Source organism: Leptodactylus fuscus, chromosome 1, assembly GCF_031893055.1.
Source record: "Leptodactylus fuscus isolate aLepFus1 chromosome 1, aLepFus1.hap2, whole genome shotgun sequence".
In the NCBI taxonomy this organism is placed as follows: domain Eukaryota; kingdom Metazoa; phylum Chordata; class Amphibia; order Anura; family Leptodactylidae; genus Leptodactylus; species Leptodactylus fuscus.
In genome coordinates, this window is record NC_134265.1 from 156,692,525 (window position 1) to 156,764,613 (window position 72,089).

General features: G+C 42.6%; 2 protein-coding genes across 3 annotated transcripts in view; both read left to right on the plus strand.

Annotated features, from left to right (window-relative positions):
- Positions 1-24,891: 24,891 nt before the first annotated feature.
- VLDLR (very low density lipoprotein receptor) lies at positions 24,892-55,188 on the plus strand. Of its 2 annotated transcripts, XM_075278938.1 has the most exons (19): positions 24,892-25,410; positions 34,806-34,928; positions 36,594-36,716; positions 37,466-37,588; positions 38,267-38,638; positions 40,017-40,139; positions 40,250-40,372; positions 43,792-43,911; positions 44,464-44,589; positions 44,731-44,902; positions 45,778-46,002; positions 47,171-47,289; positions 48,155-48,294; positions 48,368-48,509; positions 48,605-48,751; positions 51,265-51,324; positions 52,524-52,601; positions 52,752-52,921; positions 54,452-55,188. In XM_075278938.1, the coding sequence occupies exons 1-19, from the start codon at positions 25,326-25,328 to the stop codon at positions 54,485-54,487; spliced, it is 2,607 nt and encodes an 868-aa protein (XP_075135039.1). In that variant the 5' UTR covers positions 24,892-25,325; the 3' UTR covers positions 54,488-55,188. The 2 variants fall into 2 exon arrangements, with proteins under 2 accessions (XP_075135039.1, XP_075135030.1); XM_075278929.1 differs by lacking the exon at positions 51,265-51,324 and having other exon boundaries at positions 25,219-25,410.
- A 10,587-nt stretch (positions 55,189-65,775) lies between these two features.
- KCNV2 (potassium voltage-gated channel modifier subfamily V member 2) overlaps positions 65,776-72,089 on the plus strand; it is a 7,850-nt gene continuing 1,536 nt past the window's right edge. The window contains exon 1 of the mRNA XM_075279026.1: positions 65,776-67,321. Within this exon, the coding sequence (XP_075135127.1) occupies positions 65,879-67,321 (1,443 nt within the window). The 5' untranslated portion in view covers positions 65,776-65,878. The remainder of the gene's footprint in view (positions 67,322-72,089) is intronic.

Genomic DNA, 72,089 nt, shown 5'->3' on the forward strand with positions numbered 1-72,089 from the left:
CACAATTTGCCTCTCGAAATCGAGTAGGGGCCCTGAGAAGAGCAACCTGTCCACCACTTCAATGCACCGTCATTTGGAATCCAAGCAATGGAATCAGTGGCAGGCAGCAACGGCAGGACAAACGTCGCCCGCCGTTCATGCCACTGCCTCTGCTCACAGTGCTGGCGATGCACTCCAGAGGACGAGCCAGGACATCACTTCATCTGCCTCCGCCACTTTGTTGACTTCTCCCTCATCCTCCCCTGTTTCTGTCTTATCTCCTTCTCCTGCACCATCAAAGGCACCATCAGGCGCTTCTTTACAACAACCCACCATCTCTCAGACATTGGAGCGCCGGCAGAAATACACCGCTAACCACCCACCCACGCAAGCCTAGAACGCCAACATCGCTAAACTGCTGGCCCAGGAGAGGTTGGCGTTCCGGCTTGTTGAAACTCCCGCCTTCCCGGACCTGATGGCAACTGTGGCACCTCACTATGCCGTCCCTAGCCGTCTCAACTTCTCCCGGTGTGGCGTCCCCGCCTTGCACCAGCACGTGTCACTCAACATCAGGTGGGCCCTTAGTTCCGCGCTTTGCTGCAAGGTCCACTTGACCACCGACACTTGGACAAGCGCCTGTGGTCAGGGATGCTGCAGTGCTTATCTTTAATGACAGGCAGGGTGAATGTGGTGGAGTCTGTTCCCCGGGTGCAAACTGGGGTGGCCTATCTCCTCTCCCAGGCCAAAATTCATGGCAGGAGTAGACTGAAACCCTACGACGCTGCAACCTCCACCACAGCTACTAGCGGCAAACGCTAAAACACTGGTGTGGGGAGACGTCAGCAGGCGGTGCTGAAGCTCATCAGCTTGGGGGACAGACAGCACAGTGCCTCCGAGGTCAGGGATGCCATCCTGGCTGAGATGGCATTTTTTTTTCCCTGCTACACCTGGGGCCTGGCATTTTTACGCCTGTGATAATGGCTGGAACCTGGTAGCGGCTCTGGAGCTTGCCAGCCTCCAACACGTTCCATGTTTGGCCCACGTCTAACCTAGTGGTGCAAAGTTTTTTAAAAACATACCCAAATGTACCGAAGCTACTGTTGAAAATGCGGCGCTTGTGCGCCCACTTTTGCAAGTGCACAGGAGTCGCTGCTAGCCTAAAAACACTCTAGCAAGGCCTACATCTGTCCAAACACAGGCTGTTGTCCGTCATTCACACACGCTGAAACCCTACAATACCATATCTTGAGCAGGGTGTGTGAGCTGCACAGACCTTTGATGGAGTTCCATCTACAAAACCCAAGGGTTCCTCAAAGTCAGCAACCAAAGTTTCTGCACCATGAGTTTCCAGGGGTGGCAGAGTTATGGCTAGGGGAAGAGGCATGGATAGGGATGATGTCTAGGGGCAAAAGCAGTGTGGATGTGGAGGCAAGCTAAGCAGGAAAAACTGGGGGTACAAGCTAAGGCATGGACTGGGGTGATGTCTAGGGGCAAAAGCAGTGTGGATGTGGAGGCAAGCTAAGCAGGAAAAACTGGGGATACAAGCTAAGGCATGGACTGGGGTGATGTCTAGGGGCAAAAGCAGTGTGGATGTGGAGGCAAGCTAAGCAGGAAAAACTGGGGGTACAAGCTAAGGCATGGACTGGGGTGATGTCTAGGGGCAAAAGCAGTGTGGATGTGGAGGCAAGCTAAGCAGGAAAAACTGGGGGTACAAGCTAAGGCATGGACTGGGGTGATGTCTAGGGGCAAAAGCAGTGTGGATGTGGAGGCAAGCTAAGCAGGAAAAACTGGGGGTACAAGCTAAGGCATGGACTGGGGTGATGTCTAGGGGCAAAAGCAGTGTGGATTTGGAGGCAAGCAAAGCAGGGAAAATGGTGGCTAGAGGCAAAGGGATGTCCATAGGCAGCAAGGGCAAAGATGCAAAACTCTCCCGTTTCAAGAATTTTCCTGACTTGTTTCCCCACAAAACATTCCTGGGAGGAGGGCTGAAACACCACCCTCCTCCTCCTCCGCTGTTAGATTTACCCCAGCTACGAGCTGAAAACGCTGCAACACTGGTGTGGGGAGACGTCAGCAGGCTGGGCTGAAGCTCATCAGCTTGGGAGACGGACAGCACACTGCCTCTGAGGTCAGGGATGCCATCCTGGATGAGATGGCAATTTGTTTATCCCCGCTGCCCCTGGGGCCAGGTTTTTTAGCTTGTTGGAGGGCTCTGGAGCTTGCCAGCCTCCAACACGTTCCATGCCTGGCCCACATGTTCAATGTAGTGGTGCAATGATTTTTAAAAACATACCCCAAATTAGCTGAGCTAAGGGTGAAAGTGCGGCACTTGGACACCCACTTTCCCAAGTCTACAGTACCTGGAGCTAGCCGCAATACACTCCAGCAAGGCCTACATCTGCCTGAAGCACCTACTGTTGTGCGAGGTCACCACACGCTCTAACCCTAGATACCGTATGTTCAGCAGGGTGTGTGAGCAGCAGAGACCTTTGATGGAGTACCAGCTACAAAACCCAAGGGTTCCTCAGAGTCAGCTCCCTCACTTTCTGCACCATGAGTTTCCATGGGTGGCAGACTTATGGCTAGAGGCACAGGCATGGATAGGGGTGATGTGTAGGGGCAAAAGCAGTGTGGATGTGGAGGCAAGCTAAGCAGCAAAAACTGGGGGTACAAGCAGCCGGTGACATCATCACTGACAAGCACAGCTGTCTGTCAGCTGACAGGCTGACTTTCACCAAAATGAACAGACAATGGATAGACTCATCATATACATGTCAGTTACATGACAAATTTAGTGCAATTTGCAAGTCCAAGATGGTTTGGAGATCTGCGGAGAGGAATCTCACCACCTCTTGCGGGTGCCATCATTTGGAAGGCAAGCCCTGGGCTCAGTGGGTGAGAGCAAGCGCAGGATAATCGTCGTTTGGCCTGGCGGCCACTGCCTCTTCCACTGTTGACAGGGCTGGCGCTGCAGTCCAGACCAGGAGCCAGGACACCTCCACATCTGCCTCTGACACTTTGGGGAGTTCACCCTTATCCTCACCTTTTCCTGCCATTTCTCCTTTTGCCCGCGCCATCATGCGCCTCTTCCCAGCAACTCCCCATCTCCCAAGCCTTTTATTTCATGCTAAAGTACAGCGCAACCCACCCACATGCCCAAGGCTTCAACGGCCTCATCTCAAGAAATCTGGCCCAGGAGATGTTGGAATCCCGGCTGGGGGACACTCTGCCCTTTTTGGGCAGAGTGTCTACTGCGCCACCGCACTGTGCCGTCCACACCAGCACTTTCCCCCAAACATGAGGCGGTCCCTAAATTCAGCGCTTAGCCCTAAAGTTCCATGTGACCAGTTACGAATGGACAAGTGCATGCGGACAGGGACGCTACCTTTCAATTTGGGCACAGTGGTTGAATGTAGTTGAGGCGTGGACCGGGTCGCAAAATGTGGTGGCCTGACTTGTCTCCCCACACAACATTCCTGGGAGGAGGGCTGAAACACCACCCTCCTCCGCTGTTAAATTGACCCCAGCTACGAGCTGGAAACGCTGCAACACTGGTGTGGGGAGACGTCAGCGGGCCGTGCTGAAGCTCATCAGCTTGGGGGCCAGACAGCACACTGCCTACAAAGTGAGTCATGCCATCCTCGATGAGACGGCAATGTGGTTTTTGCCACTGCACCTGGGCCCAGGCATGTTGTCATGTGTGATAATGGCCGTAACCTGGGATTGGCTCTGTAGCTTGGCAGCCTGCAACATATTCCATGCCTGGGCCACGTTTTTAACTCATTGCTGCTAATCTTTTGAAAAAGGTACCCCAATGTTCCTGAGCTACTGGTGAAAGTGTGGCGCTTGTGCGGATAGTTTTTAAAGTGTATAGTTGCCGCTGCTAGCCTCTATGCACTCCTACAACGCCTGTACCTGCTGGAACAACGGCTGTTGTGCGACGTCTCCACACTGCTGGCACTAAACATATCATGTGTTGAGCAGAGTGTGTGAGCAGCACAGACCTTTGATGTAGTTCCAACTCCAAAACCCTCGGGTTCGTCAAAGTCAACTCCCTCAGTTGCTCAACCATGAGTGGCCATGGGTGGCAGACTTATGTGAAATCCCATCCCATCCATTGCACTGGACACGAAACATTAGCATGCGCTCAGCACAACTTCGGATATGGCAGATGCGTTAAGCAGGGTGCAGGGTACAACACAGACCAGGCCCGAGCACCAGGAACAGGTGTTAGAAATACTGCAGCATCTGCCATTTCCTTCCAATTTTGGGGTTTTGGACCCGCCACCGACTTGTCTGGACCTAAGTGGGGATCATGAGACACAGTTGCCATCAAGGCAAGCTGTGGTCATGTGCGGTTTGCAGTAAGGGGGCAGTGCGCAATTGGAAGAGGAGTTGGTGGATGACGAGGCCACCGACCCCACATGGACAGGGGTGATGTCTAGGGGCTAAAGCAGTGTAGATGTAGAGGGAAGCTAAATCAACAAAAAACCTGGGTAGAAGCAAAGGCATAAACTGGGGTGATGTTTAGGGGTGAAAGCAGAGTAGATGTGGAGGGAAGCTAAGCAGCAAAAACAGTGGGTAGAAGCAAAGGCATGCAAAACTCTACCCTGTTGGAAGACTTATTCCTAGGTCTGGAACACGTTAATGGCCCCCCTGGACAAATTACTGCCACTCAGGGGCCTAGTGTCACCAGGAGGGACAAGTATAGGCGCATGTTGTGGGAATACCTGGCCGACACCAGCTCTGTCCTCTCCGATCCCTCTGTGCTCTACAGCCTAAACTTATTTTCTCATCTTTTTTTCTGAACTGCACATCTCTTGCCTGCTTCCTTTGGGATCTTAGAAATGGTGGTCCACTTCCACAGATGGTAACTTCAATAGACAGTGTAACGGGAGTAGCTGAGGGATCGCTGTCTTAACCACTTTTTGGCACAAAATTAACTTCCAAAGCCAAATATGGTGCAAGTATATGATGCAAGGACACCTACACACCTATCTCTGACACATTGGGGAGTTCACCCTCATGCGCCCTTTTGGCCTGCACCATCATGCGCCTCTTCCCAGCCACTCCACATTTCCCAAGCTTTTCATTGCAGGCAGAAGTACAATACAACCCACCCCCATGCCCAAGCCTGTAACAGCCTCATCGATAAACTGCTGGCCCTGGAGATGTTGGTGTTTGTTTATGCTTCTGGAGACCCAGGCCTTCCGTCAGCAGATGGCAGCTGGGGCACCTCCCTATGCTGGGCCTAGCCGTTACTACTTCTCTTGGTGTGCTGTCTCTGCCTTGCGCCTGCATGTGTCCCATAACATCAGTCGGGCCCAGAGCTCTGCGCTTTGCTGCAAGGTCCACTTGACCACCGACACATGGACAAGCGCCTGTGGTCAGGGATGCTGCAGTGCTTATCTTTAATGACAGGCAGGGTGAATGTGGTGGAGTCTGTTCCCCGGGTGCAAACTGGGGTGGCCTATCTCCTCTCCCAGGCCAAAATTCATGGCAGGAGTAGACTGAAACCCTACGAAGCTGCAACCTCCACCCCAGCTACTAGCGGAAAACACTGTAACACTGGCATGGGGAGATGTCAGTAGGCCGTGCTGAAACTGATCAGCTTGGGGGACAGACAGCACAGTGCCTCCGAGGTCAGGGATGCCATCCTGGCTGAGATGGCATTTTTTTTTCCCTGCTACACCTGGGGCCTGGCATTTTTGCGCCTGTGATAATGGCTGGAACCTGGTAGCAGATCTGGAGCTTGCCAGACTCAAACACGGTCCACGCATGGCCCACGTTTTCCAACTTGTTGGTGCCATGTTTCTTTGAAACCTACACCATTGTGCCTGATATACAGGTCAAAGTGGGGCCATTTTCGTAAGTGAGAACTAGCCTCTGCTAGGCAGAAAACATTCAGAGCACACTCCTCTCATCTTCGCACCGTTGGCTGGCGGAGGAAGACGAGGGGGTTGGAGTGGTATCTGATGTCCCTATCCCACACGAGGCTAGAGGGTGCACTTCAGTGCATCCCATTGCTTCACCACAAATGGTGTGAAGGGGAGTGGAAAATGGAGGAAATGGAGAGTGACCCTTACAGTTGGGGCCAGCAAAGGCATGCCAAGTAACACACTGGCACACATGGCTGACTTCATCTTGGGTTGCTTTTCAACACATATTTCACATCATGAAGAACAAATAATACTGGATTTTTTCAAGCCTCGAACCCCGGTCTAGGTCTAATGTCTGTTCCTTTCTTATATTAGGGGAGAGGGAAAAAAAATTACTTCAGTGATACGTTTAGCGTACATAGACTGACTATTAATGTGTATCCCACTTAGTGTTGTTAGGGTTACACACCGTCACAACCTGGCTAAAGCTTCTATAGCTGTTAATAAAGTCAACATAACTTTACGGTATCCAAAAAGACAGCTGGTACCGACAGAGAGCAAGACAAATGTCACCCAAAGCTGTGAGCTCTGAACACCCACAGTGACTTTGGCGTCATCATCATTATAAGGGAGTGGGTGGTAATAAATAACTTGGCAGTGCCTAAAACCCAAAAAGCTTATACAACTATATTTACATTAAGATACACAAATGAAACTTTTCAGTAGCATGTCATGAGACAAGCTGATAAGCTCTTCCTTTGTGCAGTGCTATTTGAAAGTTAAACGCTGCCTTTATTTTAATTCTGGAGAAGGTGCAGACATTAGATTTAGAACATGTTGTCTTCATTGTCCAAATCCTCTATATAGGTAATGCGTTTTTCGGGCCGAGCTGTCTGGGAACGAGCTGGTGCAGCACTGACAACCTGGGTGAATATGGCAAGAGCCTGAGATGTAGGGTGAATGAATCCCCAAATTATTTGTGGAATTCCCAGTGAGACAATGGCACTGTATACCAGTATTAAAAATTGTGGGTGCACATAACCCCCATATATTCTTTGAATTCCCAGTCAGACAATGGCACTGTATACCAGTATTAAAAATTGTGGGTGCACATAACCCCCATATATTCTTTGAATTCCCAGTCAGACAATGGCACTGTATACCAGTATTAAAAATTGTGGGTGCACATAACCCCCATATATTCTTTGAATTCCCAGTCAGACAATGGCACTGTATACCAGTATTAAAAATTGTGGGTGCACATAACCCCCATATATTCTTTGAATTCCCAGTGAGACAATGGAACTGTATAGCAGTAGCAAAAATTGTGGGTGCACGTCACCCCAATATATTCTTTGAATTCCCAGTCAGACAATGGCACTGTATACCAGTATTAAAAATTGTGGGTGCACATAACCCCCATATATTCTTTGAATTCCCAGTCAGACAATGGCACTGTATACCAGTATTAAAAATTGTGGGTGCACGTAACCCCCATATATTCTTTGAATTCCCAGTCAGACAATGGCACTGTATACCAGTATTAAAAATTGTGGGTGCACATAACCCCCATATATTCTTTGAATTCCCAGTGAGACAAAGGAACTGTATAGCAGTATTAAAAATTGTGGGTGCACGTAACCCCCATATATTCTTTGAATTCCCAGTCAGACAATGGCACTGTATACCAGTATTAAAAATTGTGGGTGCACGTAACCCCCATATATTCTTTGAATTCCCAGTCAGACAATGGAACTGTATAGCAGTAGCAAAAATTGTGGGTGCACGTCACCCCAATATATTCTTTGAATTCCCAGTCAGACAATGGCACTGTATACCAGTAGTAAAAATTGTGGGTGCACATAACCCCCATATATTCTTTGAATTCCCAGTGAGACAAAGGAACTGTATAGCAGTATTAAAAATTGTGGGTGCACGTAACCCCCATATATTCTTTGAATTCCCAGTCAGACAATGGCACTGTATACCAGTATTAAAAATTGTGGGTGCACATAACCCCCATATATTCTTTGAATTCCCAGTCAGACAATGGCACTATATACCAGTATTAAAAATTGTGGGTGCACATAACCCCCATATATTCTTTGAATTCCCAGTGAGACAAAGGAACTGTATAGCAGTATTAAAAATTGTGGGTGCACGTAACCCCCATATATTCTTTGAATTCCCAGTCAGACAATGGCACTGTATACCAGTATTAAAAATTGTGGGTGCACATAACCCCCATATATTCTTTGAATTCCCAGTCAGACAATGGCACTGTATACCAGTATTAAAAATTGTGGGTGCACATAACTCCCATATATTCTTTGAATTCCCAGTGAGACAAAGGAACTGTATAGCAGTATTAAAAATTGTGGGTGCACGTAACCCCCATATATTCTTTGAATTCCCAGTCAAACAATGGCACTGTATACCAGTATTAAAAATTGTGGGTGCACATAACCCCCATATATTCTTTGAATTCCCAGTCAGACAATGGCACTGTATACCAGTATTAAAAATTGTGGGTGCACGTAACCCCCATATATTCTTTGAATTCCCAGTCAGACAATGGCACTGTATACCAGTATTAAAAATTGTGGGTGCACGTAACCCCCATATATTCTTTGAATTCCCAGTCAGACAATGGCACTATATACCAGTATTAAAAATTGTGGGTGCACATAACCCCCATATATTCTTTGAATTCCCAGTCAGACAATGGCACTGTATACCAGTATTAAAAATTGTGGGTGCACATAACCCCCATATATTCTTTGAATTCCCAGTGAGACAATGGAACTGTATAGCAGTAGCAAAAATTGTGGGTGCACGTCACCCCAATATATTCTTTGAATTCCCAGTTAGACAATGGCACTGTATACCAGTAGTAAAAATTGTGGGTGCACATAACCCCCATATATTCTTTGAATTCCCAGTCAGACAATGGCACTGTATACCAGTATTAAAAATTGTGGGTGCACATAACCCCCATATATTCTTTGAATTCCCAGTCAGACAATGGCACTGTATACCAGTATTAAAAATTGTGGGTGCACATAACCCCCATATATTCTTTGAATTCCCAGTGAGACAAAGGAACTGTATAGCAGTATTAAAAATTGTGGGTGCACGTAACCCCCATATATTCTTTGAATTCCCAGTCAGACAATGGCACTGTATACCAGTATTAAAAATTGTGGGTGCACATAACCCCCATATATTCTTTGAATTCCCAGTGAGACAAAGGAACTGTATAGCAGTATTAAAAATTGTGGGTGCACGTAACCCCCATATATTCTTTGAATTCCCAGTCAGACAATGGCACTGTATACCAGTATTAAAAATTGTGGGTGCACGTAACCCCCATATATTCTTTGAATTCCCAGTCAGACAATGGAACTGTATAGCAGTAGCAAAAATTGTGGGTGCACGTCACCCCAATATATTCTTTGAATTCCCAGTCAGACAATGGCACTGTATACCAGTAGTAAAAATTGTGGGTGCACATAACCCCCATATATTCTTTGAATTCCCAGTGAGACAAAGGAACTGTATAGCAGTATTAAAAATTGTGGGTGCACGTAACCCCCATATATTCTTTGAATTCCCAGTCAGACAATGGCACTGTATACCAGTATTAAAAATTGTGGGTGCACATAACCCCCATATATTCTTTGAATTCCCAGTCAGACAATGGCACTATATACCAGTATTAAAAATTGTGGGTGCACATAACCCCCATATATTCTTTGAATTCCCAGTCAGACAATGGCACTGTATACCAGTATTAAAAATTGTGGGTGCACATAACCCCCATATATTCTTTGAATTCCCAGTGAGACAATGGAACTGTATAGCAGTAGCAAAAATTGTGGGTGCACGTCACCCCAATATATTCTTTGAATTCCCAGTCAGACAATGGCACTGTATACCAGTATTAAAAATTGTGGGTGCACATAACCCCCATATATTCTTTGAATTCCCAGTCAGACAATGGCACTGTATACCAGTATTAAAAATTGTGGGTGCACGTAACCCCCATATATTCTTTGAATTCCCAGTCAGACAATGGCACTATATACCAGTATTAAAAATTGTGGGTGCACATAACCCCCATATATTCTTTGAATTCCCAGTCAGACAATGGCACTGTATAGCAGTATTAAAAATTGTGGGTGCACATAACCCCCATATATTCTTTGAATTCCCAGTGAGACAATGGCACTGTATACCAGTAGCAAAAATTGTGGGTGTATATAGCCCCAATTCTATTGCTAGGGGACTTGCAGGGTATTTCTGAGGTGAAGGTGGGGGGGCACACCGTTGGAACGGGGATTTGGGGTGTATATATGGGGTATACGGGAATACACTGTCAGTGTGTTCCATTCAGGATCCTGGGAAAGCTGGGTTGCGGCGATTGAGCCCGTCAGTGCCACGTTACACTGACAAGCTTCTCCCTGGAATTGAAGTTATATGTAAGCCCAATATATTCTTTGAATTCCCAGTGAGACAATGGCACTATATGGCAGTAGCAAAAATAGTGGGTGTATATAGCCCCAATTCTATTGCTAGGGGACTTGCAGGGTATTTCTGGGGTGAAGGTGGGGGGGCACACCGTTGGAACGGGTATCGGGGGTATATATCGGGTATACGGGAATACACTGACAGTGTATTCCATTCAGGATCCTGGGAAAGCTGGGTTGCGGCGATTGAGCCCGTCAGTGCCACGTTACACTGACAAGCTTCTCCCTGGAATTTAGCTCTTATAAGAGCTGTTGGTTGTCTTCTCCTTCCTATCCTAGCCTGTCCCTGCCTACCCAGAATCTAACCCCTAGCTAACTGGACGGAAACCTCCGTCCTCGGTGAATTGCAAGCTCAGAATGACGCGAAGCTGGGCGGCGCTGTTCTTTTAAATTAGAGGTCACATGTTTTCGGCAGCCAATGGGTTTTGCCTACTTTTTTCAACGTCACCGGTGTCGTAGTTCCTGTCCCACCTACCCTGCGCTGTTATTGGAGCAAAAAAGGCGCCAGGGAAGGTGGGAGGGGAATCGAGTAATGGCGCACTTTACCACGCGGTGTTCGATTCGATTCGAACATGCCGAACAGCCTAATATCCGATCGAACATGAGTTCGATAGAACACTGTTCGCTCATCTCTAGTCATCAATAAAAATGAGCTGGAATAATCCTTTAATGAGGGGAAACACAAGAAGCTTGATTTAAAGGGGCACATAAAGGCTTTACTAATGTAACAGGCACACGGGGACGTTATTCGTTTAATGATACGCATGAGGGTATTGTTCATTTCCAGATTTGAAATATTTTATATTATATAAAATATATTATATATATATATATATATATATATATATATATATATTATAATTTGTTAGAAGCAGGATGGGGACTTTATGTAGGTGAGGAAAATGTGGGTCAGATACCTGGAAAAGTAAGGAGCCAAAAATGTCTGTGTATAAACTTTACAGAGACAAGTCACAGCTGGAAGAAATGCTCATTGCAGTCTAAATGGAAAAAAAATGGAAAATGAATGATTAGTCAGAGATGTTTCTTGTACTACACTCACTTACATGGTGTGTAAAGCTGGTATTTACCCCTTTATGGTCACTGTATAGTGATAGTATTGGTATACCTGGGTAGGGTGGCCCACTTGGACAGGTTCGCCCCTCCCATGCTGAACCCTTAGTTAAACCTCAGGCAAAGAATACTTGAGATTGAATACTCCAGGGACAGTTTTTACCATTATAGCACTCTCCGCTGATATTGTGCCTCATAGCCTGTGGCATCCATCTCCATTCCAACTACCGACCTGCGGGCTTTCACAGGTGTCGGCACCTCTCTGGGTCAGGACACCTGAAGTGGTGGTTGCTACACATTTCTATCAATGCACGGAAATTTACTGTGCTAATGTTGAGATAATACTCACTGTACTCCAAGTCACAGTCTAATATACTTACCTATATTTGCTGCTTCCTTCTTACGTAATCACCCCTCTTTTAGTGACTTCTGTGAAGGCCAACCACACAGACAGAGGTACACAGCAAGAAGGCAGCTTTGGTTTATAGTGGGTCTGGCATGGAAATCCAACTTTGCTTGTTGATACAGGGCACTTCTGAATTAATGGTTCCTCATCTACACTATAGCTAGCACAACATTCACCTATCTAACTGTCCTAAATATATCTAGGTGAGATTAGAGGAGTCCTCACCCTGCGTTTTACATTCTTTCCCGTTTTAGCAATGAGGCCAATATTGGCATTCCACCTACCCTTTACCACTGTCCGGATTTAACAGTCTCAAGATAGGGTTCTAGGGTTTGCTCCTTTTGGAGAGAATAATAATAATAATAATAATAATAATATATGTAGGGTTATACAGTTTGCTCCATTTGGTGAAAATCTACACATCCCTAGGTTCAGAAGTCAATGGGAGGCTTTTTTTTTTTCCAGCGCTGAAATTCCACACCAAATTCCTCACCATTTTCTTCCGTGTGAATGGCCCCTTATTATACAAACAGTAAGGATAAGTTCACATAGGGTTTTTTGGTCAGGATTTTGAGACAGTATCCGCCTCAAAATCCTGACCAAAAAGACGGCTCCCACTGAAATCAATGGGAGCCGGTCAGTTTTTTTTTCCGGGAGCCGTTTGTTCTGGCTCCCGAAAAAGAAGCGAGATGGTCATTCTTTCAGGCCTAATCCGGAGCGGAGTGCATGACTGGATGCCGGTGCACTGCACCGGCATCAAGTCGCAGCTACCCGTATTTTGGACCGGAACCTGAGGCGGCCTCCGCCTCAGGTTCCGGTCCAAAAAACCCATGTGAACTTACCTTTAGGCTGAATTTACACAGTGCAGTTTTACAATTTAATGGCTAATTACTGAACATACAAACTGCATGCAGGGGCAACACAGTGGCTCAGTGGTTAGCACTGTAGCGCTGGAGTCTGGGGTTCGAATCCTGCCAGGAACAACATCTGCAAGGAGTTTGTATGTTCTCTCCGTGTTTGCGTGGATTTCCTCCCATTCTACAAAGACATACTGACAGGGAAAAAAAAGTACCTATATGGGGCTCACAATCTACATAAAAAAAAAAAACTGCATGCAGTTCTTAAGCAAAGTAGCATCATGCAAACCCAGCCTTATGAGAAACTGCACACAATTAATCAATGTTTCACTTACTGAATGTGAAAGCATATGTGGTTGTACTTATGAATGAGGTTAGAACTGTTCGGAACGCTATATGGCATCATCCTAAGGCTGGGTTCACACAGGGATTTTTGGACTGGATTTTGATGAGGAATCCGCCTCAAAATCCGGTCCAAAAAAACGCCTCCCATTGACTTCAATGGGAGCTGTTGTCTTCTTTTTTCCGCTAGCGGTTTTGTGCCGCTCGTGGAAAAAAGAAGCAACCTGCCCTTTCTTGCCGTTGATTCCGCATCGGAATCCACCGCAGAGTCCACTTTACCAGCATCCAGTCGCTGCTAGACGTTTTTTGAACCTTTAAATAAGGCTAGACTCTCCAGAGGTTTCTAATTGTTACTAATTGTTGTTACAGGCAGCATGTTATTATTACTCTGCATGAATACAATGACCAATTGGAGTCTATTACAATGGTGTACCAACAGTAAGCAGTAACAAGCAGCAGCATTGAGTGAGAAATAACCCAGCCATACTCTATCAATACAGGTGCATAAATCTGTCCTCCTTTCTATCATTAGAACATACAGTTAACTGCAATTCCATAATATTGTCATTATGTTAGTAGACGAATCTGACATTGTTACATGATCCTAGCTGGCCATTACTAATATTTTCTAACAGTATTTCACATCTCTTGTGTATAATTCCATGATTCAATAAACACAAAGCTTGCTATACTATTGACATCCATCTCAGATCTGATGCCTGTCTCCCTGCTTGTTGTTCTGGCACATAAATGCTTCAAAATATAATAAAATATGAAAGTTGCTTCTGAAGTCTGCTTATTCTCTGCTTATTCTCCACTCATTCTCTGCACTTTTTAAATTTTGCAGATGATAATGCAGTAATTATAAAATAAGTCCCTAATGACTTTCTGCAACTCTTACAACCCCCTAACAGTACATGTAATGTACAAAATGTATATTCATGCATATCCAGTTTAGCCTACCCATATGCATTTTACTTCACTGACACTGAGTCAGCTCCTTCAGTTAAATGCTAATAATAGTCGAACGGAAGTGCCTGGGAACTATAGCCAAGTACAGCCTGATCTACCTGGTTCAGAAAACCAAATGGAACCATGCCTACAGTACAGTGGAAAGTGATATTTCTACAGGGACCACAGCACTAGAGATGAGCAAACACTATTCGAAACTGCCGTTTTGAATGACACGCTCCCATAGGAGTTAATGGAAGCGGCCGGCACGCAGACTTTGCCAGCGGCCAGCCGCTTAACCCCCTGCATGACGGCTGCGTCCATTCATTCCTATGGGTGCGTGCCATTCAAAACGGCAGTTTCGAATAGTGTTCGCTCATCAGCACTAAGAGGGAGAGCTGTAACTCTAAATAACCATTATCCACTTGACTGGTCATTCTAATTTATGCTCCTGGACTAAGACTAAGGGCCCCTTCACACGGAGTTTACGCTGTACATTTTCCACATGTAAAAATACACGTGTAAAATGTAGTTAGCCATGTTCGTAAAAAAAGACGCGCGTTATAGGAAAAAGCCATTGAACTCAATGGTTAACTACATTTTACATGTGTATTTTTACATGTGTAAAATGTACAGAATACACAGCGCATAGACAGAATACATGGAGCGTAAACTCCGTGTGAAGGGGCCCTAAGGCCTTATTCACATAATACTGAAGACATGTACCTGTGACATCCTCATTTTTTGCAGATGCTATACATACCATTTGTTCAGATAGTTGAGGTTTTTTTTTTTTGCGAACCAATGGAACAACAGAAGCCAAACATTTTTTGTCATGCTGCATAAAAAACACACAGGGCAAAGTAACTTGTGTTACAGGTTTTAAACCCTGCAAACTTTCTGTAGCATTTTTAGGGTCCATTCACCTGGAGTAAACGCGCGCTCATTTTGGCAAAATACATGTGTAAAAAATACACTTGTAAAAATAAGACTCCCATTGACTTCAATGACATTTTTTTACACGTGTAAAAAAACCACATCAGCACACACATCAAAATACACGTGTAAAATGTAATTGAAGTCAATGGGAGTCTTATTTTTACATGTGTATTCTTTACACGTATATTTTGTCAAAATGTTTACTCTGTGTGACTGGACCCTAAATGTGTGTGACCAATAGCCTAAGGGTGGATTCATACATCACATACTTTGCAGAACTGAAGTTAGAAAATTTAGACTGAATTTCATTATCAAAGTACAGAACAGAATTCTGGAGTAAGTTGTCTCTCCTTTATTAGTCATATAGACAGCATTAGCAAATGTGTGCCAATGCCAGGCTATGTTCACATCTGCACTGTTGTATGTCCATGCAGGACTCATCCGCAAACATCAGTGAAAGAAAAACGTATGCCCAACTGACACCATTATAGTAAATGGGGTCCCTTCAGTTAGCCATCTTTAGAAATAACAGCTTCACTGTTTAAACCAGTGTTTCCCAACCTTTTAAAACTCAGGCCACCACTGTAAAAAAAAATATCTCAGGGCACCCCTACCAAATAATTTTTACTAAAAGACGAAAATGGCACTTATAATGTGTTGGTTTTTTTTAGTACAGTCTTTGAATTTACAGCTGGAACATAAATTTGTTTAGCTTGTAAATTTAGAAAACTTGCTACAGCATTCTATATAATTTCCACTTAGCACATACAAAAATTCACACGTTTTACCATCACCAGCCTACCTTAGTGGCCCCCACATGGCCCAGTGGTGGAGCCCAAAATGCATTAGACACATAATAATGCTCCCTAGTAGCCTCAGAAACTAATAAAGCTTCCCACTGGCCCCCAGGCAATAAGTAATATTCTTCAAAGAAAAACACTAATAAAAACACCCAAATACGATGGAAAAATCTAATGTGTGAAACCAGTTTTTTGGTGGCAGATCACAGAAAGCTCCAGCATTCAAGACTACATCCACTGGTAATCTACCAAGACTAAGACGGTTAGAGAAAATCATAATCAATTTAATCTTGCCAGCTAAATGTTCCATAGCCAGAACCTGTTAGACAACATAGATCATGATCAACGATTAATTAACAAGCCCCATAATGTTGTGGATAAAATGTCTATTTTCGATATTTACAGTTCTATTTGTATTGTCTAGTAATGTTATTAACCAAGTGTCTATGCAGTGCACAGGGATCCGGTAGCAGCATTCCGCACCGGATTAGGCCCAAATGAATGGGCCTAGTTGCGAGGAAGTGTCACGCCAGATTCCGCCGTGTAATCCATGGCAAGAAAAGGCAGCTTGCGTCTTTTTTCCACGAGCAGCAAAAAACACTAGCAGAAAAAAAGAAGTGAACGGCTCCCATTGAAGTCAATGGGAGGCGTTTTTTGGAGCCGGATTCTGAGGTGGATTCCGCGTCAAAATCTGGTCCAAAAAAACCCTGTGTGAACTTACCCTTAGTTTGGATTTTATGTCAGTCCCGTCTGTCTCCCTTCTTGGCCTGTCTGTACTTATTCTCGGCCTATGTACCGAGATCATTACCTGACAATAATCTAATTTTTCTGTACTGTTTTTCAAGAATCTGCCTGATGTTTTTCTAATGTTTTGTTTCTGACTGACCTATATATATACTCCAGTGGAAGATGCACTTTTTGGCAATGCTTGTTTATCTATATCTTGTCATAATCATCTATTGTGAATGCCTGCTGGAAATATTTCTATGTTGTATCTGTTTCTTTTTTTATTCAATAAAAACTATTGACAGTAAAAAAAAAAACAACATAAAGAATTACAGTGCTGCTTGTTTTTATGGATTATTTTTATCATGGAAAAAAAATGTGAAATGTGAAAAACACAAGGAAAAAACACAATTTATGTCAGGCATTTCATATTTTACTACTGAATAACATGTGCCACAGAGTTTTAATGGAGTTGGGAGTTTTTAAGTAACATACACTGCTAAAAGCACCCAAACAACGCAAACAATGGAAAAAAACTAATGTGTGAAACCAACCTTTTGCTAGCTGACCAGAGAAAGTTGCTGCATTCATGAACAAATCTGTTGATAATCAATCAAAACTAAAACTGTCACCACTAAGTTGGTTAGAAAAAAATCTTAATAGAGGACGTACCAGCACCAAAACTGCTTATATGATGTTGTAGGGCCAGTTAGGTGCATAGTGAACATACCATTATTGGGTTTTACTGCTGAGAAATTCTACTTTAATTCAGTAAGCGAATTACCCTATTTGGTGCACTCGGGAAGGATGTGGCTACACCTGGTCACATTGGTCAACCACAAAAGAAAAGGGGTGCACCAGCAGGTGTGGCCCCGACCTAAGTGCACCGAACAGCTCATTTGCAATGGAATAGAAGTTGAATTTCTTAGCAACAAGACTGTACTTTGCCACAAAAAAGGTCACTATATCACTAACTGGCCCTACAGCCACATACAAGAAGTTTAGAAGTGATTTTCACGGTGATAAATGATTTTTTTTAATGTTTTGTTATTTATATTTGCAAAAATGTTTACGTTTTTAACAAATTGAAATATGTTTAAATTCAAAGGAAAGCCTCTTTGATAAATATGGGAATATTGTTACCATATTTAATGTGCCTGATACTTGTTCCTTTGGGAGCTATGTCTGATGAGATCTTTGGCACCATAGGTGGCCACTTACCTCCTCATTCTTGGCCAATTTGAGCATGTATGTTAATAAACCAGCATAAATAAGACACAGAAGATAATAGAGGTCTGTAGTTAGTAAATACAGTTCTGTAAACTTAATTCATTTGTAATATTTTGCTAATGCCAGTCAGATCACATTTTTTGGGCATGATTGTCATGTTCAACGCGATCATGAATTGATGAATATATACTATCCTTTTTTATTACATTATTTATGAAGTCCACTAATGTGAAATCAAAACAGCAGCAATGGAAGAAAACGGATCTGTATGGCACTACAGGAGCATGTGTGTTATTTTCCGCTATTGATATTTGCAGGACGTGCTTCTTGTCAGGCACCACTGTGTATAGCAGCAGCCCCTTGCCTCTTGTAACTACGTGCATACAAAGAGGCCTTGTCACCTTTCAATGTCCAATAGGGAAACAGCCTTTCATTACTATGCAGTCCTGTGTAAACCGCCCCAACCCTCACACAATGTTCTCCATAAAAGCAGTGTGTCAACATGCAGCGCTGTATATACAAACAGTCCTACATCATAAACAGCCATTCACATAGCTCACTCTAATTATGCAAAAGTGTGCACATCATGTCACATGTCACAAGACTAGACCTAGTTGTAGTATTACTCAAAAGCACAAAATATACTACAACACATGGAGGCAATCGAGTAACATTGCTGAGGACAGCTTTTATTCACAATGCAAATATTAGCAATCTCTTCTTTTCTGACACTAAAAGTGCTCTCATAATTACGATGTATTAAGAAATCACAATGTTGACATAGCAACATCACCTTGAACCTGATCATTAACTTGTAAGTGTGTCTTTTTATCTTCTATCACAATGTGTCATAGTCACATACACTGAAAGGTATATGTGTTCTTAACTATCTCACCACTGCGCTATCTGATGATGTCTTCAGGAACTCCCAATGATAACATCTCAGTGCATGTGTAATGTTGCTCATACCCTTTATTACTAAAGTTTTATTTGGATAGTTTTGTTAGTGAAGACTATTAGCATACAAGACTATAGAAACCCTGGGCATGGAAGCTGCATAGCAGTAAACAGACAAAGCGATACTGCTTCTGCTTGACTTCTAGATCAGTGATGACGAACTTTTTAGAGACCGAGTGCCCAAACTGCAACCCAAAACCCACTAAATTATTGCTAATGCCAACACGGCATTTTAATCTTAAAACTGTGCGAATCTACAATTGCTAATAGTTACGAGCTCACAAATTGCAGTTGTGTGAATGAGGTTTTACAGAGGTTTAACTTTGTACTGAAAGGTAAAGGTCTCTGCATTTGATACTTCTGAATAATTCATGTTCACTATTTACATCGCACAGGATCTGATTTATAGTGACCGTGCAATGTTATTACAGCCTGTACTAATAACACGTCTGCTATAAAACAGATACAGTGTGGTATAAATAGTAAAAGGACCCCCAGAGAGTACAATGCGCTCCACATTGGTCCCCAGACAATATTATATGCTCCACAGTGGCTCCAGCACAGTATTATATGCTCTACTTTGGGTCTCCGCATAGTATTATGTCCTCTACTTTAGGCCTCCAGACAGTATTATAAGCTCCATAGTAGCCCCCCCCCCAATATTATATGCACCACTTTAAGGCCCCATGCAGTATTATATGCTCCACAGCAGCCCCCCCCACATAGTATTATGTGCTCCACAGTAGGCCTCTCCACACAGTATTATATGCTCTACAGTAGCCCCCCACAGTATTATGCACTCCACAGTAGCCCACCCACACAGTATTATACGCTCCACAGTATTATATGCTCCACAATATTTCACCCCCCACAGTATTATATGCTCTACAGTACACCCTCCACACACAGTATTATATGCTCCACAATACGCCCCCCCACAGTTTTATGTGCTCCACAGTAGGCCACCCCCACAAACAGTATTGTATGTTCCACAGTACATCCCCCCTCTTCAACACACGCACACAATGTTATACTTACCAGAAGTCCCATGAAGAGCAGCCAAGGCGTTGCGGTCCCACAAACTACACTGACAGCTTGCATCTGTATGGGCATTTGCACATACAACTGAAAGAAGCGAATGTTCACTAACTGAGAATTCTATACCAGATTCCCCGTTTGTGAGTGATGTGGGTGACGGCGCGCGTGCTGGCAGAGAGGGCTCTGCGTGCCCTCTCTGGCACGCATGCCATAGGTTCGCCATCACAGCTCTAGAGTATACCTCAGTAGATGGAGTATGACAAAGTGAGCAACATTTGTTTTTCTGTCACACTTGTGTGGTCAGTAGAATATTTAGATGAACTGCAGAACATCTTAGCTGGTTTGACCTACACTTCTGTCCTCTACTCCTCCTTATGCATGCACATAAGCCGTTTCCATGTGAACAAGTTGGGGGAAGGCTCAGTAATATATGAATCATAGATGTTTTCCGGAAATGGACCTTAAAGGGGTTGCCCTGGGGGGAATTTCTTTCTTAAATAATTGTAAGCATGCTCCTCTTCTATCACTCCTATTCCAACACTATCTCCTCTCTGTCTCTGCTTTCTGTTCCTGCTAAAGATGCTGGAAATGCCCGAAAACCCCTTTTCAGCAAATTATCATGGCAATAAAGCGCATACAAAGTGAAACTTATCTCTCAATTAGGGAAACTTTAAAGCGAAAGGAAATTTTAGAAGAGCTTTTGTTTTTCTGTCAGCATTTATGTCAGTAATAAATTCTTTATTACTTTACTAAGTACTTTACTATACTTTATGAACAAATTATGGTTCCTTTCTGTGAAATCCTACACTTCTTTACCCTGCATCTCTTTTGAGAGCTGTTGTCTACCTCTTACAGTGTACGGTGTATAGGCTTATGTGTAATGTAGGGAGGGTCTTCAAACAGTCATATCTTTGGAGATTCATCATCCTTGAAGCCGTCGGACGCCGATGAGCTGGATACATAGGCGATTAAAGCAGGAGCTGTCACAGCTCAGCTCCTGCTTTAACGCTGTGGTCCGGCTTCTGCATTTGTAGGCGTGATGTGATGACGTCACATCGGGCCTACAACTATGTGAGTGGAGTGAGAGCGGAGAGAGTGGCGGGGGAGCGTTGGAAGGTGAGTGTAAGTGTTTGTTTTGTGTTAAACATTAAGGTGGAACATATTGAAGGGGACCCATGAAACTGGGGGCAAATGAAGGGTGGGAGAACGGCATGACACTGGGGAAGATGAAGGGGGGGGAATGGCATGACACTGGCGCAGATGAAGGGGGGAGAACGGCATGACACTGGGGCAGATGAAGGGGGGAGAACGGCATGACACTGGGGCAGATGAAGTGGGGGAGAACGGCATGACACTGGGGCAGATGAAGGGGGGGAGAACGGCATGACACTGGGGAAGATAAAAGGGGGGGAGAACAGCATGACACTGGGGCAGATGAAGTGGGGGAGAACGGCATGACACTGGGGCAGATGAAGGGGGGGAGAACGGCATGACACTGGGGAAGATAAAAGGGGGGGAGAACAGCATGACACTGGGGCAAATGAAGGGGGGGAGAACGGCATGACACTGGGGCAGATGAAGGGGGAAGAACGGCATGAGACTGGGGCAGATGAAGGGGGGAGAACGGCATAAAACTGAGGACAGAGATGGAGGGGGAACATGAAACTGAGGGCAGAGGAAGGGTGTATATGAAACCGAGGGAGAGATGGAGGGGGGGCATATAATTTACGGGTGACTGTAGTAGGATTATACTGTGTGGGAGCACATGAAAAATGAATGGGAATGGGCGGAGTCAACATAAAAGTGGAGCTAAATTTGCAGCACAGTTTGTCCCTCTTTCTACTCTTCAAAAGTTGGGAGGTATGGCGTAGGTGACGCCGCACTCCTGCATGACGTCACTCGCTTCGTCCGCCCGCAGAGGCACGCAGTGTCCCGACTCCCGCCTCCTCCACAAGGGGGCCCACTGAGGCTCTGTCCTCCAAGGGCTCATAAAAACCTGGAGCCAGCCCTGCTTGAAGCTGTATATTATTTCCAGAGACATCCCTGGAACAGCTTAATTTATTGATTCATTTTGCTTACTTATATAGCGTCATCATATTCCGCAGCGTTTTACAGATATTGTCAGTCACTGTCCCATAAAGGCCTCATAATCTACATTCCCTATCAGTATGTCTTTGGCGTGTTGGAAGAAACCGAAGCTCCCATATTTCAGTTGTTTCATTCCAAATCCAATGTGATGGCAGGCAGAACCCGAATCCTGATGATTGTGTCACTGTCCAAACAGTCATACATACAACAAAGTTTCATAAATTAATAATATAAATATTAAAGTGCCAGTAAAGGGAGTCTGTCAGCAGTAAATTGGTTATAAACCTAATCCCAGTACCTTGCAGAGGTGTTTCTAAAATTTCCAAATATTCCTCTGTAGTTGAAGTTTGGGATTATGTAGCAGTATTTTGCAGAAGAAATGCATGCCGTTTTTCTGCTGTAAAGGGGTTGATTTAAAGATAGAAACAGAAGTATTATTCATTTACAGGGAATTTTCATGCTATATATTAACAACTGGGGTAGTAGTATTGGGAACTTTGTGTACATCAGGACAATTTGGGTCAGGTGCATGTAAAAAGGATGAGCTAAAGATGTCTGTGTTGCAAACTTTACATAGACAAGTCACAGCTGGAAGAAGTGGTCAAGGCGGTCCAGAGTGGAGGAGATGGGAGATATGAACCAATACAGTCAGAGTTGTCACCTATAATGCACTAACTGTTACTGCACTGTATTCACATAAACAATCTGCAAAGCCCTGTGTAGAGCATCTGGCATCTACCACTTGGATGTGCAAAACGCCTAGCTAGAAAAAAAGTGCCAAACCGCCGAAAATATTCCCAAAATATCATAACTAAAAATTACACCTGGCCACACAAAAAAAGAAGCCCTATGCATCTCCGTACATGGAAATATAGAAAAGTTACGGGTATCAGAATATGTTGACTTTTAGATAAAAAAATGTTAGTTTTACATTTTTGTTAAGGGGTGATATTGTAAATAAAACTATATTAATTTGATATCCCTGTAATCGTACCGATACATGGAAAACAGGTGACAAGTCATTTTGGTAGCAGAGTGATCGCTGTAAAAACGAAGCCCGTAAGAAAGTCGCACAAATGCACTCATCAGTACATTGTACAGAATAATAAATTGTACCATTATGAAGAACAATTTGTCCTGCAAACATTAAGGCCTCCAGCAGGAAGGGGTTAATTGCATTACTGCCTAGCACATTATTCTGCATTTTCCCTGTATGGTTTACTGGTTGTTAGCATAAAGCTGATATGCAAAGTTCACGCTAGCACTGTCTATCCGTTGTTAGGAGCTGTTGCACAGGGAACCCAGAGGACACCATTGACTATATGGCCGGGGCCCCACGGGACGTAAACGCCACGATTTGCCCGCAGCGGAGACGCTGTTGGAAAAATCACGGCGTTTTACAGTGTAAGCAAAGGGGATGAGATTCATGCGAATCCCATGCCCATTTTGTGGAAAAAAACAGTGCGGACACGCTGCGATTTGCAAAGCTGTTGTGGCTTTGCAAATCGCAGCAAGTCAATTATATCTATGGAAATGCCGGTGGCTTTCCTGTAGATATATTGTTAAGAGAAAGTCCGCAGAGGAAAACTCCGTGAACTTTCTCTTAAAAGCGCTGCGGAAAGAACCGCAATGCGATCATGCAGCGGTTCTTTCTGCAGCGCTTTAGCGCTGCAATTACAGCCCGTGGGGCCTTAGCCTAATGGGGTCCATTACTTTTTAAACTGAAACCGTCAGTGGAAAAAGTCCTCCAATGCAGGAAATTTCCCTCCGCTGACTCTCGGTGGACACTGCGACATAGTCTCCCAAGGAGATTCTGGCGCAGATATGAATATCAGCCTAACATCTGCTACATGCAACTCATCAGTAAAAAAGCAATGTGCAAACTCAGCTGAACGCAAGCATTTTTCCTGCAGCACTTTTCACTGAAAGTCCACAGGTAGACTTTCTGCTTCCATTATACCTATAGGGAAACCAAACGGTATTCTGTAAGTATGATGGAAATGCTGTGATTTCCAAAACCGTGACGGTTTTGGAAACCGTAGCATGTCTTCTGCACGTATTTTCCTATAACGTGAGTATGGGATTCGCTTTGCTGTCACTGTAAAATCCCACGTTTTTTTCCGCATTTATCCAAGTATGTTTATCCAAATGTGAAAAAAAATACAAAAAAAAAGTTACAATAATTTAAAAATGATGGTTAGAAAGGAGGATAAGGATGAGTGAGAGAACTCGTAGGATGGCGTGAGCGCTCACCATACATTTAATAGTGGGCGTTGTGAGTAACGCAATGTTTGTCCCATACAAATTGCAGTACTCAATTGAAAGCATGGCAAGTTAGCATTCCAGTTTGTGCCGTCACAGATCTACAGGCATTCCGGCGGACTGACCATCACCGATCTAAAACGGATATCCTATCTTATCTCACATACATTTTGAAAACCTGGATAACTCCTTTTAATAGGAGTTGATCTGATGATTTGCTTTCTGGGAAATTCTCGGTTATACCAGATATTAATGTTACAAAAACAATGGGCATATTCACACAACCATACTGGTGCGCATAAAAAAGTCAAGTGGTTGTGGATTAGCCCCCACGTGAAATATTACTTATTAATATGATGTAATGCTCCCTGCGTCAAGTATCATGGCAACGATTTCTATTAATGTAATGACGCCATAATGTGAACATGCCCTAACTATCCCAATCCATAACAGCAGCAGCTATAGGGAGAGGATGAGCTTGCTGACGGTTTCCAGTAGTAACCAGCAGATTTGTGACTACAGCTCCATTGTTACCACATAACTGTACATCTATCTACAGACGAGCAGGGAGGCTTTGCACTGACAAGTAATAAGGTCACTACTACGTATCAGACCATGGAGGAGCCCACTAACCCTCCATAGAGCAGGCTGGAGAAGTGACAGCAGCAGCTCGTGAATGGCGGGCATACATGTCACATGAAGGACACGGACAGCAGGAGGCAGACACTGTAGTAGCTCCCCTCCCCCATGACACATGTCACTCCCCCGGGTGGCAGGCTGACAGGACTCGCCGCCATGTGCTCGCCTCCCATTTCATTCCCTCCCCCGTCAGGTGATCCTCGCACTGCTCTCATCCCCGGCACCAGTGCGGGCTGCACGTTTTCCCGGATCATGCAATCCGCGGCCGAGCCGGATCACAGAGACGTGTGGAGCAGATCCAGTGTGAGTGTGCTCGGGGGCGCCGCCTGCCGCTCCAGCTCCTCATCTTCACGTCGCCTGCTGCACATCCAGCTGCCGCCGCTCATATAAGGGGAGCGTCTGTGGAGCGGCGTATCAGCGCACGTCTCCTCTGCCTCTCCAACCCCCTATGCCCGGGAGCCCTGCACCTCCAGCCCGGGGTCGCCGCCACTGCTCGGATCTATTGCTTTGGTTGTGCCTGTAACGTGGAGCTGAGGGAAACCTGCCGTGAGGAATTACAAAGAGAGGGTGGCGTTTCCCTGTGTGTCCTCCCACTCCAGCTGGCTCTCCGGGGGGCTGCGGGGTGCAGCGAGATGAGCACGTCCTGTTCGGGGGTTGTGGTGCTGTTGCTGCTGCTTGCTACTTGCTGCCTGCACCCGAAGCAAGGCTGGGTACATGGTGAGTCTTCCTGGGCATATCCCTGGCATTGCTCTCTTATAGTCTTGCCTTTAATTGTCACTAATTCATGCTTGCTGCAGGGAGGGATGGGGCACGGGGCCAGCTGTTGGTCACCAGGGTTTACCTTAGGTACCTGAGCCATGCCCTCGGGTACTGAGGGGTTAATGACATGCCCACCATGTCTGTAGTCTCCAGCTGCTGGCATAGTGATACAATGGTTGACAGTGCCATGTATTGTCTTATATGCTGTCTCCAGTGTTCCCTGTTGGCACCTCAGGGGTTTATTCATAGAAACAGAGCAGCACCCAGCCTCTGGAGCCTTCACCTGCTGGCATATGTTGGCTTGGCGATGGGTTACCAAGTAGAGCGCAAGACTAGTCCTTCGTGGCACTGCCGGCCTGGGAGTATGTGGGATACAGCACTGTTTTCTTTCCTGCTTGGTCATGTTGGTTAAACATGGGGTATATCTGCCCCCCTCTGCCTGGGCTGGTGATCTGTATGAATGTACCTATCGGTCTTGAACTGGTAACCAAGTAGCTACAGTACCTGGGGCTTTATTGGGGAACTTGGCCTCAAACCATTGGGTGTTGGGAAGATCTGCTAATCCTGGCTCTGTACACTATGCCAATGAATTAACCCTCTGCCAGCTCTTTCTTTGTGTTGTCACTTCAGTCTAATGTATGCACTGTCATACTATGAGGAGGCCAGCACTCATCTCTTGCCATTGTGGTCACTTGGGTGACAAGCTTTCTCAATGAGCTGGCCTTCTTGATTCACTACTCCTGGCATATTACATGCTTGCTTCTACTCTAAGCAGCCCATTGTTAATCTGCCATATGGGAATGACCCTGGGTTACACTCCGTCCCTGCTGTCGGGCCTAGCTTTAGCAAATGTTCATCCACTGATGTTGCAGGCTAGCAAACCAGAAGTTCAAGGGGTTGTCTGGCCTAGAAGCCAATTTTCAGTAAATTTATAACAAATTGGCCAATAAAGGGGTCTCCATAGTTGGCTCCCACGCAGTTTAGATTGCAGAAGGACTTTAAAAGGCCAATGCATTTTGTGAACTGCCATGCTTTTATTTCCACGCTGAGATTCACCATAGACTATTGGCTGCTAAAAGACCCCAACAGTGATCAACCTTATCACAATGTTGGGGGACACTTAACAAAGACACTGTGCAGAGTGCCATGTTTAACTTTACATTAAGAACGCTTCATGTCTTTACTGCCCGGTGGTGGTTGTATACCCAGAAGGTCCAATGTAAACCAGTGATCAGTTTGCTGCTGGTTTGAGTTGTCAAAACATGTTGCCATATGAAACCTCCTAGGTCAGATTTCTTCAACACTTCCCCATAGATGCCAAACTCAGATTTCTATAAAATGCTGATGATGGGATGACTGCCTAAACCAGTGCATCTCAAACTGAGGTGCTCCCTAGTTGAGGTTTTGTCAAATGACATTCCATCTGGTTTAAGCCAATGGACTTCAGGTGCTGAGTAAGACTTGGGCAATAACTTGGTTTTGGCATGGACACAGGTCACACCCAGGCATCAAGCTTGCTGGCACACATCCATTAGAAAGTTTGTCCATACCAGGGTAAGCGCAACTAGGTCTGTTAGTTAGACCCTCTACATGGCACAGATAACTGGAGTATGTTCTCTTGTAACACTTTAAAATTTGTTACTATATCTGAAAACTCCAGTCATTGTAGAGAGCAGTGTGAAACAAATATGCAGTGTGAATATGCCACAGGAGAAATGCATAGATGGAGCCTATTTCTAGACTTATTGGCTGTTTGGACTTGCATGTTCACAATACTGTTAGGCATTCACACAGTACAGTCAAAGCAGCCTATCGTATCCAGAGAGAATAGGACTGGACATTAAATCTGTCAGACTGCTGGATACAAATGGAACCCTTTCTGTCTCCATTCAATGCTGACAGTTGAGGTTCTGTCCATTGTACACTCAGATGCAGAAGGAAAGTTTGGTAGTTCTAGTGTCTGGTGTGTTGTCAGGATCATAGATGTAGTGGAAAAGTTGGCCTTGAAGCTGAATAGTCTCTGGTGCAAGCTAACTGCTTGTCCTCACATTGTAGAGGCTTCTTGCAACTTAAAACTCTGGCACGTCCAGGTGCACCCCAGGAATTGGTGTTATAAGTCATGTTACACCAGCTCCAAAGGCTCATGTAATGCCAGCTTTACTCTGCCTTTAGTAAGGTACCCCATTAACAAGCCTTGTACACTGCAGGGAAGTGTTATACCCATATCTGCCTCATAGAAGTTTGGTATGGGGCAGGGTAAAAACACATTTCTGTAAGGACGTTTAAGTGTCATCTCTTCTCAGTGTGTACTGTTGGCAACAGCTAGCTCCAAAGTCACCTGAATGTCACCTAGCATGCTAGATCAGGCAGCTGACATCTGACCTTTCCTATAGAAAGATTTCTTCATTCCTAACCCCTGTAATGTATCAATGACCTCACAACTGCTCTATGTAGATATCTCATTGTAGCTACAGTATATAAATATCCAGACACTTCACTAAATATTGTGTAGAGGGTCATCTACCCTCATGGAACATGTAGCTGTCGTAACCACTATCTCCTTATTCACTTTGTAGCCACTCCCAATGGCAGAATTCAAACAATGGGGCAGATCTCTTGTACAGCTTTTTTTTTTTTCTGGTATTCAAAACATAAATAGCAAATTCTCACCCCTGTCCCTCAACCACTTCCAAGACTTTTAATATCTAGATATTTATTTGCCCTGCAAGACTGGGGGGAAAATGCCTTTGAGCTGCATATGATGCCCTCTACTGGTGTGACCTGGAGGGTACATCTCATGTGAGGCTCAGGGGCCATGAAGACTGGTGTTAATGATTCTGCCACAATGTGTTTAGGTTGAAGTTACAGTATTATCCATTGTGTACCTCAGCAGAAGACTGCAGTGTAACAATGTACAAGCATACATTGCTAATGGGTTCCCTTGTAAACACAATACATACTGCAATAACTTTACTGTTTACCACACTGTATTGAACATGGTATTCTGATACAATAACTGTATTGGTCAGATACACATCCACGAGGACCTTTTGGCTTATGTTAAGCAAATGGAGCCATATAGATGTCTGGTATAGACACTAGGATCTCTTGCCACATATATGCCAATATAGGCTTTTAACACAACTTCAAGGGACCTGAATAAGTTTCTGTTTCCACTTCAAAACCTTAACAGACTTATTCTCTGATAAAACAGAATTCATACATGCAGTGGTGTAACTAGGAATAGTGGGGCCCTGAGGCAAACATTTGACGTGGGGACCCCACGCACTCTTGCATGCTCGATAGTGGCCCCTGCACACAGGGTTATGTCTCAATGTGGACACCCATGAAAAACTATACTTTTCAGAGACCCAGGATAGGATATAAACTTAAAGTTACTTAACTATCCCTTGCTCCGCTGCACTCCCTGCTGTCAGCCATCTTCAGGGACGTCACTTGACCTGAGGCCTGTGAAACATAAAGACTCAAGCCTGATCATGTGAAGTCAAGGATGTCCCACATTAGGCCCAAAGCTTGCCAGGAGAGGTGAGTAAATGGAGGCCTGTTACCAGCTGGCGTAATGGCCTATTAAAAAAAAAAAAAACAAACCTGCAGTAGTTATGCCCCTGCATACATGGTCAATCTATATTTTTGCTGTAAAACTTGGACAATTATGCTATTTTAGGAGATAACCTAGTTACACAAAGTATAATGAGAAACTTCAACCAAAGGGTTATGGCACAGATGGCAACTGAAATCCTGTCCAACCACAGTGGCTGTGTGCCCATACAGCCAGTGAGCAGCAGTAAAGCCTGTGCAACTGCTGTAAAGGAATTACCATGTCCCAGCATTATGAAATCTTGGCCACAAAGTATGGCTTAGTGATTGTTCTCAATTGAATATTTTACCACAGTGATTGAACAATTTTTAGGACTTGCCCCTTTTTACATGACTCTCCCTAACTTATGCTGTGCTGCTGACATTTGGGTTTACTCACATTAGCCATCTTGTCTGGATGTAGTATAGTTGGTGACAAATCCTTTATGTAATGGCAGTGTAACATCCAGTTCATATCTGCATTCAGTTGTCTGCTTGGGGGAACCCAAACTGGAAACCTGCACACATTAAAAAGCAGTTGGCTAAGAAACACATGGACCCCGTACATGTGGTTTCTGCTCTGTCTGCACAAATCAAGTGGAGAGAAGTGCTGCTGCTTAGTTTACTAGCATTACCCACGACTTTGTCTGCAGCCCCCTCACCCCCTGCGTGACACACCTGCAGCGCCACCCTGGCCCCCCATCTTTGCTTTGGCCAGTGCAGGCCCGTCCAACACCAGTGCACCCATGGACCCCCATCTTGTGCCCCGCTGGCCCCCTTCCCCTCTTCTCCCCCCTGGCCCCCACTTTTCCATTCCCAGGCCCCCTTTCCCCCTCCCTACCCACTCTGGGCTGGCAGACTGTGCAGCGCAGCTACTGCAGCCATGTGTGGCAGAGGTACACGGTGGTTCGTGGGACTTCAGCACAGTTCCCTCTACCGCTTCCAACCCCCAGCGGACTCACCACTACATGCTAGGCTCCAGCGATGCTGGCATGCATAACACCATTTTCTTCATGTCAGTGTGCTGCTGGCTTCTGGCTCTATAGCTCTGCCCCTGCGGTCGCCTGTTTCAATCGGAGCCCTGTGCCTGACATCGTGAAGTCATCTCAGGTCCTGCAGCCTACACTGACCGTGAATCTGGTGCCCACGGTCAGCAAACCTGGCAATATATGGGGATGGTGAGGCACCTATGTTCTTTTCCAGGTGTCATTCTAGGTATGTGCAAAATTTGAGTGAAATCCGTACGCCTGTTGCAGTGATTGTGGAACAAACTTTCACATTTATTTTAGGGTGGGGGGATATCGTCACTCCATAGGGAGAGAACACCATATAGTGTGTGGAGTCTTTAAGCCTTTAGCTCTCCACTGTGCAAGGGATCATGGGAAGAATATGCAAATCTGTCTTCCATGATGTAATTAGGAAAATAGTGCCTCAGTATGTGCACACCAATAGAGGGCACTAGCTGAGGATATGCAAGTCTGTCTTCCATGATGTAATTAGAAAGACAGAACCTCAGCCATGCACCCCTATAGGGGGCGCTCCCTTTAACATGCGTGACATTCCAGAGGCCTTGTGTTTGCAATGATGCTGGGATTTTACCAGGTTCAGTATCTCAACCGAGGACAGTGGAGAGCTAAAGGCTTAATAAGACTCCACATACCTATATGGTGGTCTCTCCCTATGGAGTGATGATATCCCCCCTGACCCTGTCTATAGCCTCTCGCCTCTACCAGGTCAGTACTCTCTACACTGGGCTGAAGAGATGCAAACACATCGAAACTGCCGTCCTCGGTTGAGATACTGAACCTGGTAAAATCCCAGCATCATTGCAAACACAAGGCCTCTAACGTCAGGCATGATGTTAAATGGAGCGCCCCCTATAGGGGTGCATGGCTGAGATTCTGTCTTCCTAATTACATCATGGAAGACAGGCTTGCACATCCTCAGCTAGCGCCCTCTATTGGTGTGCATACTTGAGGCACTGGCATCCTAATTACATCATGGAAGACAGATTTGCATATTCTTCCCATTTATAATATTAGTAAGGAAGGATGGGTGTCCTTGTGTTTCTTAGCTAACCGCTTTTTAATGCATGCAAGTTTCTGTTCAGGGGTCACAAAGTGGACATCCCAAATGCAGATGTGAACTGGGCCAAATACGAAGATAAGGATACAAAACAATTATGATCAATGTGAGGAAGTTTTCAGTGGATTCCTATTTTCACTTATTTTACGATTTGCCTGGCCCTACCACAATACAACTGCATGAGTACTAGACTTGTTTGTAAAATTGGTGTATTCTAGGACTTACTTGGAAGGACCCCTTGTTAGAACTTGACTATAAATTCAGGGAACTGAGTATCAGCTACTACACATCCTTTATATAACACCACAAAGCAGACAATTGTTCCCTCTAAGAGCACTTGTGGTAGAATTAACACATGGTTTTACTAGCTTTTATTTACCTGTTACCAGATAAGATCAGGTGTATTTGCTGACTGTTGCAAGAAAATTTTTACATTTTACACTCCTGCTTGTGCATAAAGCCTCTGAAGTTGATTACTACTTGCTACTGGGTAGGAACCTCGTACCGCATTAGCCAGTGGGTAGGAAAATAAAAATGAGAACAAACATTTTCCTTATACTTGCTACTGTTCTAGTGTGTCAGTGCAGGATATAAAGAATCCCATACTTTAGAGGACCTGTCAGCAAGTACAAAATGCAAACTGACCTCTTGACTGCTGCTGTGCCCTTAAATGATTTAGGTGGTTTTTGTCAAGTTCTGGCCCCTAGTAGGTTATGTAAATTGGCTCTTGTTAACCAAGGGGGCATTATCCTCATAGTGCACATGGAAACACACCCACATAACAAAAGATTTCACCACCTTGATAAATAACTAATTGGCACATAACCTTGTCTTTTGAACAAGGTGGACATATTAAAAAATGCACTTGGCATTTAAAGGGAGTCTATCACTGCCCCACTACTTTAAACCACTGCCATAGTTCTGTAGATGCTGTTGGCAAAATAAAAAAAACATACCTTATGTTTCAGAGCCCCAGGGGTGTGGTGAAAGCACACTATTCTTTATTCAAATGAGGATCTTGGCGCTCAGGGGGAGTTTCTTCTATTACTGAGCACTGCTGCATCATCACTAAACACGCCCATCCTGTATTGAGCGCCTCCCCCTGGGCAGTTTGAGGATCAAATCACACTGCCCAGGAGGAGGAGCTGAATACAGGATGGGTGTGTTGGTGATGCAGAAGTGCTCAAAGATCCTCATTTGAATAAAGAATAATTGTACTTTCTCCACACCCCTGGGGCTCTGAAATGTAAGATGGGTTTGGCCTTTATTCTAACAGGCTCTACAGCACTCTGGGAGCAGTTTAAAGTAGCTGGGGGCAGTGATAGACTCCCTTTAAAGATGACTACCGTATAAGCCGAGGCCCCTAATTTTACCACAAAAAACTGGGAACTTATTGACTCTAGTATAAGCCTAGGTGGGAAATGCAGCAGCTACTGGAAAACTTCAAAAATGAAAATGGTTGGAGTTTTTGGGTGCTTGGAGGGGTATTGGTTGTCTGTCTGCCCCTTCCCTGAGCTTGAAGCCTTCGTGTCACATTAGAGGGCTTTTATGACATAAAAAGCAAGTCTGTACCAGAAAATCAAGTTGTTTGAAAGTTTACTTTTAACTTTAGAAACTTGGTGTTCCTAGAATTGTACCAGCCTATAGAGTACAGGTAAGGCTGGATTCACACTTGCATTGGAGTCTCCACTGCAGAATCTGCTTGGTCAAAACTGAAGTCTTGCAAGGACACTTCTCTGCAGTCTTCTGTAGAAAATTGGCAGACCATATTAGTCTCTAATAGTCTATATATTTTCCACATGTAACCACTTTGTCAGAGGACAGGCTCTCAAACCAAAAACTGTCAACCTAGTGTTGCATGTCCTTTTGGCAGCACAGTGAACACTGTAAAAACAAATTCTGTAAGAAAGTTGCGGTTTCTCCAATTCTGCCCCTATTTAGGATGTATTTACCTGTTATGTTTATGGGAACTTAAACTGTTTCTGATCACACCATTAAAGCATATCAAGTTATCAAGTGTAGTGTATAAAAAGCAATTGATCGCGGGGGGGGGGGGGGTGACAATTTCAAACATCAGGAGAAAAGAGCTACAGGACCAGACTGTGCTGGGGTCCATTGTAGTACCAGGGTCAAGGGTGGGGGGTTGTTATCTCCACAGCTTAACTTAAAAAAAAAAAAAAAAAAAAAAAAATACAGCCTGGGCAAAGCCTTTAGTTGTACCCATCAACTAGCAAGTGCAGTTTTGATGCCTGAACGATTGAGCTACAGAAAATCCTAACTGTTGGAATCGGCGTGGTGGATGTAATAAATCATCCACTTGGTGACAGTTGTGACTGGTTCTCTTTAATGGCATTGTAGAGAAATGAAGGGGCTCTTCACCAGACATTCAGTGGGTTGCACAACTTCCTGCTCCAGTGTTGCCTGGCTGTGCATACAATCTAAGGGCCAGTTCACACAGGGCACACATGGAGGAAAATGGTTAGGGTTTTGAGGTAAAATCCTCATAGTCCTATAGGAAGCGGCTAGCATTCTCTTTCTGCTGGCAGAAAAGTGACATGACACTTCAGGTGGAATCTGTCTGAAGAAAGGTCTATGGGAGGCAGAAAAACCGTGTCTATTTTGGATGTGTCGTTGACGTTGTTTTTTTATTTTCTGACAAAATTCCTGAACCACCTAACTACATGGGAACTGATAGGTTTCTTTAAGAAAACCTTTATGGGTGCATGTAGTCAATGTTTCCTACCACAAGCAAGGTGTGACAGAGTAGAACTCAAAGCTCCTGGGGCCCCAATGCAAAACCTGTAACTATTGTATGTGGCAGAGGGACGCTTTGTAGGGACTCTTTCTGTGACCAGTTTTAAAGGCTATTGGTATTGAATGCTGCCACCCACCACTGTTTCCCATAGACTCAGCCTCTGCATATAACATCTAGCAATTTCACATTTAACCTCAGTGTTAGGTGGGGGGTTTATGTGCCTCTTGTCTTGTAAGGGATCACAGAGGTACCTGATGCGACTGTCATATACATAGCATACTCTATCTTGTGAAAAATCCTTGACAGCTTAAAATATAGCCTGCTTAATCAATCAAAGGGATTGACATTCAAGTATGATCTATAGTCTAAATATTTCTATCAAAATCAGTTTAAGGTAGAGAGCATTGTCGGATTCTATTGCCATACATGTTAAAGTATACTGTATCTCTAGTCAGAAATGAGAAGCTGAAAAGGTAAGTGTCCTTGCTCACCCTTAAGCCAGATCCATCACATGACCATGGAACGTACAAGCATTTACTTGCTGAAACTGAACTTTCTCTAGTCTGAGGCCCAATGTCACCACTTTTGAAATCCTTCTAGCAGAGACCAAGCTGGTCTTGAATCTTCCTCTGAAACACGATGCACCTCTATTTAGTGTTATACCATACGCTTGCTTACTGTTCTAGTCACCTTCAGGAAGGTGTCTCTGCTATTCTACAGTAGACTGAGGGCTAAATAATACTACCAATGGGTAACTTGATACAGGGTCTCTGCACACAGCTTTGCCAAGAGGCCTAAGGAACTGTTAATACTTAGTAAACCAGAAATGGTTGGGTAGGGAGTCTAGATATCATAAAATGTATAAACTTTTATAACTTGGGATTTGTTGCACATATAATTTTTAATTCTTTTTAAGGAGCAAAAACACTTTGTGAAGAATCATCTCAGTTTCAGTGTGCAAATGGACGGTGCATTGCTGCTTTGTGGCAGTGCGATGGTGATGAAGACTGTTCAGATGGGAGTGATGAATCTTCATGTGGTAAGTCTTGTTGCAAACAATTTTTGATGCCTCATAGTTTACAGCTTCTACTCCCTACAATGTCTACCTGGTTCTCTTGATGCACAGAATACCACAAAGTATCAAGGTAGACCAGTGTGGGATGGGAGCGGTGGATGACTGACAAGTGTTACTTCTGTTTTTAATAGGCCTTCAATATTAGGTCTGCAAGGGTCTGATGCCCATCTGCTCCCAGTAATAGTTACATGCAGGAACAATGTTGCTCACTTGCCATACAGTGGTTGCTTTAGGTACTGCAGCGCTGTTGCAAGGACCTCAATGCAGCACTTCTTTACTCACAGCAGCCATGCTGCTCTCGCAGTACAAACACTACTAAGAGCTTTGCTGTCCTGGAGTAGACACTCGCCTGTATACTGATGCTTTATCCTAAAGGCCTAAAAGAGAAAGTTTAATGCATGGAATGCTTATCAATAGCAATAACTGGCACCTTAAAGGGACTCTGCCAGCAGGAAAAAAAACTAAAGTAATGAGTACCCTGTGTTCCTTACTTTCCAAATATACCTTTGTTCAGAACTGCAGTCCATTTATAAAGAATCTTTTATTTGTATGCAATTTAGGTGAAGTGTCTTTACTTGCTTCCCCCCTCCCCCTTGGCTTTGCACTCTGCTGTAGATTATCTCCTAACACTGAGCGGTCAGTGAAACTACGGTGGATTAAGCCAGGCAGTGTTGAGGATGTCTCAAAAGCACTTTTCATGTAACTTGCAAAAACTGTTCTTTGTTCTCTGCAATGCTGGGTAACAACTTGTCTGAACTCTATAAGGTGCACTACAATGTACTGTTACTTTGTGTTTTTTTTTTTTTCTTTTTTTTTTTTATTATAATACACAATGTAAGCACAAGTTGGATTATCCTTCAGAAAGGCTATTCTGGTCCTAACTTTCTCTCCTGCTCAGCCATTATTTTTTTTTTTTTAAATATATTGTATTTTTGCATATATGTAAATGAAGCACAGTTGGTGCTCTGCTGTGGCATCATCCTACCATTGATGCCACTTGTTCACTTCCGCTTCATGCAGATTAGCTCTTGTCATCCTCCTCACAGCATATGCAACCACCTTTGTCTTCAGCAGGATCCAAATCCCACGCATGTGCTGCTCACTTGCATAGTAATATAATTAATATGGCCAGCAGAGCATGTACTGTACACTCAGCCCAAATGCAAAGTGTCCACCCATACAGCTCATGTGCAGGGACAAGAGGTAATCTTCACAAGGGGACAACGACAAACGGCCCAGGACACATCAACTGCATGACAATGCTGTCCTTAGAGCATGGGGATGGGGGCTCCTTGAGATTAACTTGCATATACCAAAAACAATATATTTAAAAAAAAAAAAAACACTGAGCAGGAGAGGGGTAGGACTAGCCTTTCCAGAGGCTATTCCAAGTTCTTTACAAAAAAATGACATCCCCAATGATACTCCCTTCAAAGGAGTCTTAAGCGCACAAAATCAAAAGGGCTACTCTTATGGTGCTCCTGCTGTACTGCTTTCTGTTGTCCTTTCAAATGAGGAGACAGTCACATCAGCAGATGTAGTACAGCAGGGACCCAGGTAGCCCTGGAATAAAGGAGCACTAAGAGGAAATGATAAAGAAACATGAATTACTTTGAATTCTGTTCACAGTAAAGAAAACTTGTGCAGAGGTGGATTTTGTGTGCAAAAATGGCCAGTGTGTTCCAGAGCGATGGCAATGTGATGGAGACCCAGACTGTGAAGATGGCTCTGATGAATCCTCTGAGCTGTGCCGTAAGTGATTCTTATAAGCAGTCTGCCACTCTTTACAAAGTCTAGGCTATGACTGGCCCTCACTCTGTTCCTATAGACTCGTAGCACACCCTACATTATTCATTCTTGGTAGTGCCTACATCTGGGGTCAAGGTCTACACTAGGTGTATACTAAATAGCTTAGTGGTGAAGTGTAGCATGCTGCCATCCAGCAGCATCTCTGCCAGCAAGTTCTGGCTGTTGTGTATATTTCTGGGGGTTTAGAGGTGTACCTCCTGGGTGGTATACTGATAACCACTAGTCTAGAGAACAGTTATATTAACTTCAACTAGTAGATACAATAAGGCAAAAAAATCGCTTTACAAAAGCAGGGTAGTGTTATGAATGGAGTGACTTGAGTCACATGGAAGGATGGTCTTCTGTTTTCCCTATTCATTATATCATAACTAAAGGGAGAAATGACTTATCCCAAATGGGTTTGACTGTATTCAGCCTAAATGTCTATAGGGGGTTGGGTATATTTGGGGGTTGACCATCTGTTTCAGACATTTGGCTTGACAATCCATCCCCAAGACCTGTTTGGCTGTTACACCAATCTTCTGTATCTTGCATGTGTTTTTTTTTTTTTTGATCTTTCAAAACTAAACTGAGAATCTTAGTCCAGCACATGTCCTTCAGAGCTCTAGTATTAATGTAACTTTATTGCTGTAAAAACGCACAAAACAATTTTTCCTGTAGAAAGTGGTATTAATGTGTAAAACTCTTTTCAGATGAGAGAACATGCAGAGAAACTGAAATCAGTTGTGGGGCCCGCTCATTACAATGTATCCCTGTCTCTTGGCTTTGTGATGGAGAACCAGATTGTGACACTGCAGAGGATGAAGAGAACTGTCGTAAGTGCATGATTGGAGTAGTGGTCACTTGAGAGCTGTGGGCAGTACTGCAGGGTATCAAACACTTGCTAAATCTACAATAAGATGTATTAGTAAGGATTATCAGTTTTAACACCACAGAAGGAAAGGCAGTAAGGTGAAGGAATGTGTGTCTTTTACAAGCTGGCTACAAATGAGCATTTTAACTGGGCATCATTTATTTAGCTGTCTTCACTGCCAGCAGGGTCACAGCATGGCAGTGAAGTGGAAAATGATTTTGCTGACATGGTTTTAAAATCTTCTTAGACTCCTCAGCTGACTTGGCAACAATATGAAATATGTAGCTGTGCCCCAGGGATTGCATCCAGCTGGGGTTAAAATTGGGACACGGTCTACATGGCTTATTTGGTAGACAGATTAGAAACTATCTGCTGCAACTTGTGGTGGTGAACCTTTGCATGGTTGCTCATATGACAGGTTAGGGGTTTTTTTTGTTTTTTTTTAAGGGGGGGGAGTGGCTTAAGTTTGGCTTTGCCATATTGCAGTTTCATATGTATATAAACAGACACTTGCTAGTTAATGAACAGGGCACTGCCCTCTGCTCCCTCACAATATCCAGCTTTACTAACTAGAGGGAGGACTCTTAGCATGTGCTTACTGCGTAACTTGCTATTTAGCTATGAATCTCTTTCCTTCTAGGGAATGTGACCTGTAGTCCAGCTGAGTTCACTTGCTCCAATGGTCGCTGTATATCCAGTAGCTTTTACTGCAATGGTCACAAAGACTGCAGTGATGGTAGTGATGAAGTGAACTGCACTCCTCCCACATGTGGGGCCCATGAATTCCAGTGTAAGAACTCCTCCTGCATACCTATCAGCTGGGTTTGTGATGATGATGCGGACTGTGCAGACCATTCTGATGAGTCTCTGGAACAGTGTGGGCGCCAACCAGTCTCTCCACAGAGATGCTCTCCCAATGAAATTCTATGTGGCTCTGGAGAGTGCATACACAAGAAATGGCGCTGTGATGGGGATGCAGACTGTAAAGACAAAAGTGATGAAATGAACTGTCGTAAGTCTATGCTTCTATTCAATGGCCTCAATCTTGCTTCCTGTATAATGATACTGCATGGCCTGTACCACACAGGATTAATCTCAATACCTCTTCATTTTCTGCTTCACACATGTAATGCCGAAGCAGAGCATTAATACTCTGTAAGTCTGGCTGGCCTGAGTCATGGCTCTGTGGCAAGATCAAGCAGGACTCCTTCCTGTGGGGGTACTTGTCTTTAGCTTTAATGCATAATTGGTAAGCACAGAAGTCTAAACTCAAATTTAAAACCCTCCTGCAAAAAAAACTGAATTTGCCCTAGATGCTATCTGATTAGAAGCAGATCACTCATGGTAGGCTCTTCATTGTAGTAAACAGTTGGGTGGTAGAATGAAGAAGCCAGCAAACTGCCATAGGGAGAAGGAGCCCTACTTTATGCAGAACTGTTCTCGTTTAAGCAAACAACAAACTGTAGTTTCTTCATTTCAAGATTTGTGAGTTTATGATTAAAGGACCAACTCTATATTTTCCATACCTGGTGATGCTATGAGATTTTGGCTAATCCCTTGGTCTAAACCCTTTTGCTGTCATTCATTATATGGTATGATCTAACAAATTAAGACTAAACACTTGAAGGTGTTTTTCCACCATATCTACTTGCCCTCTATCCTGGGAATGTGGCAAGTTATTAGGGTTCAAAATGCTGAGATGCCTTCACCAAACCATCACAAGATCAGTGTCTAAAAGGCATGGAGGTTGGAAAGGTGTACCCTTGCTCTATTCATTATGAGTCTGCCAGAGATGGCTGAAGACAGCACTAGCTTCAGCACGCCACTTGGGCTGAATGAAGGGGCAGGGGCACCTTTCAAACCGCTGCCAAATTTTGAACTTGCCACTGGGGTAGGGCATAAGTCGTGGGGAGGGGGGGGGGTATCTTGATCAGTTGCAGTGGTTACATGGCTATTCATTGGTTGATGAAAATGTAATGTCTTACTAGGTTCACACCTGAATTTGGGTCTCCCTTCAAGTCCCCATGTGGACTCCCTGAACGGAAACCTGAGCTGCTTAAAAAAAAAAAAAAAAAACAAAAACGACCTTTTGAACGTCAAACCCAATAGACTATAATGGGGCCCTTCTGACTGCTACCTGAAAAGTGGAGAAAAGCACTGCTTACAGGACTCTTCTCTCCACATTTTTAAAGTGGAATGGGGAACTGAATCCCCCAGTCACATCAGGCACAGGTGTGAACCTAGCCTTAGATGGCTGAATTACTACTGATCATCCTCTTGTAATTATACACAGCTTTTAGTTTTGGTGTTGCAGGCAGTAACTTTATCTACTTGTGCTGTATGTATTTTGACTAGAACACTGGGTAACTTTTTTTATTTTTTATTTTCAGCATCTCATACATGCCAGCCAGATCAATTTAAATGTGAGGATGGAAACTGCATACATGGTACAAGGCAATGTGATGGTGTGAGAGACTGCCTTGATGGCACTGATGAAATTCGCTGTAAAAATGGTGGGCACAAAATAAAGTGGCTTTATTTGCAGTGTTATGTCTGTCCAGAAAAAGCAATAAGTGCCTGTCTCATGGTTCTTCATTTTCCTTGTACTGGCTGGCGTCTTCAGTCAATCAGTGTTCAGGGCCTGGAAAATTCAAGTGCAAATCTGGGGAATGTATCGATATACATAAGGTGTGCAACGAGAAAAACGACTGTAAAGACTGGAGTGATGAACCTGCAAAGGAGTGTAGTAAGTATCTTGTGTTGGTGTTTGTAGTGGCTTACTTTACACTGCATTTGCACAATGGACAGTTTTTCTGAAAGTAGAGTATTCTCAAATCTTGCCTTGCTGTCTTTTGAAATGCAAAGTACAAAATGCCCTTCTCGAACTGCACAAATACAATGTTTTTGCAAAAGTTAAAAAATGCACATGTTAAAAAACATTTGAGGGCACACTTTACCTTTATAGTTAACTAAAAATGCAAAATACCATGTTCACATCTCAGTCTCTATTTGGGGACTTTTCAGTGTACATCCAAAAGTGCTAGAAGTCAGTCTTTCTGGCAACTTCAATTGGGCACCTGACAAATTCCATTAGACCTAATGGTGTCTGTTCGTTGTCTACTGGTTCACCTGTCACATACTGAGCAATATGTCTTCAATGAACCAGAACAATGACTAGGCTAGTGTAAAAAGCCTAAATTTTAATCTTCAACTGTGCTCCAAAAAACATCCTGTGAACACAGCCTTATTACTGTACCTTCCCACTTTAAAAGGACAGTGTCCAGTGGCATGCAAAAGTCTGGTCACAATGACTGCTTTGAACAGTTGAGAAAGTTCAAGATAAAATTTCAAACAGCATAACCTTAAAGATGACACATTCCCAATGATTTTTGAAAACTCATTTTTTTGTAATTTTGAAAATGTAAAATGAATGTCCCAATGCAAGTTTGGGCAGCCTGTATGGTTTGTACAGAGTAGCACCACATTTAACAAGTGTCACAACTTGTAAAGGCTTTTTGTAGCCAGCTGAGTCATTTCATTCTTACTTGGAAAAGTCTTTCAGTTCTGTGACATTCCTGGGTTTTGCATGCACTGCTCTTGAGGTCTAGCCACAGATTTCCAATGTTCATATCTGGACCTGAGGGCCATGGTAAAACATTCAATTTGTCTTTTTAGGTAGTCTAAGGTGGGATGCAGTTGTGTTTAGTATCATCAGTTTGTAGAAGCCATCTTTTCAATTTCAGCTTTTTTTTTTTTTTTTTACAGATGGTTTCAAGAATTTTTCTGAAATTTCATTGAATCCATTCTCACTAGCTATGAAACATTCCCCATACCACTGGCTGCAACACAACCCCAAAACAAGATTGGTCCACCCCCATGCTTAGTGGCTGTAGAGGTTCTTTTCCTGAGTTCCCCCCCCCCCCCTTTCTCAAACATAACTGATCATTGTGACCAGAGTTCCATTTTATCGGTCCACAGGACTTGTTTCCCAAATGAATCAGGCTTGTTTAGGTGTGTGCATGGTTTGTGTAAAACTTGCATTACTTGGCCTTTCCTAACAATGATGAACAAGTCATATTCCTAACTAAGGTCCTAGACCTTGGTCAAGGTGATGAACACCCAAATCTACAAGTGTTCCCAAACTCCTGCAAGGTACTACTTTCACTCAAATTGTACTCAAACATACACTGACATTGCTTAAAATTATACTTGTTAAATCTATAACTTTATGCCTTTATAACCAATCTGAAGATGAAATTATCTTTCACTGTTAACTTATTTTGACACGAGGTGTCAAACTTTTGCATGGCAAATTTAGCTCCACCCTCTTCTACATTGACTCCACCCATTCCCATCAATTTGTGTCCCTACAAAGTATAATGTGCCTACAGTCAATGTAATGTTATACTCCATTATAATATTGCCCCAAACTATAAATTCCCTATCCTTTTGCACCCACAGATTAATGTCCCCTCCAGCTACCCCAATTTAAACTGGGGGAGCATGTGGGGAAAACAAGCTGTGGGACAAGGACACTAAACTGGAGGGGAACACTAATGTTTCCCCTTGTCTAATGCACCCACCATCTGCCAAAGTTCAACAAAACTGATACTCGCTGCTGCTCACTGAAGACTTAGAGCAGAGGCTGCAATGTGAGTGACATCACATCGCACCTACAGCTCCTGGGCCAGAGCACAAAAGGAGCAAATGACTTGAGGCCAGGACATGCCAACCCAGGCAGCAGGACTGGTTACTACAGCTCAATGTAAACTGGTGGTAATGTTTAGAATCTCTGCAGTAAACTGGTTCTAATCCTAATCGCTACCTTGAATAAGCAGATTTATATGAAAGCAGGGCTCCAAAGTTAGACTTATTCATGTTGAACTTGCAAGAGTGCTTTGCTCATGGATTTAGAGCAAAGTTCAGAGCTTAGGCATGCATCCAGCTCTTATTTGCATGAAAGCTGAATTGCCATGTTTGGTAGGTGCTAGCTGGTAGTGCTGCTATATCAGACCTGCGCCACATTATTTTCTAGGTAAATGGCAACTTTAAATGAACAAACTTGAATACTGATATTTTGCTGAAAAAGCTAAATGGCTTTTTTTTTTTTTTTTTTTGTCCCCCCCCCCCCCCCCCCCCCAACCACCCAGTGTAATACAATGGGTCCAGCACCTAAAGGTTATACCAGCCATTTTGTCTGCTTCTCTTACAGATTAGCAGTTATGAAGGGCTTTTCAGATGTCTAAGAGAAGCCTAATGAAGGCACATGTAATAGACCTGGAAAATTGTGAGGCAATACAGTAGCCTTGTACTACATTATATTGTATGAGCAATCACATGTTCAAGTTTCCAAAGGCCTAAAAAAATCTAAGCTTTTAAAAATCTATTTAACTTGCCTCTTGTTACCTGAACTGAGATAAATATATTAAGTCCTTTAAGCTTTTTACAGTGAAAATGTATGTCAATCAAATGGCCTTGGGCAACCCATAATGGTACCAATGGTCATGCTACAAAAAAAAGCTCTTGTACAACTCATGCTAAAATTAAAGTTGGCTAGTAATTTTTCCCAAAAATAGAATTAAAGAATTAACCCCCAAAAACAATTTGTCCCAAAAATTTCCCCTGATAGCATTTTATTGGGGGAAGGGGGGGGAAGGAGTTACAGCTTTCAGATGGCAGGGAAGAAACATGGGACATGGACTGTCTTGGTCCTGAGGAAAGGGAGGGGGGAAAAAAGCTAGCAACTCTGTATTTAAGAACTTCCCTCTGTTCCGGTGGCATGTTGCCCATTACATTTTGGCACTGGATGCAGTAGTCACAGCTAATCACTGGCCTGTGATGTCATTGGTGCCAAACAAGTCACCTGTCTGGAATGAATTGGGATATGCCCTATCACTTGGCTCCAGCCAGAACCTGGTGTAAAGAATCCTTCCCAGCTCCCTAGAAACAGCCATCTAGTTATGAAGCACATTTACTCACTTTGTAGATAGTTAACTGCTGTGAAAGTAAAGTTTTGTATGGGTTTTTTTTTTAGCCCACTGTGGTTTCGACACTGGTTCAATCATGTAGTAGTGAATTTCTGCATATAAGTCTTTAATAGTCAGTTTATAGCAGGTTGTGAAATGCACCCAACCATCTCATTTCTCTATTTTATATTTTTTTCAGACTTGAATGAATGTTTGGTGAATAATGGCGGCTGCTCTCACTTGTGCCGTGACTTGGTGGTTGGCTATGAATGTGACTGCCCAGCTGGCTTTGAACTGATTGACAGAAAAACATGTGGAGGTAAGATGGTGATCCTTCAGTATCAAAGCTGATCTTGACTGCATATAAAAATTCCATTATATATATATATATATATATATATATATATATATATATATAATAAATTTCTGTTGAGGGGGTCTGCTTGGGCATCTCCCAAAGGGGTAATCCTAGCTTAAGACAGGTACCTTTGGCACTTGAACTCTTATGAAAGTACAGGCATGCATACTTGCTGCTTTGTCCTCAAAACACCAACAGAAGTGAACAGTTCATGCAGGAAGTTTCACAAGTGGCGTGCCAAAGGTTTCTGTCCCATACTAAATGTTCGGTTGGGTGTTTTTTTTTTTTTGTTTTTTTTTTTCTGGTCTTACAGAGCTCAATGGCCACTATCTAAGCAGTTACAATTTACAAATACTTTCTTTTGTAAACACAAAACTAGATGATGGCAATAACTTGCTAGTCAGAGGAGCTGCCAAGTTCACTTATTGTTTTAAATGGAACACCTCTATTGATCATAAAGGACTCAATGTAGTACACCTAAAAAAATGATTATATATCTTTTTATGCTTTTAGATATCGATGAGTGTCAAAATCCAGGAATTTGCAGCCAGATATGTGTTAATCTGAAAGGAGGATACAAGTGTGAATGCAGCAAAGGTTATCAAATGGATCTGTCAACTGGTGTCTGTAAGGCAGTAGGTGAGTCTAAAGACTTGTATAGGTAGAGCAGATGGTGAGGTTGCATAATGTTCATGTATTGGCTGAATGTTATCCATTCAGAGAAAGCATTGGTGTAGTTACTGTTTTTAGTAAAGCTCTTTTATTGTCCTTTTCATATAGGAAGAGAACCTAGCCTGATATTCACAAATCGCAGAGATATCCGTAAGGTTGGCCTCGAGAGGAGGGAGTATGTCCCTATTGTACAGCAGCTGCGGCACACTGTAGCGCTTGATGCAGACATCTCGGGACACAGTCTGTTCTGGACTGACTCAATTCAGAAGGCAATATTTCGGTATGTTCATACTTGTGATAAGGACGTCACTGTTTCATTAAAATCTCACAGGACTGACTTACAAATGCATGTTTAAGGTAACAGTGATGCTTCTGAAAATGCAACATTCTTAATAAATATAAAGTGAAATTTTAGCATTGTGGATTTTTTTTTTTCTTTTAAACTTGAAGTGTCTTAGATTCAGATCCTGTTCTTGTACTGTACCCATTCTGAACAGGGTTGGATTCCCACAGGGCTGCTGTCAACAGAGGTGGAAGTGCATATGTACTAAGCAGAATGTGCACCTCTCCCTCCACGGGGGGGGATATAGATATGGGTCCCACATCTGACACTTTGTATGCTGCAAATGTCTGAGATGTGGTGTTGCTCACAACTATCAAATTCTACTGTAGCTAAACTTGTATTACAATGTTCATTTATTCAATGAAAAAAAAAATGACAATTACCACCCAGGAACTTAAAAAAAAAAAAAAAAAAAAAAAAAACTGGCCTCATGCCAGCAATAACTTATCCATTCTTATTTGCAAAAAGTCTGCTTAGATATCTTCAAAGTCCTGTAACTCCTATTGTCAGCCAGCAATTAAAATATAACTGTTAGCCTAGAGAGCTTTCTATAAAGATCAGATTACATCTTGGGTCTGATCTTATGCGTCATAGCATTTGCAGAAAGTAGGCATTGATATAATTGGTCATTTGATTCCTGTAATTTTATTGTGCAATGGCATTACAGTATTTCCTCCTATGTGCATATTGTGTAAATGGGTTTAGGTCCCTGTCCACATCATGCTGCTTATGCCCAGAGATACAAATATTCTGTCCTAATACATGTGACTTGAAACTGGAGACATTACAGCTATCAGACTTTATCTTTTTAGTGCGTCAGTGGATAGCCGGGATGGTATAGGAAGCTACATGAAAGTTACAGATGGACTCCATAGTCCTGTGGCCATTGTTGTTGACTGGATCTACAAGAATATTTATTGGATAGATACTGGATTAAAGACCATATCTATCTCCAACTTTGATGGGTCAAAGCAAAAAGTCTTATTCAACACTGGTCTGAAGGAGCCATCCTCTATCGCTGTTGATCCCATTTCAGGGTGAGTACAATAAACTTATTAAATACATGCAATATTCCCTGCAGTAGATGAGTTAGCAGCTTTTAAATGGGTTGCTTGCTTCGGAGGCTCTGTAACCTGTAGATGAACTGAATTTACAGCACAACCACTGAGAAAACAATGTTACATAGTTATCCCTGAAGGTGATGAACTAGCCATGTAATGCACAGGCTATCTAATCTTCTACTCAGTAGTGATCTTCACAGTACTCTCCACACTAAGATCCTAAACTGATGTCCCCAACCCCCTGTCTTCCTCTAACAAAACACAGCGCAAAAGTACCTGGGAAAATGGTTCTTGGCACAAACGTGAGCTTTAAGGTACTAGGACTAGCTCAATGGAAAGCCCAACTTATTTTCCAGCAGAACACTTAAAAAAAAACAAAAAAAACAAAACAATTCTGCAGGTAACTACTCTAAGTGGAATAGGTTTCTGTTTTTTGGATCCCCAAGCAGATCCAAAGAACAGAGCCAAGCACTAGTGACCCTAGCGTGACTTGCATATTAAAATGTCAATCATGGAAACGGCACACGTATTGTAAATATAAAGGCTTGTTTAGCATGGTACTAGGACTAGTTTGATCTCCACTTTCCTGCTATACCTTTCTTTAGAAAGGCAACATTGGTACCAAAGTGGCATTAAAGGGTTATTCCTATAACAGTGGCAATAACTGCATTCACATCCTGACCCATAGAATTTTTCTAGACTCTTCTCATAATGGAGACTGGGAGCTACTGAAACTTCTCAGCACATTGGCTTATGTTGTTTCCATACTGTAACTTGCAGAAACCAGGATGGCACCACTCATCTACAGTCTCTGTAGTCTTCATTCTGAGAGCTGCTTACACATTGCAGAAGAGCACTACTTGGCAAATTGACACCATGCTTGAAAACTCCAGAACCAGCCAAGACTGGCATAACTGCTTCCCACCCCCATCCTGATCCCTGAGATGAGAACCTTAAGCTGGCACTAGAATCAAAGCAGTTGCCATTAATGGTGGAATACCAGAAGACTACATGCACTGCCTAGTCTCAAACAAAATTTTGCCCTTGACATTTACAGAACACTAATATTCCAGCATCACTTAAGTGAAGCCATCTAACCAATGTGAGTTTTGCTTGTGTTCAATTTAATGGTTTTGGTTTGTAGGTTCATCTATTGGTCAGACTGGGGTGAGCCTGCAAAAATTGAGAAGGCTGGAATGAATGGCATGGACAGACAGCAACTCGTGACAACTGACCTACAGCGACCAAGTGGTATTGCATTGGGTAAGCCCTAGCCATTACTGATCTCTTGTAGTGTATATATGGTCATGCGAAAGTATAGCCTGGTTTAGTCTTGGGTTTAGCATATCCCAGTACATGATCTGAGGCTTACTTTACCCAGACTTAACACAATGGGTCATTATTTAACAAGGCCGACATGTGACACTGGATTTGCACTTGCCTTTTAAATTCAAATGAAGCAGTAAGTAGCAGCCAGGTGCGGATAATGACATGTGGCTTGATCAGTGTGGCCACCTCTAGAAAGGGGGTTTGATACTGTACCTGGATATAACTAACTATATTCAGTTCTTGGGTCACAGGTACTGTCACTAATAAATGACAGACTAATTCCAGGCTATTTAGAATGGGAAGGGGGGGTAAAATTTATGGCCTATGGCATGATTTACACCAGTCTTGGCCCTAGAGCCAGGAGATGTACATTTCATATGGGGCCTATGTCACTTCATAAATGAAGCGCACAATGCTGCTTGTAGTTAGCGTGCATATTCCAATTGATGCCAAAGTTTCTGGTGCAAACGACAAATCTGGTAGGACTGTTGGGCATGGCAAGGGCAGGTCCCTGTTTGGGGAAGTGGCACAATCTTTAGTGTTAAACCTCTTGCACAACTTTACTTGTCAAAACCACTTTGGGTAAGTATGAATACAGCAATGCCTAATTCATAAAGTTAGCATCACTTTTATACTGGGATAAGTAATCAAAAGGTTAAATGGACCCCAAGAGTAAATCTAAACTACAGCTCATTCCAAAAAATGACTTTTTGCATTGCTGTATCCTAAATCTTTTCTCTACCGAAAACCTTTCCACTGAACTAGGGTGTAAATTTATCTTCAACTTTTTTATTTTTAGATTTGGTAAAAAGTCGCCTCTACTGGCTTGACTTGAAACTGCATCAACTCTGTAGTGTGGACCTTAGTGGACAAGATCGACGGATTATTCTGAAGTCTTATGAATTTCTCGCTTATCCTCTTGCACTTACTATATTTGAGGTAAATGCAAAGCCCTGCCAAGGACATTGGTTGCACTTTACCAGCTGTCTATATACATTTATTTTGATTCTAGGATAGGGTCTATTGGATTGATGGTGAGAATGAAGCAATCTATGGTGCCAACAAGTTTACTGGGCAAGAATTGGAAACCTTGGTGAACAACTTAAATGATGCTCAAGATATCATTGTGTATCATGAACTCATCCAGCCTCCAGGTAAAATGCTTTTATTGTGTAATTTGAAATTTTGGTTACTCCTATGGAAATGCACAATAATTCTGTAAACCATAACTCGAGCATCTCTTTAACAGGTAAAAACTGGTGTAATGACAGACTTGACAATGGTGGATGTGAGTATCTGTGCGTGCCTGCTCCACAGATAAATGACCGCTCTCCAAAATATACCTGTGTATGCCCGACTGGCTTACAACTTTATGATGACCGAAAGTGTAGAAGAGGTATGTATTTTAAACCAGGGGTGTAGCTGGAGGGGGTTGGATACACAAGTTGGGCAGGTGCCAAGGTGCAGTAAGGACCTCTCCAACACTACACAGGAGCCACAGCTGCTCTGCAGCTTATAATGAAACTGCTAAGTAGAATTGGTAAATAACTCTGACTTGCACTTCGAGGAGCTCCTCAGTTCAACATTTGCTCTCTAATGCAGGGTCCGTTCAGTCTCCACATATAAGGGTTATTTTGGAGTTAGCTGCTCACAATTTACACTTTACTGTGCAGAGAACATCTGACTTGGCAGCACAACTGTGAAGACTTCTAATGAAATGTCTTTCTAATATAGCCAGAAACTTCTAAACGACTATGACGCACCTAGGTTTTAGAGGAGGAAAATAGGGAAAAAAAATTTTGAAGCAAAAACTGGTAAAATATTTAATATATGGGAGTTGTAGTTTTGCAACAGCTGCAAGGCCACATTGACAGGTGACCCTGCAGCTGTACGGGGATGCATAGAGCGTTTTTTTTTGCGGGGCCAGCTGTACTTTTTAGCTATACCATTTTGGGGGATATCTATTGCTTAGATCACCTTTTATTGAAAAAAAGAGCTGATTTAGAACTTTTATTTATTTCATATTTTTAAAGCGGGTTTTTTTTTTTACTATTTTATTCCCCCCCCGGGGGCTTGAACCTGCGGTCACTTGATCGCAAGTCCCATAGACGGCAATACAACTGTATTGCCGTCTATGGGACATTCTGTGTATTAGTATTACGGCTGGTCATAGACCCAGCCGCAATACTAATATATAGCAGTGACAGGCCTGGGAGCCTCATTAGGCTCCCGGCTGTCACCCGAACAGGTCGGCTCCTGCGATATCGCCGCGCAGGAGCCGGCCTGCAACTTTACAGGTACGGGGCCGGTGGGGACCGGCCCCGGGGGAGAAGGGGCTGCTGATACTGACCCGGCATCCGCTGTACTAGAGGCGGATGCCGGGGAGGGATGGACGCCGGGGCCTGAGACATCGCTACGATCCTCTCCCCTGCATGAAGCCAGCGGCGGGGGGACGGAGGAGCCCCTGCCGCTGCTGGCTTCATGCGGGGCAGAGGAGCGCAGCGATGTCGCAGGCACCTGTAATGGCGTCTATCACTTACCGGCTTCCGCCTCTCTATTACAGCGGATGCCAGGCGCCACCTTCAGACTATAAGACGCACCCTTCTTTTCCCCAAAAATTTTGTGGAAAAAAGTGCGTCTTATAGTCCGAAAAATACGGTATATTGCAGAGTTCTGTTTCCTCCTCCACTGAACAGCTGAGTTACTAATTTGTGTATACAAGGAGGATACTGCTGGAAAAGCTGATGCAGAATTTAGCAACTTCAGTATAAGTTTGACACTACTTGACTCCAAAGATGCGGTGTTTACCACCTCACAGAATATGGCAATTAATCAGTTAACTAGGCAATAGATTTGAATAGATGTGTGGAGATGGATTCTTGGAAAAAATCCATTGTCAAATTTTTTCTATATTGATACCTCATTACCTGAAGGTTGAAAGACTTGTAGCTGATGGGTTTTTATCTTTACTCTTAACAGTGCCTTGCAAGCATGTTCATACACCTTGAACTTCTCATGTTTTCTCACCTTACAACCACAAATTAAAATGTTTTATTTAAACTTTAAATAGACAAACGGCTTGGAAAATGTTTTTTATAACCTAACCCTGCTTTAAACTTCACTACTTTATCTCTGACCTGTCTGGTAACTTCCTTGGTCTTCATGATGCAGTTTGTTCTCTAGTGTTCTCTTACAAGCCACTGAGGCCTTCACAGAACAGGTGTATTTATACTGAGACTGAATTACACACAGCTGGACTCTAATAACTAAGTGACTTCTGAAGGCAATTGGTTGAACTGGATTTTATTTAGGGTTATCAGGGTACAGGGGGAGGGGGTGAATATTTGTGCACATCACTTTTCAGATTTGACTTAAAATTTTGAAAGCCTTGTATCATTTTCATCCCATTTCAGTTATGTGCTACCTTGAAATTTGAAGTGATTGGCCAAAACAAATACATATGTTTGTGGTTGTAAGGTGGCAAAATGTGAAGTTCAAGGGGTAGGAATACTTTCAAGGCACTATAAATTCCCAAGGTGTCTTTTTAAATTGTAACGTGTGTAAAAAAAAAAAAAAAAAAAAAAAAAAAAACAAAAAACCTATTTTTAGAAAAACGCACTCCAACTTTCCTATAATAGCCATGGCTTGTTAGTGGGCTTTGTTGTGTATTGCACAAATTCATGTTCAATGTGGGATTTAAGGCTTAGTCACTGTCATCTGTACACGTATTCATTTTGTTTTAAGGGATTTTCAATGTGTCCTTGACGTGTCTGATTCACATACTCGTGTAAATGTGATCCTGACTTGTGGCTCTTTTGGCTTAGGTCGGCCCTAATTATTAATGTCCTTTAACCTTTTCTGATAGCTTATATAAACTACTCTGAGAATAAACTTTTTGTCTGTTTAAAGGTAGTGAAGACCGTAGTACCATTTCTATAGGATTACATCCTGAAAAAGCACTTCCAGAGGGTAAGTGCTTAGTATGACTCTTTTAGATACTAGTTATCAGTTTCCTAACCTGGTGAATTCTAGTGACCCTCTTCTACAAAATAAAGCCGGTCTTCTAGAACTAGCAGTCTGGGCTCTTAAAACTTCAAGCATCCTGCTCTGAAGGGTATTGCTTTTCTAAAGCCATCGTATAAGGATTTAATTTTCCAAAGACTGAGTATAAAAACAATGTTGCTGAGAATATTCTTTAATTCTATGCAGTTCGGCAAGTTTTCTGCATTCGTTTCAATGCAGCAAAAGCAGTTGCCTTTTCTCTCTACAGTTTTAGACTTCTCCCTTTAACCAAAGTGTATATTAGTGAAAAATCCTATGAAGGGGAGTCTTCCTGTAAGATTCAGTTCCTCTATACATGCTGACAATCCTTAAGACCACCCACAGTGGTCAATGCAGTTTTAGGTGGTTATATCAAAGTAATAGTACTGTGTAATACATCTTGTACATTCAACCATTTCTCTGTACATGTAGTTTCTCAAGTGTACCTTCGTATAATGGCCTGTTTGTGGCCAAACATTTGTTTCATTTTGTTTGTGGAAGTCCTCAAGCCAGCCTCGGACAGGTTAAATGCCATTTCCTTTAAGGTTATTACAAATAATGAATTCTCTGATAATCTTGGTTAGACCACAAAGCTAGAACTGGCGGTCCATTCCTTCTGCACATTCAGCATGACTGCAGCCAAGTGACTTGTTATAGACTCTGCTCCCATTCATTGAATAGGAGCACAGAGATGAAGTGCTTTTACGTTAGCCATCGTCTGACTGTAGTCATGCTGAATGTGCAGCAAATGTAGGGATGTTCTATGGTGTGGGACTTCTCAGAACCCAGCAATGATTACGTGCATAAGATAACCTGGCCACAATTTGAAGAAAAAAACATGGCTGGGTTTCTGAGAAGGCTCTCTCAAAAAATCCTGTATTTATGGTCTTACCCATTGGCATCAGGACAAGACTCGCCACTAAGCTTAAATTTAGACCAGCTTTAAAGCTGCAAAATTAATTGCTTGTATTTGAGAAAAATTAACTATTTGCATAAAACATAAAGATATTTTGCCATGAACTTTCATGAAATATGAAATGCAGTTAAGACAGATCATTGAAGGGAAATTTAACTACCCCAATGATCTTAAACGCATTCATCAATCTTTAATTTTCTTTTTATTGTAGAACCCAATAGTGACACCTCTATATATGAGGAACGTTCTACCAAGAGTGCATCTGCAGCTTGGGCAATTCTTCCCATCTGTAAGTATCTGAAGAGCGAAACAGGACATCAAGTTTCCACCTCTTATCCCCCAATCCCCTTAAAAATGCATTTAAAATGAAAAAAAAAAAAAAAAATTGCTTGGACAAGCTTAAAGTGTAAAACTTTTGATTTATTTTTTTTTTCTCTAGTGTTACTAGTTATGGTAGCATCGGGTGCTTACCTTATGTGGCGTAACTGGCAGCGAAAGAACATGAAAAGCATGAATTTTGATAATCCCGTATACCTTAAGACAACAGAAGAGGACCTCACAATAGATATTGGACGGCACAGCAGCAACATAGGACACACGTATCCAGCAGTAAGTGCTTTTACACTTTCAGGGGTGCCTTAAGTGCTTCAAGGGTTCTGTTAAATGGCCTTACTTTTTGAATGGACTGACAAGAAGCAGACTGTCCTGCAGGTGATTCCTCCAGCTATCTGCTATAATCTGTAGGAAAATACCCAGTAACCATTTCATTTGTCTTCTGTAGTGATGGACATGCCCTCCAGTGACTCATAACTGCTCTACTGACAAAGTGAGCAGGGTTATTCTGAGTTGGGGTGGGGGGGCTCATATGAGCATAATCAATGATCCCATTACCAATTCCTGAGTGTTAGTTGTTGCATTCCTATAGGAGAGCATGAAGTTCAATGGACATATGAGAAACTGTAGCGAGTCACCAGTTGTCACAGGAAAGTGGCAAAAATTGACTTTCCTCCTGGAATTCTTGGCATTCCCAAAATGCTATTCAGGAAATTGCCTTCCATGGCCACTAACTGCAGTCTCTGGGGTTAAATGGCTGCAGACCTCTCACCATCCCTAGCTGTTACACCAGGAGCCTACCTGTCATGTTTGGCTCAGGCTATGATTATGATCTAGCCAGAATGGCATACATAATCATGCTGCATGAACTACCCCCTCACAGATGCAGCTCTTGTAAATCAGCATTAGAATATCATACTATGTGTACAGTATTGTGGGGGGGGGGTTGCAGCGGTCCACTGGATCAGAAAAGTTGATCTAAACCCACTCTACAAGAGTGTCTGAACGGTTAGTGCTTGAGAGCAGCAGCAGCCTTAGACTTGTAACTTCAAAACAACACTTTCCATTGTAAAGGTGGTCATTCACTTTATAAATGTCCCCTAAGTTAGCCAATTCTTTCTGGCTTTACCTATAGCGTAGGGTGATCTCCTGTCCTGGCAGATGGTCTCATTTTTCCCTAATGACATGGGGAAGTAGGAGGATCAGGCATCTTGGTAACTTAACCATCCCTTTGGCAGCATCATTGACTGGGCATGCTGAGGGCATTTATTCCATTCTCATGATAAGAAATATTATGGTGGAGTCAGGAGAAATTGGCTGGGTGACCATTCATTTGGTCAATGGCTGTATTCCTATCACAATAAATCAGGGTGGATTTTCTGACCTTAGAGTTCCTGCATTTGTGGTTGTATCCACTGGCAACTGATCAAGACAACAAGACTGACCAAGATATTTTGACAATCTTTGAAACTCTGCAAAATGTTTAATTACCTGTAGATTAAGTGAAACATTTTTGCAGCTAGAAGTCTAAAATATGTGGTGGGAAGGGGTTAGAAATCCCCCCCCCCCCCCGACATATAGATACATGATCAGCTATATCCTAATTGAGCCTCAAAGGTTCAAATGCCCAGTTCAAGGTAATGGGAAGAGATGACTATTGTGTAATCAGTGGTCTAACTTAAGATTGAATACAATGGACACTAAATATCTTCTGTAGGAAATGTAGAAAGGTGAGAGGTTGTCTATGTGCAGATATCACTAACAAGACAAGTAAATGGCAACTTCATTTGTTTTTTTTTTCACCAGATATCGGTTGTAAATACAGAAGACGACATGTCATGAGCCCGGCTATACATAGTTGGCATTCACCATCCTCCTTCAGTCTACACCGCTTCAACAGGACTCTTTTGGTTCTAAGTGGTAACCAGTCCAGAAGCTGAACGCATCCTGCCCCAATTATGGAAGTGACTATTTTGTATGTGTGACACAGCTGTTATGAATGAAACCTGCAATGGAAACCTTTTGTATATATTTCTTAATAAGCTTGTTCAGCTTTTGAAAAGGTTACCATTTCATCCATAGCCCCCATACCTCTTATTTATGATTTTCAGTATTAGCAATCCTTCACTCCCACACAGGCCAAGTACTGTATAAAGCACTTTCCATAAAAGCCATATCCCAGCAATGATACTCTGTGCTATATATAGTGAATTCACCTGTACATAAATGTATAGGCAGTTGTACATATCTCTGAAAACACAATCACTATTCTGAAGCACTTTGAAGTCTTTTTGATTGTAAATATTTTTCTGTACACTGGGTCTTGTTTTTTTGTTTTGACTGGTTGGGGCAATGGCAATAGACTAAAAACAAAACGGGTTATTCATATGAAATTGCCAAATAACTTCTTAACCTTAAACAATTTTGTATGCGTGAATGCAGCTGTAAATGTGTATTGACTGACCTTTTTTCTAGAGGTATACAGGGGGTGAATTCCCTATCAAACACTGGATTCTTTTGAAAATAAAATGATTTACTATAAATCTGTCTTTATCAATTTTTTATTTTTTGAATGGAACCAGAGTGTTGGCAAGCACATAATGAAATGGGCACATATGGAATGATTCCGGTGTCTAATTACTGAAGTCTCAGATTCATTGCATCCTTCTCTGGTCTTTGTCCTTCTCATACAAAATCAAGGCAAGTAGAATGGATTTCTTCTTGGCAGGACAAGTGTAACAAATTGATCAGTAAGTCACATGAATATTCTCCAGTTTCCAATGACTTCTAAGTCATTAAACTATTCATTCTGCAAAGTGCTGAGGTTTTTTGGCAACACCAACTTTTCATCCTCTACTTACCAATTTAGGTGCAAGAGTTTTGAGTTGTAGACTAGTATGTCAAAGTTCATACTTATTATGCTAATATTCTGTACATCTATCCTATACTAACTCTGAATTTTTGCATTAGGGAATTATGAAATGAAGTGCAAAATATTTTGTCAATGATTAAAACCAGAATTATACTTGCAAAACTTTTTTAAAAATCATGATACTGGTGGTTGTAATCTAGGGTAAAAGGATTGCTCTGAAAAGTTATACCTTCCCAACATCCACCACAATTTTACAGTAAGGTGTAGATGGTACTCGATCAAATTACAAAGTGGGGTCCCAACCAGCAGGGGTGATCCTTCCGTTTGCTGCTCGAGGCGAACTACAGAAAGCCGCCCCCCCCCCCCTGCTGGGAGGAGGGGGCGGAGCAGGGGTGTGACTTAGCTCGGTGCTAAGCCAGTCCAGGACAGCTTGTCCTGGACTGGCTTAGGTTAGCAAAAATGCCACCCTCCCTGAGGCCCTGGCATAGCGCCGCCTGAAGCGGTCGCCTCATGGGAGGTGCAGCGCTGCCAACCAGTCCATCTTGTAACAGACTTTGTAGACAATAGAGTAACATAAATGTGGTTTATTCACCAGTAGTAATGTAGAAAAAAATCACGGAGTAGATAAAATATAACTTTTAATAATATTTCTTAAAAATGGCCTCAATTTATTTAATGTTTTTTTTAAAAAAACTGTACTATGACCTCATTGATAAAGGGTAACCAATAAAGTCAATCCCTGTCTGGTACAGCCATTAACAGTTTCATTCCCTGATGGTGTGCCAGGAGCTAATCTGGTATGCCCCAGTACACCTATATATCCTTGGAACTCTAGATGAAATCAGGTGCGAGGAAATCTAGATACAAATCCCTAGTGGTTCCACATAGGCTGTGAGTAAGGCCAGAGGGAGGTACTGGAGGTGAAAGCTCTGTGAGCAGTCTCTGTTACTGACAAATTAACCCCCGTATATGATAATGACAACAGGAGCTATATTGAAACGGAGGATATTCAATACAGTACAGTCTCACGTTCTCACAAGCTGTATTCCACTCAACTACACCTCACACAATGCCCTACTGATCTGAAGTATGCTCCAATTGCCTATGTTAACATTGTTGCCACTTAGGGTATAGTTACACTAGCCCTATTAGCACTATTCATGGGCTACGTATCCTAACTGGATAAATACAATATATGGTCCCTGATGTATCCACCACCTATTGTATAAGTTTTCCCTCACACTTCCTGAGGGAATAAAAACATTAAATAAATTAAGGCCATTTTTAAGAAAGATTATTAAGTTATATTTTATTTACTCCTACAGTGATTTAGTCTTTATGTGAGTAACTACCTGTCAGTGATAAGTAGTAATGCAGAGTGATACAGGAACATTTTGGTCAGTCTAGACCCTCGTCAGACTATACAAAAACAGAACACTGAGAAATATATACAGAATAAAGACCACAAGTCTACAAACTTTCAAAAGTTGTTTGGTTCAGAAATGAGCAATTTTTTTTTTTTTATGCACAATTCAAGATTACTTTTAATTGGCTCAATTACTATCCTTGCTTTACTGTTACATTGTGTATATATTTGTGACTTCTGCAATCATAGACTTGCAAGTTAATTGTTCATATAACTTTGAAATATATTCTGAAGAAGCTTGGCTGTATTTAAAATCCACTATATAATTTAGACTTGTCGAAGTACTCTTACAAGTTATAATCATATTTAGGCTAATGGGTTATTGAACTCTGCAATATAGGTCCTCATTCGTTGGCTACTCAACTTTCTCACGTCTCTTGTATTCAGTCATTGGATTGTCTCTAACTGTCCAGCAGTAGTCTGCAAACATTGACTGGTTCCATTTAGCCTGAGAGAGACAGTGTGTGTGTGTATATATGTGTATATATATATATATATATATATATATATATTTTTTTTTTTTTTCTCCCCATAGTCTCAATTTCCTTGTGAAATCGCTCAATGTTCATTATTCACCATTATGTCTTGAGCTTTTCCACCAACTCTTCAGTTATCTGCCTTGGCATTTCCCAGGAAATTTACTACTAACCAAAATCCCTCCCATGCAGCAAACAGAAAAACATATTGAAGCATCTGAGGACCAATAAAGACTCCATCTTTGCTTCACTCAACCTTGGAAACCTACATAGGGGATTTTTATTTTTTTTTAGTCCATGACTGCAGTGATTGTTGGAGTGGCCAATCTCTGTAGTTGTCTGATTTTTGCACGACTGTCCTATTTATAAAGGAAGCAGCAGTACTTCTGTATCCACCCTGGAGACCAAGCACTAGCACAACCACCTTCAAGTCACCCCAGAGGCTCCACAGATCATAGTTCATGCATATCAAAAGCAGCTTCATGTTATGTTTCCTTCATGTGAACTGCAAAACCAAATGGAACTGATGGTCGTGCATTCCTATTGTGCCTTAAGACTCAGCTTGGATGAATCGCTAAATATTCTGCAAAGGTTATTGCATGCAGCAAGATCACCCTCCTTGAAGAATTGGGTAAGATGCTTTGGACTGTCCCAGAATATAGAAATCAGAACATAATCTGCCACTGACATCTGAAATCCAAGTTGCATTAGGATCATTATGAGATGATTCAGTTCTAGTGGATGATGCAGTATTAAAGACTGAGAAATATCAAAAGCACGTCTATCATGAAAATAAGAGCCAAATTCAAAATTTGAGCACCATTTTCGATATCGGCACCCCATGTCTGAACCAATTTGGTTGCAGACTAGTGCTATACTTGAATTTTTATACAATATATTCAGATAAGTCACACAAATATATAGAAATGGAGAATTTACAATTAAGATTTAATTGGGGGAGGGGGGTGGATGGGATATAGAATATAGTCAGGAAGTATGACTATATAGCTGTTTGGTTCAAGGTGAATAATGAACTGTGTAAGTATATAAACTGCCCTCTCCATGCAAACAGTTTTAAACTTATGCATAAGATATGGGGTAAATGTCTAGCATATAGCCATGAGATGTGTTAAATATATAATTTTATTTATAATTCAGCATTTTACAACCCTATATATTGTTGTACCTAGCATATCCCCACTACACACAAGACATACCATATACAACAATCACAATAATACCATGCACTGATGCAAATATTAAAACTTAATGTAAAAAAGTCCCTAAAAGAAGACAAAAATGTAAAAACACCCTCAAGTGTCCCACAATGGTAGTCAAGGAGATGACACTGAAAGTAATACACAATATGATGTGTAGGCAAGTGGAGGGAAGGTATATCCCATTGAGATGGCTCCTCGCCACTAGGTAAGGGATCAGTCCAGTTCCGGGTCTTGGGTGTAGTCATAGACCCAGGTTCCAAGCTCTGGCCCTGAGTTTTCGTGCAGCACATTTGGAGCCTTAACCCTGTGAAGTCAGGAGGGTGTGTCTCTGACTTTCATTGCTGCTGCTGCCATTGAGAGCTGAGGACCCAAACCCCGTGTAGCTGTGGAGAACCAAAAGGGCCAGCCTGCTAAGTTTGTGGACTGCACTGCCTTGTGGCTGAAGTAAGCCTGTTGTTTTTCCTTTTGCTGAAGAAAGCTGTTTATGTTTGAACTTTGTGAATTGCACATAATAAACCCACCATCAGTGTGAACCTGAAGACCAAGCTTCATGTGTGTTTTACTTGCCTGACAACCAGCCCCAAGCACCTGCATTTACAGATGGTATAAAACTGGAATGGTCTCTCCAATATGAGAATACCACAAGGTGTGTATATACTTCCAGTCTGTCGGGTGATATCGAAAAGTACTAATTCGAAATGGTCTTATCAAAAATCTGAAGTCAGGAAAAACCATGGTAGAGGGTGCACCACAGGAAGACAAAGGACAATCCCTAATATCAACTCTAATGGTTTACCCTGAACCCCAGTGATTCCCGCCCTGACAAGGGCAGTACCAAGCTGTCCCTGTAGAGAAGCTAGTGGTCCCTATCTCCCTACACTTCCTGGTAGTCGCACACCACTCATTAGGGGACTTTACTACACTAACATGTCAACAAGACAAAATAAACAGCTAATTAATTTCTGCCTACAGTGGTAGGACAAGACAGCCCTCACAATAGAAGAGCTATCTAAACATGACTCCCACAGGTTGGTGGTAGACACGTGAAGATTGTCGCAGATCTTTTACTTTTCCTTTCGGATCCCTCCTCGTTCCCACATTTGATGTCCGAATGTCACAGGTTCTGTAACCTTGCCAACGTTCAAATTAATTTCCAGAAATGTGTGGCCATTAATGTCTTACTCTCCCAGCAAGTTCAGTCTGTTGGAGACTTCTTCCCCTTTTCAGTGGTCTAATGACACCAAGTGTCTGGGCAGTGTGAATCTCTTGGGACCTGTTTGAGCTATATGCTGACGATCCGCGACACTGCCCACCCAGCCACTCCACTGTGTTGCCAGGAGCATGCGCATCTTAGCCACCTACAGAATGTGTTTCCAGCACGCCACCATTTTGCGCCTCCACCGTAGGCTGCAGCACCCGAACTACTCTCTCCAGCCCACCGCACTCCCCGACGGTACTCGCCTCACTGCTGTTTCGTCTTCACGATCCATCCACCTTCCCTAAGTCTCCACGCCAACGACACTGGTAAGTTCCGATAGCATGTTTGCATTGGGACTACTTCTGGCCTGTATACTCCGAGAGCTTGCATTACAAATCAATTACAAGTCTTATCTTTGTAAAAAAAAAATTAAAGGGTAATTAACGTTTGATGCCAACATAAAGATGTGGTACATTACATTCATGAACTAATTTTGGGTGGTATGACCGTGTATGAAAAGAAATCATTTCAAACTTTTTAAATTGCATATTTTTCAAAATTTCCACCAAATTTTCTATTTTCTCATAATGAAACACGTCGACCAAAATTTAACACTAAGATGAAGTACAATGTGTCACGAAAAAAACAATATCAAAACCATTTTGGTAATTGAAAATGTTCTAAAGTGATTATCGCATAAAGTAACATGTCAGATTTGAAAAATCGAGTCAAAAACTGACTGAGGTGGGAAGGGATTAAAGGGCTTGTCCAGGAATTAGTTTTTTTTTCCAAGGAGGCTGGGGAAGGTGAAGAATTAAGAGAAAACAAAAACACTCGCCTGTCCCCATGATCCAGTGTTTCCCACAGCTGTCCAGTCCAGCGGCTCCTATGTTCTCGTGGAAGTCCCTGCCACACATGACTGCTGGGATCAATCAGCAACCTAAGGAAAGGAATCAGGACAGCACAGGTTAGGCATGTGAGTGATGTCCCAGTTCCTTTCCTTAGGCCACTGCAGACAGGTGCGTATGGGTTTTATTTGTTCACCTTCCCCAGCCTTCTTGCAGAAAACTGTAATTCCTGGAGAACCCAATTCCACAGCTAAGGCCTGGTTCACATCTGCGTCGGTAATCCGTTCGGGGGAGTCTGCAAGGGGACCCCCCGTACTGACTCCCGAACGCATTGGCATGCGGTGTGCAGTGAAAGCACACTGACGCCATAGACTATAATGGGGAAAGTGAACTACTTTTCTGTCTGCATGGACCGTGCGGAAAACACCACTTGCTAATGCGTTCAGTAGTCCGTTCGGGGGGTCCCCATGCGGAATCGGAATGGATTACTGACGCATCTGTGAACCAGGCCTAAAATTAACATGCCATGTTTTTCAGAAAACATTTTTCAATTTTCAGCTTTTCTACATTTTTTTTTTATTACCTGCAATGTGGCGTGAATGAGATTAAATTAATAAATTTCATGGTGCATGTTCATTCTGAGCGGTTTTTGTTGTGTAGTAGTAGTACAGAAAAATCCACTATTGCTTTCCTGCAATGGGATATCAGTGCACATGTCCTATGTTGAAGTATCTACAATCTGTACAAGAGAGTGGATACGGTGATGTAGGCAGTTTACCAATATATTCTCTCTAGGTTGATTGTGAAGCGTCAACCTTTGGTAGCCTGAAAATGACCACTAACAAAGGGTCATGTGATGCTGCAGCGCCCAACACCACATCCTATATAAATGCACTTCACAAGCATCTGATTGTCCAGCCAGGAAACTGGCAGAGGTGCACTGTATGTCATTGGACAGTAGTGAGGAGTTCATGGCTCTGTTAACTGCTTACTGCAATGTACTATTACAGTGAAGGACAGGAAGAGGTTAATTGCTGGCTGTCATTATGACAGGAGTATTTGCAAATAAAAGGAGGCTGGTTGTGTTCTCAATATGGAGAATGGAGGAAACTGATAGTTGTGAAGTGTTTGGCGCTATGAGAGGAAAATGACACCATAAAAGCAGCTATTTGTGGATTATACTATGATGGCAGAGGGGAATCTGGCAGTAAGTGACTGACGTGACAGTATTTATTGTAGCGGTTCTATTTCATAACTCAGTATGTACATATATATGGGTTAGCCCACATTCCGCATAATAGTTGCGAGTTCCCTGGTAAGTCACTGGTGTTGAACCTTTTTCTATACTATAATAGAGATATAGTAGTAAATTCTGGACATTGTGGTACCAGCGTACTAAAATGAGACTCAGACTTTACATTGTAATCCTATGCTTGCAATGCTGAATCACATACATACTGTATAGAAAATTATCTAACAATCCAACAAAGATTTTTGTAGAGCTTTGACTAGCTTTGACATCTTGTAAACATGTACTGAATTGTCATCAGGATGTCTTATTCTAATGGAGATTATAAAGTAAATGGATATAAAGCCGGGCAATAAGACTCCAGTGACTCATTATAAAGATGGCGTTATATATGGCCGCACTGTTATAGTTCATTCTTTATAATAAATCCCAATAGTATAAGAAGGATAGAAAAAGCAATAATATTGCACAATGGATGATGCACTGGGAGCTCTGGAGATGAGACTCATTGAACTCCCCTCTGTGTAAGTATAAAGGGGTTTTTGTTGTAATGTGGGCATGAATGGCATTGCAACAAATCTATTTGGGACACTGAACATCTGTCCATCAGGACCTGTGGGTGGGTTAGGGTCCCATACCTACCTGACAGGTTCCCTTGTAGTCAGTGTTTTCTTTGCTTGGTTCTTGGTGCATTACAGTGATAAGATTCCTCCTACACAGAATATGGGCTGCAGTTATTTTTTTCTAGGCTCTATACATGTCACATTTAGAAACATTACAGTAATTCTCTGAAAATATGATAACAAAACACCTGTCCTCATTTCAGACACGACTAACCCAAGAAAGGAAGGAAAGAATACACATATGGGACGGCAGATGGCTTCAGCATGTGGAGCCAAAAGAGAGGTGTCCATCAAATAACCTAATGGAAGAATATCTGGTGCTTATGTTTATCATTGAATGGACATACTGTGAAATTCGTGCTACGTAACTCATTGTACTACGATGAAATAGAAACAAGTGTTTAGAATTTATTGGAAACACGCAAAATTGTTCAACTCAGGGAATATTTTCATAGGAACTATAGTATATTAAATCCAGATCTGCTATGTTTACATTTGTTCCAAGAGTTGGATGTTTTCCCTGACATATACCAATATATAAATAAACCCAATCTGCTGCTCTTCCCTATACAGTTAATAATAATAAAAAAAATATGTTGGCACATACCATCCTGATGGAGGACAGACTCTGCTTTGACCTCTGTCCATTAATGCGGTCATATGATTATGATCTGTATATTAAACCATGAGCATTACCTAAACTAGAAATTGGAAGGACTTAGATGGTAGAGCTAATTTCCCCAAACGTCTTTCCTACAGCAGAAGCAACAAGTGATTACATTGTAGTCTCATTGTAGCTCTATTGTTGATCCAATCCATGTAATCCTATGACATTATTGATCAGTCTCCCACATAATAGTGTTGTCAGGTCACTCAGAGTTATGTCATCCAAGTAAACCCAAAAAGATTCGGATAGAAGGATGAAGAAATCAGGACCCATAATTTTACTATTCAGTTTCTGCCTAAAACAGAAGACATCTGAGATATGTAGGTGTGATGAGGCTGGAAAAGTAATTCAAAGTCATTTATGAAAGGCAAAGGTTATAAAGTACAAATCAGTGACACATACACTATATGGAGAGTATTGGGACACTGTTCTTAAAGGGGTTTTCCGGGTACAACATTTTTTCAAAAAAGGTCTGTTAGGGTGCATTCACACGATGTAAAATTGAGCGCAAGCTGGCACATATTCGCGTGTCAGCATTTTGAGCGCTGAAAAAGATTCCATTGATTTCAATGGGAGTTACAAGCGTATACACCACGTTATTTTGTGCCCGTAATGATTTGAGTGATTTCCTGGGTCTCTATTAGCTCCTGGCAACTTCTGCATTTGTTTACTTAGGTATCTTCCTGTTTCTTACAACTACCATAATGTCTCGCACCACCTCTCTCTCCCACACCCTTTCTCACTTACACCCTTTCCTTGTTTCTCTAGGTAGCCTGGCTGCCCACTACATCCTCAACAGCCATCTTTATCTTTAGACTCCTAGTTCTCATTCACTCAATAACCTTTTCTTTTGGCTGTAACATTGTAATCACCTCGGTATATCATCAGACACACAATGAGAGCTTCAATCAATTCTTGATGCTTTTTTTTGGTTTAAAATTATATTTATGCACACAAACAGTATAATGCTTCACAGTGTGTCCTGCACAGTAAAATGTGCTCCACAGTGGCCCTCTGCATAGTATAATGGTCCACATTGGCCCCTGCGCGGTATAATGCTCCACAGCGGTATTCTAGCTATATAATCTGCCAAATCTAAAGCGCTCACTGAATTCCAGGATGCTACTGTGATAGGATGGTACTGCAGGTCCAGTTCCAAACCTCCTCTCACATTAACCCCTTAATGACGCAGGGTAGTTTGTATGTTAATGCTCGGTGACTTTTTTCATATTTTCCCTCCCCATCTTCCAAAATTCATAACACTTTTTTTATTTTTCTGTTGCCATAGTTATGTGAGGATTTATTCTTAGTGTAATGAGTTGTACTTTTATAAGTCACCATTTTGGGGTACATATAATGTTTTGACTATATCATAATATTTGCATTTTATTTTTAAGGCATTCACTCCGCAATAAAAATAACATGGCAGCCTTGTGATTACGCTGATACCATATTTATATTGTTTTTTATTACATCTTACTTCTTTTACAAGTAAAAAGTCAATTCTTGAAAATGAACAATTCTAGGATCACTGTATTCTGACCGTTTTTTTTTTTTTTTTTACTGTGCTATTGACGGAGATATGTCAGGGGTATTTATTTGTGGGAGTAGTTCTAGAAGGAGTTGTATAGAACATTCTCTGCCTGACTGCATTGCGCCAATCTGATCTAGATTCCATATTAGAAAGTTATAGGACTTTTCGCAAAAACAAATGGGATGGTTTTGATAACGTTTTAGAGGAAGTAGCTTCATGATAAGTGTATATAGGTGACCTGTAGTCAGTGCCGCACCTCCCATGAGGCGACGTGATGCGACCACTTCAGGCAGCGCTATGCCAGGGCCACGGGGAGGGCGGCATTTTTGCTGACCTAAGTCAGTCCAGGACAAGCTGTCTGGACTGGCTTAGGGTCACCATCACTGACCGGTGGATTGGGGAGGCCGCTGGAGCAGCGCTGCTCCAGTGGCCGCCCCTCACGCTAAGGCAGAGAGCAGGTCCTCTCCCTGCCTGCTAAAGACACATGCTCCGCTCGGCCACCCCTTCCGCTAGGCCCCGCCCCCTCCGCTCCGCCCCCTCCTGGGGGGGGGGGGCGACTTTCTGACGTCCGCTTCAGGCGGCAGAAAGCCATTGTTCACCCCTGCCTGTAGTAACATTTAAGAGAGCTTGGATCACACATGTGAATAACATAACAAACAGCTATTAAGCTACCCTTATACATATGTGAATTCTTACAGGATCTGCTACCTTGGTTTATATTTTAAAGGGGTTTTCTAGGACAAAAATCTTTATGATCTATCCTTACATCCAGAATATTTTGCTTGGAGGTATCCCTAATGTATTACGTTAGTGGTGTAAATATATGTGACATTTGTCTTACTAGTGAAAATGTCCAGTGAATTGGCCATCTGTCTGTAATCTTTCTTCTGTTTTATTTGTTTAGAGTTCTACTGAATGCAGTAAGTTTTAGGCTGAATGGGATAATAACCTGAAAATCCCTTCTTAAGTATTCAAATCTTCTTTGTCAGCAGGACTTAAAACTGTCAGTGACACATACAGAAGATAATACTTTGCCATTGTTCTGTACAACAGCCATGAGATCTGCTTGCATACATGTACTCTGTAACACAATGGCAACCAATGCTTCTGTTCCCTGTGAATGACGAACCTTTTCTCCGAAGGGACCTATGCTTCTAGGCAAGAAATGCTCCACTATAGGCAAAGAACTAGGGCTCCACCATTGTCATTCTTCAGAGATGGATCTGGAAGACCTCGTGGAGAGGACAACAGATTTAGATTCGGTAGAGACTCGACAAGCTGTCAGTGGAACTCTGAGAGTAATTATATTTACTACATTGAAGATGACGATGATGATTTAGAGGAACTAAAATGGGCAGAAAAAGAAGAGAGACGACTAGATGGATGGAAAAAACAATTCATTACAACACGTGACCATGGATCCTCTGAAGATGATGACACACGTCTGCTTTCACCCTCGTTTTTTGGAAAAACTCGAAGCAATTTGCTACACATCAATGTAGGTGGTACAAGTTATTATATATCCTACATGGTAGCAGCTAGTTACCCGAAGACTCGCATAGGACGCTTGGCTACATATACTGACCGCCAGCGTAAACTAGACCTATGTGATGATTACAATCCAATTGAAGATGCCTATTTCTTTGACCGCGATCCAGCTATATTCCATCATATATATAACTTCTATCGCACTGGTGTGTTATGGGTAAGGGATGAGTTGTGTCCCCGCAGCTTCTTGGAGGAAATTAATTATTGGGGCGTAAGAGTAAAACATACTCCTCGTTGCTGCCGCATATCCTTTGAAGAAAGGCAAGATGAGTTGAATGAACAGCTGAAGGTTCAAAGAGAGCTCAGGGCTGAAATGGAAACAGAGGAGAATGAAGAGCTTTTCAGAGGCATGCTTTATGGACGCTTGAGACGCCATATTTGGAACTTGATGGAGAAACCTTTCTCTTCAGTTACAGCCAAGGCCATGGCAGTGGCATCTAGCTTCTTTGTTCTGATCTCTGTTGTGGCAATGACCCTTAATACTGTTGAAGATATGCAATACAAGAATTCTTTTGGGATAGCAAATGGTAGACCCTACTTGGAGCATGTGGAAACCTTATGTATAGCCTTCTTTACATTGGAGTATGTGCTACGTATTATCTCAACACCAGATATACAGCGCTTTGTGCGCAGTGTTCTTAACGCTGTAGATTTGATAGCAATACTGCCACTGTATTTTCAATTGCTTATTGAGACACTTTCAGAGGAAAACAATGGTGGCAAAAGATCCAGCCATGAACATGAGATAGAGGCTGTGGGACGGGTTGGAAAAGTTGGACAAGTCCTTAGGATAATGCGACTGATGCGCATATTCCGTATTCTTAAGCTGGCACGTCATTCCACAGGGCTTAGAGCTTTTGGATTTACACTTCGTCAATGCTACCAACAAGTGGGATGTCTACTTCTCTTTATTGCCATGGGGATTTTCTCATTTTCTGCAATGGTTTATACTGTTGAACATGATGTCTCGGGCACGAATTTCACCAGTATTCCTCATGCATGGTGGTGGGCAGCGGTAAGTGTTAAACTTTATGTTGTATGTTGTTTTTAGAGCTTACTACACTGTTTGCAAGCAGATTTATAAGTCATGTATTTTTGCAGAGTATACATTTGTTCATTTTTGTCCCCACATTTTTTTGACATTTCTAAAACTGTCTGAAAGAAAAACTTTGTTGCTTTTATTTAATTTTGTGCTGCTGCAAAGAAAAAACAGTGCTGCAATTGGTTGCTATAGCTAACAAGACAGTGTTACTTTTAGGCCTCATGTTGTAAAAAAGCTGCTTTTTATGATGCAGATTTTGCTACATTTTTTTTTTACCCACATCCAGGACTGGCTACAAAAGAAATAGAAAATATAAAGGAAGCTGTGTTAGGCTGAGGCCCCACGTTGCGGAAACGCAGCTTTTTTTTAATTGCAGATATTGTTGTGGTTTTTCAGCCAAAACCAGGAGTGGATTGAGCAGATGGTAGAAGTATAAGAACTTCCTATATATTTCCCATTCCGTTTGCAACCATTCTTGGCTTTGGCTCAAAAAAACGTAGCAAAATCTGCAACAAAAAAAACTGTTTCTGCAACGTGGGGCCTTGGCCTTACTGTTGGGCTCTAAGGATATTGAGAATGAAAAAAAAAATGCGACACACCACTGATGTAAGTGATTTAAATGAAAAGGTTGAAAATAAGTAAGTACAATCGAGCACATAAAAGGCACATTGACTTAAAGGGGCTCTATCAGCAAAATTATGCTGTAAGAGCCCCACATATGCCTGAATAGCCTTTAAAAAGGCAATTCAGGCACCGCAAATGTTATTTTAAACCTTCCCCCCCCATTTTAAAATAAACCATAAAAACATATTTGTAAATCATACCGCACGCTGGGCGGTCCTCCACGGTCTGACGTCATCTTGCTGTCACGCCTTCCTCTTCTTTCTTCTTCCAGTGACGCCCTCCTGTCCTCGCTCTTCCCCGCCTTCATCTTCTTTTCTTCCGGAATGAAGAAGAAGTTCACGAGTGTACTGCGTATGCGCAGTACGCTTGCGTAGTTCTAAGGGGTACTTAGAACTACAACAAAAATGGCGCCGAAGTGTGTGCAGTAGCGCTCTGGAGGGAGTGATACTGTGCACGTGCGGAATTTTAACACAACCCGCCAGAAGAACAAGGCGGTGAAGAGTCAGGACAGGAGGACGTCGCTGAAAGAAGAGGAAGGCGTGACAGCAAGATGACATCGGACCGTGGAGGGCCGCCCAGCGTGCATGCTAAGGTATGATTTACAGATATGTTTTTATGGTTTTATTTTAAAATGGAGGGGAGGTTTAAAATAACATTAGCGGTGCCTGAATAACCTTTTTAAAGGCTATTTACGCATATGTGGGGCTCTTACAGCATAATTTTGCTGATAGAGTCCCTTTATGTCAATTAGATACATACCCCATGTACATCCCATTGTCTAGGATTCCATCACACAATTAGACTAATTGGGGGTCAGTTAACCCTATAAGCATTCTTGAAATGGAATCTTTACTCTGTACTGCGGAGTCTTTAATGTGTACTTGTACACATTGGTCTGCAGCAGAAGTATATCAATACGTGATATTTTAGATTTACCTGTATAGTTGGACTGAAAAATAACTTACCCCAAGGCAGTACACAATCCACTGGTAATTCAGATAACAATGTCTGGACAGAAAGGAGACGTAAGCTACAAACTTATTAGCTGCACAATAAGACTTACTATTATGTTTCTGATGTTCTTTCTTCTCAAGTAACACGTCCAGTATTTTGGAACAGCACAGAATAACTTGTTACAACAATATGAGCCGAAACCCAATATAATATAACAGTGGTAGTGACCATTGCTTCTGACCTTCAGTTTTGCAGCCCACAGCCAATGGTTTTTAGACGTCTATTCACATCTATTTAGTTTTCTTTTGACGGTCCGTGAAAATGGACACTAATAATGCCATGTAAATAGACCCATTGAAATTCATCAGTTTTATAATGGCCATGTGACGGCCATTTTAAAAATGGCCATCACATAGCTATTATTCACTGTCATGTGAATAAGTGCCATCTGTGCACTTGTACAGACAGACAGCCATTTTTCACAAACATTAGTTGAACAGAAGTTGAAAAACTTATGGCTGTGTGGTAAGGCCTTAGGATACAGTGTAGGCATTTCTACAGGTGTGAGTAATGTCATGCGGTTTCCACACCTAATAGAGTAAGGACCCACCACATAGTGGGCCTATACACTTTAATATATACTAAGATCCTTGCATTCATTTTTGTAGCCGAGAAGCACAAAACTATGTATAATACTGGGATATGCGGTCCAAGTCTTTCTATTTTTTTTTCTTTGGTTGTCATTCTGTAAAACCAATACCAATAGTCATTGTCTAAAAAGAAATGTTTTTACATAGTCTATGAAACTCCAGAGACCACAGATGGGTACTATACCAACAGTGAAATGTTTCCTAGATCCAATTCACTGACATACATGTGTTGTTGCATGTGCTACTGAAAGTACCTTTCTTCTTATTGTGGGAAAGGTAGCTCGGTAGCAGCAATGGTGTGGACCCAACCAGTCAGAGACAGGGACCCCAAAACTGTAGCAAACAGGTTTATTTAAAAAAAAAAAAAATCTACAAAATAAATAAACCTTCATGTCAGGCAAAAAATGGCAGAAAATGAGCAAAATAAATTAAAAGCTTAACTTCAAGCAAAAACAATGTGAAAAAAAACCCCTGCTCGTCTGAGCACTCAAAAGACAACAAGTACTAAATGTGTGTGTAGCTTACTACCAGTCACACGAATAAAAAACAAACAAAAAAAAAACAGCACAGATTTACCAGACTCAGTGTCAGGACAGACACAGGCGCCTCCTCTTGCTCCCAGGATGAGCCCTGAAGTGTAGATTCTGCAGCATTTTATGGCCCAGGAACCACACCTGGGGTTGGAGCCTATTCAAGATCCGCACTAGACCACACATAGGTCAGAAACCTGGGGGAGATATACCGTGACTCCAGCACTCTTCCTGTCACCTTCTCATATTAATCTCACCCTCTCAATAATCCTTAAATAAGTGGACTACTACACAAACTGTTGGAAAATGTTTCATGCTATCCAATTATAAATGTAGGCTTCAACTATTTCTCCTGTCCTATTTATTTTCTTTATCCAGCAGCACGTTACAGCATAAAACATCTTAGTCCTGGTCATGGGTGACTTCTAGCCACAGCTCCTGACAAGCGCTACCAAAGATAAAGGTGTTGCCCTGTGACCCCTTTACCAATGTAGTGAATCAAGTCACGTTGTGACCTGCAAGTAATACTCTAAAAAATCCAGCCCTTAGTCTTCTTGTGACTAGAAGTGGCATTCGCTGTACTCTCGGGGTTGCGACTGAAAATCAGTTCCATTAATTTAAATAGGATTGTATAAATCAATCTGCAATCTCATTAATCCAATAATGTTCAGCACCTTAATAGTATGGCGCAACTTTCAGAGGAGCTTTGTCTGTGGCATGACTTCCAGATTGTGGCTGTATTACACAGCCGGAAACTGGGACTAGTTGCCAAACTCAGAAAATACTCTTCAGCAACAACTTCAGCAGCTCATCCCTTCAGATGCTGTGATCAATAGCAATCATGCCATCTATTCTCAAAGGGGTTGATACGCCCCCCCCCCCCCCTTCAGATTGCAGGACTGAGCTGTCGCCATAGCAGCCAGGAAGCTGTTGATTGGCCTCCTGGCTGCTGACTTTCCCTGTAGCACTTAGAGTATGTTCACACAGAGTTTTTTGCAGGCGGATTTTGACGTGGAATCTGCCTCAAAATCCACCTGCAAAAATGGTTCTCATTGAATTTAATGAGAGCTAGTAGCGGAAAAAAGAAGTGACATGACCTATCTTGCCACGGACTTCACGGCTGAATCACCCGCGGCTCGAGACATGCTCCTGTTGAGATCCATTCATCCGAGCCTTCGAGGACCGGCAAAAAAAAAACAAGAAAGGTACTAAAGGTTTGTCCTTACTATACAGCCAAAGAACCAAAAATAATGAGTATAAGGACTAAAACTTAACTTTTATTTAAATAAATATGTGAAACACTCGTGCATACTAAAAAAGGCATTCCATTCAGGGCGGACACAAGATGGCACAATATGAGACCTGGTGAAATGTAATCCTATAGTCTCCCAATATACCAGGGGTAGGGAACGTACGGCTCTCCAGCTGTTGCAAAACTACAACTCCCAGCATGCATACTGGCTCTGCTGTTCTGGGGACTCCCATGGAAGTGAATGGAGCATGCTGGGAGTTGTAGTTTCACAGCAGCTGTAGAGCCGAAGGTTCCCTACCCCTGCAATATACCATCTGTATACTTGTTTAGTGTCTACCACCCTTAAAGCCTTATTCAAAAACCGACCACATAGCTATGTCATCGAGCTCTCAATACTAACAGGAATGGACTGGATGACACTGAGGGCTCACCAGTGATTCCTTAGCTGGCCTAAACCAAACGTATAGCTAGCATATCATTCTGTGTAGTAAACACTAACGCCAGTATTTCCCTACCAGACTATTAGGACATGTGATCGTACCGACGCTTCGCGGTTACATCCAGCACCACACGTTCCTGCTATTAGAGAAACCCATAGCCTAAGTCCATGTATGCGAATTGGCACAATCCCTGCTCGATAGCCAACCAGTCTAGCCACCATACATCCTCAGTGTCTACATCCACTATGTGAACAGGGGATAGGGGGAAAACAAACTCCCATTAGTGTGGAC

What these genes read in the sequence shown, in the direction of transcription:
- VLDLR (XM_075278938.1), top strand. Translation starts at nt 25,326, where the DNA reads ATGAGCACGTCCTGTTCGGGGGTTGTGGTGCTGTTGCTGCTGCTTGCT. An exon ending in TGAACTCATCCAGCCTCCAG is followed by an intron (nt 48,510 to 48,604) that starts GTAAAATGCTTT and finishes TCTCTTTAACAG; the next exon opens with GTAAAAACTGGTGTAATGAC. An exon ending in TTGGGCAATTCTTCCCATCT is followed by an intron (nt 52,602 to 52,751) that starts GTAAGTATCTGA and finishes TTTTTTCTCTAG; the next exon opens with TGTTACTAGTTATGGTAGCA.